Source organism: Protopterus annectens, chromosome 16.part0 (genome assembly GCF_019279795.1).
Source record: "Protopterus annectens isolate FY-2018-M chromosome 16.part0, PAN1.0, whole genome shotgun sequence".
Taxonomy (NCBI): Eukaryota; Metazoa; Chordata; order Ceratodontiformes; family Protopteridae; genus Protopterus; species Protopterus annectens.
The window spans coordinates 429,986,722-430,058,810 of NC_056750.1; positions in this window are offsets into that span (position 1 = coordinate 429,986,722).

The window sequence follows — 72,089 nt, forward strand, 5'->3', positions numbered from 1 at the left end:
TCACAAAACCAAACTGTGTAGGATCCAGAGTTTGGAGATTCCCTATATCCTTGTTTATTAGGTCCATGATGATGATGATGCGTTCCATAGCTTTGCATATCAGACTTATCAGGCTAATGAGGTGATAGTTCCCAGGGTCTGTAGTCACTCCTCCCTTGTGGAGAAGGATGACTGTAGCAGTGCACCATTTGGTAGGGACAAAGCCTGAGGTGAGGCTGTGATTGAACAGGGCACACAGGTGAGGTGCCAGTTCACTCTGTTGTTCATGTAGAACACAGCCTGAAATATTGTCAGGTCCTATAGAAGCTGTATTCTTGGCCTTGGACAGTGCTGCTTTAACCTGTGCTGCAGTAATACTGGGTGCCTGGCAATCTACTGGTATTGTGATTGGTGCTTTGTGGGGGGAGAGAGGGGTAAAGTTGGCACTGAATCTGTCAGCCAGTATATTGGCAATATCTGTTGGCTCAATATAGGTACCATTTTGCTGTAGCTCAGAGCAAATCTGGGTATTGTCATGGAGAGTCTTTACGTAACTATAGAAGGCCTTATGGTTGTCTTTACTATCTGCTGCAATTCTGTTTTCATAGCTGGCTTTAGAGGATTTGATGAGGGATCTCAACCTTTTGTTGAGGCAGATAAGGGAGTTTTTCCAGTCTTGGGACTTCACCTTATTCCACATCAGTTTCCTCCTTCTGTTGCAGAGTTTGTTTATGGCAGGGGACCACCAGATTGGCTTCCTCTTTTTTTGAGGAGAGTTTCTTGGTTCTATTGGGTATGGCGAGATCCATGCATTTGTGTACATGTTCGTACAGTGCATTGGTGTATGATTCGGTGGTCATGCAACTAGTCTCCATTTGCATGGGTGCCTTGAAGTTAGCCACCTCTATTTTTAGGAGCCCAAAGTTAGCTTTGGAGAAATTTTTCATAGTGGTTACCTTTGTGGGGGTAGGGTGGATTTCCAAGGTGATTAGTTTGTGGTCGGATCTAACCAGGGAGGAGTTGACTATTGGTGTAGAGCAACAATCACCCATGTTAGTAATGACCAGGTCATGGATGTTGCTATCTCTAGTGGGGGTAAGAATGGGCTGGTCCAGGGCATTGGAATTAATGAATTCCCAAAAGACTTTGGCAAGTGTATTGGTACATGAGTAGTTTTCCCACTTAAAGGAGGGGTAGTTGAAGTTGCCAAGTATGAGAGTGTTAGGTTGGACCCTAATATTCTCCAGGTTGTTAGGAACATGGAGTGTGGGTCTTGGGACATGGATGAGGACCTATAGCAGGCTACAACCTGAATTGCTGTCTTACCCAATGTTAGTTGCACCTGAAGTATCTCAGATGCGTTATGTTGGGCTACCAGTCTGGAGGTGTGTGCATCCTTTATGAATATGGAAACACCACTGCCTTTGGAGCTTTGGTCCAAGTTCTGGGGCCGAAAGGTGTGGAATAAGTTATAGCCTGGTAGTGCAGAGGTGCTTTTTGCTGCCTTGAACCAGGTCTCTGTTACAGCACAAATGTCGATGTCTCCATTTTAAGGAGTGCTTCGCTCGAGTGCATTTTGAGATTTAGACCTCTAGCGTTGAGCAGCATGGCCCTCAGATTACATTTGTTTGTAGTTGTTATGGTGGTAATTTGGTCTTTGGAACACCACCTAAATATTCTATTCTGTTAGTCTGTTTTGCCCTGCTCCATATCATTCCTTCATTCTTGTATTGTATTAGTTCCACTTCCTCATATGCATGCTTTGCATACATTTATGTGTTTGTTTTTGCAACTCCATGTATTATGTAATGCAGTTCTTAAGTCTATAGTACTTTATTGTTTTCCATAGCAGAATTTTGCTAGTATAATTAATAAGTGAATAATGCACATCTTCAAAAATCATCTACAGTTCCATTTTCTTCAACAATATTTTCAGCTAATTCATAAATTATTCCTTGAGAATTAATAGCTTCCCAATAGTTTTCTCAGTATTTCACATTTGTCACAACACCTTTATATATCCAGTGCTACAGTTTTCAGAACAATAAGATGACGATGAATGACCTCCATCTTAGCTTCCAGAAGGCTGCTACAATTCCCATTTACAGCCTACATTTCTCTTTGACAGACACAATAGTGAAGTCACTAAAACCATTTAAGTCAAGCAGATGGTTTTTCAGTTCTTTTTAAACTAATGATGCTGGTTGATCACAGCTGATAACCCCTCTGTTTAAGCTTCTGTCTTGGAGCAAGTAGTGCTCACTAGTTTGATACAGAGCTGCTAGAAAACTTTTTTATCATCTCACTGTTTGTGTATTACTACGTCATCACTGATTTTACTGAATGTTGTGAACCACAGCTCCAGTTTCTCTGGATGACAAAGCCCTTGTAATATGATAAACTCTAACCATTCCTGCTGTGAACTTTTAGTTAGCTTCGGAGAATGATGGATGTGTAGGGAAATTTGTCACGTCCAGAGATTCAGATGCAATAATTATGTAAGGTGTTTACTGGTCTTCTTTCAGCTTTTCCCGGTTAGGGGTTGCCACAGCTGAATTCCAGTCCGCTAATGATTGGCAGTGAATTTAATAGGTGCCAAGTTGCCAGCCTGACACCCAACCTTCAAAGAAAGCACACCTATTCATGCACGCACAAACCTGCATGTCTTTTTTACATCATTCAACCGCAGAAAGGACATGCAGACTCCACACAGAAGGTGCTCCAGCCGAGAATCGAATGGGAGAACCTCTTGCTGTGAGGCAACAACGCTAACCGTTGCTTATGTAAGGTGTTTCACTAATTAGAAAAAATATGAATCATATTGTCTGTGTAGGCTACCCTAGTACATATGACTATAAAAGAAAACTAAAACATATTTTTGAGGATTGTGACTAGCATATAAAGGCAACGAAATGCTCCAGATATCCTTGAAGATTAAGTAAAATTAATATATTTTCCTCTTACTTGTCAGAAATGAAAAGATAACTTAAGGATACCTTGTAAAGTTATACCTGACACACACGTGAGAAGAATTCCTAACTTAAAAGTTTATGTCACCATTAATTCTTCAGTATCAGATAGACCAGTATAAATCTATAAAAAGATATGTGAATACAGTCATGCAGAGGTGTCCATGTGGAACGGACTTCTGAAAAAATTAAAAATGATAATAATACTTTAGAACAGCTCAGACTCAGACAGGCCCTTTGACATGAAGTTAAATGTTGATTTGTAGGATTAAAAATACCTGATAATTGCTGATTATTATGTGATTCATAACTTGTTAATGCAGTGTTCAGTGGAAGGCACTGATAAAACTCTATAATTATTCTCTTTTCAGGTACTATATTCATACATACATTTTTAACTACTATGTTGTATCATCTTTCCTTTAACACAACAAATAGTGGTGCATCACACATGGCTGTTTTAAATTCTTGCGGATTTCCCACTTATTTACTGGCAGTAGTTTAGTGTTGAGCCTACCCACAACAGAGTGGGGTTTGAGTGCACAGCTTTCTTGTCCTTCACTCTTCATCTTCCTGGCTGAGAATTATTCAGTTGGAAAGCTACAGCCACAGCAGTACCTGTGGACATCAACACCAGACAAGACAGACACAGAATATTATCATAACTTGACCCCATGCTGGACACCGAATATTTGGTTCAGAACTAGATAGATTATGTAACAACATATAGTCAGTACTTTTCTACATAATTACAACTTTTCCAACTATATAATCTGCCAAAAGTGGCATACTTTGAAACTTCAGGTAGCTCAGACATTTCTGAAAAAAATAGTAGAAATTTTTATGTTTCACTCAATATAACTCTTATTTTATAGCTAGTATAGCATCTCTAACCAAGGATTCCGCAACATCTAATCCTAGCCCTGCCCAACAGCCACATATCACAACATTCACTTTCACCTTCCAACCTGTGCCCACATCCTATATAAAACAACACTTAAACAAGCCTAAACCTTCTTCACCTGATATCCTTCCAAGACAGCACCTAAAAATAGTCAATAGCTATCCTGTTTCAAGCCTTATAAATAGGTCAGTCCAGGAATCCCATGTTCTCTCTCTCTCTGGAAAAAGTCACACATTATCCCTCTGCACAAAGGAAGAAATTTATCAGGCATAAGTAACTTTAGACCTATAGCAATCTTAACTCCCCTCACCAAAATACTTGAAAAATGTATTCAAAAACAATTGCTAGACTATCGCCTGCAGGAAGAACTCCAATCCCGTACACAACATGGCTCCCACCATTCACATAATATTAGCGCTGCACTTCTAGCCTATATAGATACTGTCAATAAAGCTAGAAGTAATGGCAAAATAGTCTATTCCTTATTTCTAGACTTGTCTAGAGCCTTTGACAAAGTTTGTTACAGCAAACTTCTACTTCAGATGTCCTGACTAGGTCTCTCTCAGTCCACTCTTCTGTGATTCAAAATCTACCTGTCCAATAGTAAAATGGCACTCCATGCTCTCTCCTTACCTCCCAGTCACCACTGGTGTACCACAAGGCTCTATCCTTGGTCCCCTCTGTGATGCCCACCACTGCTACCAATATGTGATGGCCACCAATATGTGTTGTCCCCATGTTGGGCCAGTAATCAAGGAAACTGAATCCTCACCCCTGGCACCGGAGAGGGACGTGCACTTGGGATACAAATGGATACACTCAGTATTTCCAGATGCAGACCTTTCTGCATCAAGTACAATTTCCCTTAAGCGCATACAGGGAACATACTCAATCCAGGGTCTGGATATCTCTATATCAGTCTCCCTCCAGATCCCTAGTAAGACTCCCCACTGGTACAGCTGTAGGTTAGGTCCTTAGCAGAGTGTCCAAGCCAAGTCCTTCAGCACCCTCTTTGAAAACCCAGTGCTTCATGTCCCTGCCCCAACTAGCTGACACACAGACTCTTTAAAATGTAATTTTCACACACACACACACACACACACACACACACACACACACCTGGGAAAGGCTGGCACAGATTACCTGTTATCACTACCACCAGTCAGTTATTATAAGGCTCTTAAAAGGGTATCCAATTACACTGTGTAATACTAGTACTAATATTAATACAAATGGCAGTAGTTCAACAAGATGTCTAGGCCTTCTGTAGTGGCCCACACAGTGTCACCAAATAAATGTAACTGCTTTCAAAATTTAGATACTTTCTACAAGGACCATCCACAATAAAAGTTTAAATATATGTAATAATAAATAATAACAAAACATGAAAATACTGAATATATATTTACAGTAAACCACAGAGAATAGTGAAATTAACATTGATTGACTGACTCATGCAAATAAAGAAAAACACTCTCCGAACTAAGCTTCACTACATTCCTGACTGAATCTAAGAGAATCTTACTGTTCCCTACTTAAGTTACTTAAGATCGCAAGGCAAGATGCTGTGGGTGAGGGTCTTTCTAGTCAGGCTTCCAAAATAGAATACTCAATACTCTGAGATTTCTCTTTGTAATATCTCAAATATAATTTCCAAGAGGGCTGGCAGAATGACCTCATCTGGTCACCTGACTCTAAGTTCTCACATTATTTCCCTTTGAAGCTGAGCACAGATGGCTACAATACACATTCAAATGTTTATGGCAGTGCCTGTGGCTTCCCTCTTTTCACTGAGCTAATGAAAAAAGGCTCTGTCCCAGACCCAGCATGTTCGATCCTATTCAGCACTGTGGGGTACCTTTTAATGGCTTAACAACTCATTTACATTTCCCTTAGTTTTCTTAAAAATAACCTCTGATGTGCCAGTATCCTCTATTAAAATATATACATTTAATTTGGCTACAAAAGTACATGTACATTTCTCTTCATTTCAGCAGGGTGCACTGCTGATACATTTTAAATCAAGCAAAGCTCACAAATGCATTCTCAGCACAAGCATCTGTACAAAACCATTTTGATATATAAATGATATACAGTTATAATACATTTGTAACACAAGCATCTTTTATAAATCAGTTTGAGATTCAAAAGACATATCATTCTTTACAAAAGTCCAGCTGACTGTGCTGGTACTTGCCCATATCATCACACCCTTCTCTTTAATGTTTTCACCAACACCCTCAATACTTTCACAAAACAGGCTGCCCTAATACAATATGCAGATGATTCCACTCTCATTTGCACATCTGACAATATGGTACACCTCCAGAAAATTACTCAGGAAGATTTAACAGCCACTAACTCATGCTCAACCCAAAAAAGACAAAACTACTACTTATTTCCCCCAAATCCCTCTCTTATGAAAATAAAACTAAATTTAAAGTCATCTCTCTTAATAATACAACAATCAAACTCACTTCTCATAGCAAATTATTAGGTATGATAGTGGATGATAATTTTACATTCGACTTGCATATACAAAATTGCATAAAAAAATCATCAAAATCTAGGGATGTTTTACAAAGCCAAAAACTTTCTCACCAATGCATTCAGAACCCACCACTGTATAGCACTTAAAATCCTAAATTGGTTAGGACTGCCACATCAACTAACATGTACACAACTTCTAGCCACCTATAAAATTATCCAGCATCCATCTCTCTGTCCAGCATTAAAAAACATTCTACACAACTATGTTCCCAGTGGGTCATTGTGATCCAGTGACCAAAAACTCCTGTCTGTTTACAAACCTAGGAAATCTGCTGGGTATTGTCTGTACTCATACAAACTTGGTAAGGCCTGCAACTCCTTACCTGTATCCATCAGGTCTACACCCTTTCTCACATATTTCAAAACCACTCCACTCTAAAAGACTTCTTAGCTAAAATCTGTCTCTGTTCTTGCTCAAAACAAGGATAAACTATATCCCTAAACATGAATAAATACCTTTTCATTCCTTACACCTCCTTACTCTCCCTTTTCCGCTTGCTTCCTTACTACTATCTAATTCTCTTCCCTAACTTTCTCTGTAATTATACCATAAGCCTGTTGTTCCATCACTTCATATTGCAATTCCAATTTGCATTAGACCAACTTAACTTTATTTTTTCTTGATTTCTCTATCAAATGATTCTCGCATACTTTGTATCAATTCTTAACCAATGTTTATATTGCGTCTAATTCTGGTAAATCCACTAGCTAACGAAATCATGTTCTCTGTGTATTTGTTACATATTCTACTTGTATTTTTCTTAAAATGTAACGTTCCTATTTTGTCACTATACTTGTATACACTGCATCATTTTTGACTATGTTAGAAGATTTCAAATTGTCTATCTTGGCTTTGTAATACTTTTGTCTGTTTTGTATGTGGAGCTTTTTTGCCCAGGCCTCTGCTGAAAATGGGCTCATACCCAGTCAGATTTTCCTGGTAATCAAATGTAAAATAAAATAAAAATAAATAAAAATTATTTAAACTGTAGATGTTTTTGTTATATTTTTGAAAATTGTAAAATGATTGCTCTTAAAATGTTTTGTAATAATTCGGAGCTTTTCTCCCCAAGCCTCTGCTGAAAATGGGCTTCTACCTGTTGAACTTTCCTGATAATCAAATGCCAATAAAGAAATAAATAATAAATAAATATTACAGTTTAATGTTTAAAGATGCAATGGCCTACCTGGCTATATTGCAGAATGTCTATATCAGTTCCCAAGATGTAATAAACAAAGACAAAAAATTACATTCTCATAATATGTAAGAATCTTTCTGGTAAATATTTCTGGTAAATCCAGTAGCTAACAAAGTTGCGGCTTTTGTGCATTTGTTACATATTCTAGATGCAAAGTATGCTACAAATAAAATAAGCTGGCAATATATATTAGAAATTAATATCCATAGTTTCAAATGTGGTCTACCTTATGTAATTCTAATTCGGCACACTCCATCTTGCCAAATAAGAAGGAAATATATGTACTTATACAAAGGTGGCATTATCACAGCCTGAGGAGGTGAAATTACATAATTTATAAAGTGTCAGAAGGTAGAACTGAGAAGCAGGCTAGATAGTGACAGACTCTGCAGAATGTTACAAAGAGTAATGTCTTCTAGGGTAGAGAGATGGCAGAGGCTGGAAATTAGACCAGATAGATAAATGTGACTATAAAATGGATGAGTGAAATTAGCTGTACATTATATATTCATCCCTCCATCCATAACCAATTTTTCCCATTTTTGCACATGGGGTTGGGGTGCTAAATCAGTAGAGATCATTACTTAGAGCCAATGTTCACACTGCCAGGTGACTAGTCCTGCCACTGTTGTTCCTCCATACCATATTTATGCATAAGCACTCTCACATACAGCCAGTTTAGAATGTCCAGTCTACCTATATCTCATCTTTGGAATGTGGGAAGAAACCAGAGTACATGAATGAAACCCATGTAAACACAGGGAGGACACACAGAAACCACAAAGAAGTCACCCCAGCTGAGAATCAAACTGGAGAACCTCTTGCTGTGTGGCTACAGTGCTATCTGCTGCACCACTATAGTACATAATGTACAGTTATTACCAATTACTGACTATTGATAGACGCCAACTAGTAACACTTTATTTATAGAACTGATCGTGTATCACACATATGGTTATTACATTTGCTTATAAAATAAAACCTATAAGTGGAATGATAAAACTTAAATGCAACCTTGCACAGACAAACAATGAAAAAGTAAGTGTTTAAATTTTAGTACAATTCTTTCTTAAGTAATTTTTGAAAATTAACTACCTTCATTGTCCTTTGTATCATGTGATTCTGTTCTGCCTGCCATCTCATTCATTAAGTCCACAGGATATAGAACGACCTTTATTTTTGGTGAATGTGTTTAACTACAGTGTTGAATTGTCTTTATTAAGCAAAATCTAAAGAATTTGTACTCTGTTGACTAATATTCCTAGACAGCATTTTATGCTTTAAACCAAAGCAAAGAGATAAAAATAGTAAAAGAAACCATAATATTTTTAACTGTAGGTGGTTACAAGGCTCCACCAAAAAGGTTTCAAAAACAGTAATATGCAGGATAAAGCCTAAGTGCACCTTTCATTCTACCTTTCTTAGACTAATGCTGTGGTCATGCAACTCTGAAAAGAAGATAAAAGTCATACACACAGTAAATCACTGCTGGCTCACAAACTGGAACAGCAGCTGTAGTATTTTTGTACAGGTGACACCCATTCCAGTTTTGAAAATCAGAAAAGTTAAACTGCTTCTTATACAGCTACAAATAACAGGGTTCCACAATATGACACTAGTATAAAATTAGCAGTTCAAGGTGGCAAAGAGAAGATACACATAATATTAACAAACCAAACTTAATCAAGACTGATATATTTAGGAATATAACAAGAAGAACATACATCCTTTTTCAACGGTTCTGACATCCTAGCTCAGAACCAAGTTTCTTTTTTCTAAGATGCCCCTTAAATGAAGTTTTGCCTTTAGATATTACAAAGGGATAGAGAAAGTCTATGGCCAGGATTCATACAGCAGCACTTCCCTTCTGGACAAGCTTCATGAAGCTATGTGGACTGCAAGCACAATACGAAGAAGTTAAATATCCAAATTAAGATGCAGTGCTTATGTGCATCTAGTTGTGCTGAGTGGAGACATCTGTGCAGTGCAACTATGCAAGTCATACTGTGAAATCTAAACTCCAAAATTGCCCACGGAGCAATTATATGCCACATTGCACAATCTCACAGAAAACATGAGCTCATAGACCAGTATTCTTATAATACTGTAATGTAGATATTATCAAGGGTGCATGTGTTAAATCATTTAGAGCAGGGTGACACAAAGCACCACAGAAAGCTGCATTGTCATACAGTTTTTGTGGGTGCAGTGCTATGGTGTCAACATATGTGATACCTGTAAAATGCATACAAGGGAAGGAAACAAGCTAATCGTAAAGCAGGGGGATATGTCCTATTCCGTACGGAAAGAAGGGAATGTTGGAAGAGTAAAAGAGAAATCAAGGTAAGCAAGGAGGTTAGGATGGTGTATAGAAAAGAAAAAACATGCACATTATAGCAGAAATATCTGGTAGTGCTCAGATCAGGAGGAGAAGACATGACATGTATGAAGGCAAGCAGGTGGTATACAAATGGTGTTGGAGAACGTTAGACAACATGGGGTGTGACACAAGAAAGGGGATAGTAATGGCTACAAGTAGCAGTGCACCACATGCAGCATCACTCCAGGGAGACATTATGAAGATACATCACAATGAGATGGACCAGGAAGGCTGGTGGTATGAGCCACACCATCAGCTTGTAGCTCAGTGAATAGCAGCTGGCCAGGTAATCAAATCTGCAATCTCTCCAACAAGCTCTCTCTCTCTCTGCCATACATGACTTAGTGCTCTAGGCACTTTATGCACTGTACGATGTTGCAGCATAACCCACTCCTGAGCATGTCCCTGGAGAAATCCACATGACAGTAGTCACATTACATAAAGTGCTACCACCAACATCTCCACCTGACAAGTAATATCAGGATGGCAGTGCACACATTTCTTAAACTGACCCTTACTTTCCAGTAGCAGCTACAGTCTTTGCCATGTAACAGAATAACAGAAAAAGATACAGTAATCCCTACTCACAATACTATTTGGGATGATGATGTGTAAGCTCTGCTTCCTGTGCAGAAAGATCATCACTATTCTGGTGTCCTGGTAATGCCTGTGGCACTTTCTGGAGGACACGATCATAGGTGTACAGTAGGTGCTCCGTATGATGGCTGTAAAGATGACAGAGCACAATCTTACTGTTCTTCAAGAAATATGTAGCTGGTATCTGTCAGATTTTAGTAGCAGCTGCCATTGTCCTGAAATTCCTTTAGAAACTGTCACTTTTGTGAGGAACAGAATGCTAGCCTGAGAATCATACTTGATTTCTGAATCATGAGTAACACAGCACAGAGCCCCATGGTAGCGTGTTGCATACACTTGCACAGGTTTCCAGCAAGAGTTTGCAAACACAAAATGTGAAGGGCAAACTTTGGCTTTACTTTGTTACAAATGCCCAGAAGCAAAATTAAGCAATTCATAGACATTTGTGCAACATGAGCTACATGTGCATGACCTAATTTGCCAACATGGCTCACAAGCAGGCGTAAGCTTGCATTATTTCAGAGATGCCCCGACATTTTAATTGCTGGGTCATGAGGAGTTTGAAAGCTATAATTGCCATCTGGGTAGCAGTGTTAAAAAGACTGGCACCGGTTCCTGGTCCTTTTGGCTGCTCTAAGGAGGTGCACATTACTCTGTGTGTGGTAAGCTTTTCCTATCTTCCCACCTATGGATGTGCACCCTTAGACTGGGATTCACATTAGAAAAGGCTAGCAACATTTATATGCCTCATGCATTATTTGTTGGCTGCAAGGCAGCCTGTCCTTAGACATTTCTGTCATTATTATGTTGAGGGTATAGCCTACCTAATCTACATGGAGACCTAGGGTGGTGCATAGAGTATAGCCATATGCCTAAATATAGCTGTCCTCCAACTTTATTTGTGTAAGGCTGTGTCACTGTCAGCTCTATTTTACCAGTGTAAAATGTACTACAAAAACTACCCCACAGTGTTGCAATTAACATTTTATATTGTTTCTTAGTGCTTTTGAGTATAATGCCACTTCAGTATTGAGTCCCTCATAAATAAATCTGCATTGGGAACAAGCCCCTCACTTACTCATATCATATTTGTGCTTTGGAGTGAAGAATTCTCTACAGTATTTCTCAAATTCCTACCTCTCTTGTAAACATATTTTGAGTCAAACACAAATTTCCAGTTCTTAATAAATACATTTTAAATCAGGTAAAGGTGTATCAATTAACATACTTTATAATTTTCTAACGTATAACTTCATTTCAAGAATTGTATCCACCAGATCAAATACTAGAAGGCACAAGAAATCAATTCAGCATATGATGGAGGTTGTAATAGCAGTCCATTATGTTAGACACACCACAGTTTTGAAATGTGGATATAATAATGAGGGACAAAGAAGTATTCCATGTTCTGGAGGCTTTTGTAAATTTGTCTGTGCTTTTAGCTTTTTACAGAATATAGTAAGGAAATTGAAAATGTATTTATTAAAAATTGGAAATTTGCATCACAAATGGAATATGGAGTAAACTGGGGGGTGCCCTGAAATTTGTGTAAAAGAGAGGTAGGAATTTGAAAAATATTTTAGGGAACTGAATGCTCTGAAATAGTAAATATGGCATTAGTAGGTGTGGTGCACTTTCCCAATACAGAGTTAATTTTTAAGGGATTTACATGAAGGGATACAACAGTTTTCCTCTATGATTAACTATGCAGTAGAGAATAGCTTTCAAGAGTTCTTAAAAAGGGAAGAGAAGGTGGGCTTTACTTTAACGAAACAAGAGTGGAAGGCTCTGCAAGATTTAAGTAAAAGGCAGGAAATAGTTATAAAGCCATCAGATAAAGGTAAAAAAAATAGTGGTTTTATACTTTTCCTAGTATTTTAAGATGTGTATGGACCATTTATCCGATGAGAAAATTTATAGAATATCCAATATGATGGAGTATCAAAATGCTATTGAAAAGTATAATGAGTTGTTGAGAAAAGGGTATAGGCTAGGTTATTTATCGAAACAGGATGTTGAAGTTAGATTTAATACAGAAGGGTGTACTTTGGCTAGGTTTTATTGTCTACCCAAGATTAATAAGAGTCTGGTTCCCCTCAAAGTTGCCCAATAGGGGCAGCGGAGAAGTATTTTTTACATAATATTGAATTGATGTTACATTCATTCCTGGTGAAGTATGTAGTGAAATTAGATTGATATATAAAAGATTATTTTGATTTTTTACAGAAAATTATGTCAATAAATTGGGAAGGTAATTTTTTTCTGGGTAGTTCATGTCAAATGTTTATATACTAATATTAAACACTCATTAGGCCTTGAAGCTTAAAATTCTTTTTAGGTGAGAGCCCATTTTCTAATTATGCGATTGATTTATTATTTTTTAGTTTAACAAATACATTTTTTGAATTTAATCAATGTATTTATCAACAGCTGTAAGGGGCTGTAATGGGTGCACCTTTTGCACCAATGTATGCTAATTTAGTTATGGGCCTGTATGAGGTGGAATTCTTATATAAGTTAAAGTTTTTTAAGGATTTTGTAGTTTTATACTACAGATTTAATGATGACTTGATTTTTTTATGTAGAGGAGGTGAAAATGTAGTACATTCGTAAAGGATTTACAAGGGAATCATTTTGGTTTGCAATTTGATGGCGTACAGAGTGATAGGGTAGTGACATTTTGGGACCTAGAGTTGGGAGATAGTGATGGATTTGTAAGTACTAGAATACATAGGAAATTTGAGGATGGGGAATACTTTTTGGATCGTAGGAGTTGCCATCCTCCTCATGTATTAAATACCTTACCCTATCATGAGTCATTAAGGGTGAGTAGATTATGCAGTGAAATGAAAGCTATGGAAGAGAAAATTGTTTGTGAGGAATTAATTATTAATTATTTGGAAAAATAGTTTCAGGTGGATAAGGGTAGCTATGGGACTGTTAGTAATGAGAATATTTGTTATAATAGTAGTTTAGATAGGTTTGAATTCGGGGAATTGAGGAAAGTATATTTTGACTGTTTTTAATGTGTTAAGTAAAGAAATATTTGATATTATTAAATATTATTGGTCATTTCTTTTTAATGTAAATGTCTCAACAATTTATATAAATTTATATTTAAAATTATATATATTTATATAAAATTCCTTTGATATCTTTTATGTAAGACAGGCGCATTAAAGACATGGTGGTTCATAGTTCATTTTATGCACTTAAAGAAGGTCCTGATAGAGTGATTGGGACCTTGGGCATGGTTGCTTGTGGAAACTGTTCAGTATGCAAGCATGTAGTTAAGTGTTTTGATAAGATTAATGGTGTAAAATATAGTTGCATAGCACATTATACTTGTACTACAAAAGGGTAGTGTATGCCCGGACTTGCTACTGCAGCCTTTTTTATATAGGGGAAACAAAAAGGTCTTTTAAGCTAAGACTGTAGGAGCATATCAGAGATATTAAAAATAATAACTGTGAAAACCCCATAGCTGTTCATTGTAATATGGTGCATGAGGGGATTTTCACTGATGTAAAGGCATGCATACTGGAACAAATCCATGCAGAGGATGTTTCTGTGTTGAAGAATAAATTGTTATTCAAAGAAACTATTTTTATTCTTAAAATATGATACATTGACACCTAAGGGCTTGAACAGGGAATTTACTTGGAAAGCCTTTTTGTAATTCATTGTTTCTATTGGATAATTATTTTATTGGTATTAACTGGTGTGCTTATTTAATGGTGTTTTTTATGCTTGTTAACTCCTAGAAGGCTGTTTAGCTGAGGCGCTACAGTGTTGAACTGTGTATTGTGTTTCTGCTGGCATTACATTTTAATTTTTTGGTGTAGTTCATTTGTCCATTTTGTCACTGGCCTTGTTGTATTTTATCTTTATAGTTGGTTTGTGGTTTCTAGTTTATTTTTAAGGGACCAAATATTAAAGTGGTAACATATTAAAAAATACTAAGAAACGTAAAATGTAATTGTAACAACACAGGGGTAGTTTATGTCTCTCTGTTTATTACAGGTAGTACATTTTACTTTGGTAAAACAGAGCAGCAGTTAAAACTGAGGTAGCTGACTAGTTGAGTGAGAATATTTATTTTATTTTATTTATTTTATTCTACATTTGTTGACCGGGCTAGTCTAACTGGATACATGTCCATTTTCAGTAGAGGCCCGGGGAGATAAGCTCCTAAATTAAGCTAATGTCACAGGAGTAAAAAATGAAAAGATTCTTCTTGAGTAATCACATTGAAAGTTGTGACTAGATAGTTTTTGTACTCAGTAGACAAGTTGGTTAAAGGGGTGTGTGATTGTTTCTTTGCTAACATGGCTAGCTTATTCACTCCATCGGAGCTCTGGAAGTTTGCAGTATAACTTCCAATGGGCGGGAGCGAAGCCTTTTGACAGAATCAAATTATGCCCTCACATTTCAATCAAATGTTCATATCTCTGGGATTATAGCGGTTACTAAAGAAGTGTAAATGTCAAACTCTTCAGGACAAACCCTTTTTACAGAGGACTGATTTATATAAGTCACAGTAACTATTACATTTGTAATATTTTGTAAACATCTTACAATATCTTAGCAACCACTTAAGTTACACACATACTGTCAGAAGCATTTTATTCATCTAGTTGAGAGCCCTCGTATGAGGCTAAGGAGTTTTATATGTTTTACTTGGTTGTCGAGATATTTAGAAAAAATTTGAAAATTATATCTGCATAAATTAATATCATAAAAACAACAGCTAATATCTATTTACCTGCACTAGACAGAGTTGAGTTTGCTACTGTGTAATCCTTCAGCTGAAATCTTTTAAAACCTTGTACATAGCATGGTTTTGAAATTATCGATGCAAATATTAACAAGCAATATTTGACGCCTACTGTAGAGGTGTCAGGAGGTGTTAAGTGCAGCTGCACCTGGAGGTGTCACTGAGATGTAATGAGATAGGCTCTCAGTTCAAATATTCAAAAAGGCCTTAAGTTGATTGTTGTTTAGGTAGCCATTCAGTCCATGATAGTTTGCTGTGCTTCATTAAGAATTTGACTTCTGTTGTGAGCAACTGATATTTCTGTCTCCTAAGGCGCTTTGAAACATTTGGGAATAATCTGTCATGTTTTGCAGATAGCATGTTTTTGAAACAAAAGAAGATTGGACTGTGATTTGTTTCTTTATGGACATGTGTCCAGTTTATATTTTGTAACACAGAATGAAGGTAATTTTTCTCTGTGAACTGATGTCCAGTTTGCGTTCTGTAGTGTAGAAAAGTGAGGTTCCATGGGTTTGCTCATAGGTCTGCCGTTAAGTAGCTGTGATGGAGTTTTGATTGTTTTAAATGATTTACTGAGTATAAAGGGCAATTGTCACTAGATAAGTTTGAATGGAGTGTGACAGTGATGGGACATATTATTTAAAAAGAGATATAGTAATGAGTCATTGCTTGTCAATGACTTTGGACTGGTAGAATACTTAACTATTTTTTTCCTAGGTCTTGAGATTAAGGCATCTGTTTATTTAAGTGGACAAACTTCCAGCAATATTGATACTGAAGTCACGAAGCAGTATGGTGTTTTTATTGACTCTTGTTGGGTATATACTATTAATTCCTTTCTCAAGGCGGGAAAGAGAAATTGGTGGAGTGTATAGGTGTTGTCTGTGTAAGTCAGTATGATTGCCCGGAAGAATATTTTATGTTTTGGATATCATCATACAGTTTACTACTTTGTTCAGATTGAAAAATATGTAGATGGATATCTTTTTTGATTGGTACTAATACTCTGATACCAATGCTTGTTTCTAACCTGTTGGCCTTCTGTATAGAAAAGTTTTGTCTAACGTAGTTTGAAGGGCAGAAGTTGGCTAGTAACCATATTTCATTAACATTATATGTGGGTGCTCTGACAGGAACCAAGGTTCAAGAATATTCTGTTTGTTGTTGATATTATTTACATTAATGAGAATAATTTAATTTTAAAATCTTTAGGGGATAGAACTTGATTAGATTAGAAGTTAATGAAGTGCAGTTGTAGGACCTGCAGTTTGTTAAATATCCTCTGCTAATTTGTCTGATGAGCGTCTTTATAATTTTGTAGGAATGAATGTGGGTATCATACTTCTTGTGGGATATGTGGATACATTTATCTAATAGTGCTGGTTTGTTATGTATCATTTGTGCAGCCTGACTCACTGTGGACGAAGACCATAACGTGCAGGGCAAATGGGAAAAAAAGGTCTTTAATATTTGCTATGATGTTGTGCTAACCATAACTTCACAGTCAACTCTTGTATTCCTGAAATGCAGAAAATAGAGGCTTGTGGAATACAGGAATATGGGAAGGTGTGTAGATAGTAAATAAAAGAGATTAAATTAGTTCCTGTGTGCATGTCTGGAATATCAGTCAAAGTGGCTCCTGTTGCTATGAAAGGTGTGGATATGAATAGTGAGAGCAATGAACTGGCTCTTAGGTTCATAGGTATATATACTAGGTTAATGACCACCAGGGTCTTTATAAGCTTAGCCATGCAATTCAACCCAATGGTGTTCCTATGTATCATGGGCATTTATTAGGAGGGGGTATGTTAGTTAGGAATTTTCTAGAGTTTATATGGGGGGAGGGTATGTTAGTTTGGATATTACCATATGCCTTTGTCTATCGGAGACATTGGGGCTGAATCCATGGGTGAATTTCCAATTTTCCATCAGTTGGACAAGGTTATCCTTAAATAGGGTTAGGGATGAACTCTGCTTCACATGGATGTTGAGTCTGTTCAAAGCATGGGGGACCTCTACGTTTATACCATGGATTCTCCTAGTATGGAACCTTTGTGGACATTCCAGTTGTTGCATATGTCTGGTCAGGTACATGCTGAAGGTGGCATTATACTCATTGATTGGTCTGATAAGGGCAAATAAAGTAGCACTATGACTTTCTTGGACCTGGATGGTGAGCCCTTACTTATAAGCTGGGCAACATAGAATGGTTTTCTTACTAACTTGGCCACATGTTGGTCAAAGACCAGAATACATGTTCACAGAGTCTTATAGATGGAGTATTTTGCCTGTGTGGTAGGTTTCCCAAAAGGCACTATAATGCATTTCTCAGCATTGAGTTTTATTCCATGACTTTAGCATCAGTCATTTGTCTATGTTAGACCCTCTTGTAAGATGTTTGTGTCATGAGGGGACTCTATGATAACTCCCAATTTGCAGTCATATGCAAAGTTAATCAGCCAAAGGTTCTTGACATTAGCCTTTACCTCCAAGAAGTAGATGTCAAATACAGAGCCTAAAGTATCCTGCTGGTGACCAGTCTCTTAGTAGAGGTGGTCATTAGTTTGTCAACTGTACCAGTGTAGGGTATTGTATCAAATGCCCTGGTGGCAAGGACCGTTTTCCCTTCATCCCTTGCCCTGGTGACCTTTTCAAAAAAGTCAACCAGGTTTAGTAGACATGACCTTCCCTTGCAAAGCCAAACTGAGTTGGCTCCAATGTCTGAAGGTTGCCTATGTATCTGTTGATCATTGCCATGATAATTCATTCTATGGCCTGACTTATTAGATTACACAGACTAATAAGTCTGTAGTTTCTGGGGTGGTTTGGTCCACCATTGTGAAGTGAGATAACCATTGCAGTCTTCCAATCTAGTGCCACACATCCTGTTTTGTGACTATAGTTGAAAAGTGACTCAAGTAGCCATGTTTCAGGCTATTCAGGCTATTTAGGAGGCATCCCTAGGTGTTGCCAGGGCCCATTGAGGCTGTATTTTTTTGCCTTAGCGAGTGCTGCCAGAACCTGATCTCTTAATAGTTAGGAGGGGTTTATGCTATTAGGTATTTTATGGGGGGAGGCAGTGGTAGAGTGGAGGTGAAGTTTAAGCTGAATTTGTCAGCCAGCAAATTTATTATGTTGCTCTGCTCAATGAAGGTGTCAACATTGACCATGGGTTCAGCACACTTGTGTGCGATGCCTTTGAGGTTTTGGACATAACTGTAGTAGGCTTTGTGGTTGTCTTTAACCTGTGAGGTTATCTTGACCACATAGTTGGTCTTGTTGGATTTATTTAGTCCTCTTAGCTTCCTATTTAGTATAATTAGAGAACTCCTATCATATGGAAGATGTTTTTCCTGATTTTAGCCATGACTTTCTTCCTTTTGTTATATCCCCTATTAAGGTTAGGATTCCATCAGTGTGATTTGTTTTTAGAGTTTGTTTTGGGCTTACCTTTATGAGGGACAGCAGCTTCTATACAGCCATTTACATGCTTGTACAGGGTATCTATGAAAAGTTCTACATAAATTACTGTGAACTTGGGGTTAGGAGGGACATTGAATTTTGACAAACTATCACTAAATAAGATGTAGGTTACTTTGGAATAGTTTTTAACTGTTACAGGGTTTGCTGGGGTTACCTAGTTGATTTTAATTTTGAAGTAGACAGTTTTATGGTCCAACCTCACCAGTGAGGATGTGACACTGGCGAGGCCTCAGAGTACAACACTCTCTCCTATTGGTGAGTGTCAGGTCCAGTATGCTTGAACCTCTGGTGTGTGTGTGTGTGTGTGTGTGTGTGTGTGTGTGTGTGTGTGTGTGTGTGTGTGTGTGTGTGTGTGTGTGTGTGTGTGTGTGTGTGTGTGTGTGTGCGTGTGTCCGTGTGTGTGTGCGTGTGTCCGTGTGTGTGCGCGTGTGTCCGCGTGTGTCTGTGTCTATGTATATACTATCTGGTCAAAGGTATTTGTGTTAATAAATTCCAAGAATCTCTGTGCCTGTAAGTATGAGGTAGTGTATGATTTCACAGGCTATAGAGGGGTAGTTAAAGTCACCCATGACTAGGGTATTCGTTTTAATGATGAGTGTCTCCAGTAGGTCTAGGTACAAGCTGTATGATTCTAGTTACATAGATGTTGACCTATAGGTTGCTGGGGTTTGGTATAGGACTTTGTCTGTGGTGATATGCACATGCAGAAACTTCAGGGCATTTTCCTGTTTAACCAACATAGAGTTATGCTTGTTACAAATATCAATTGAGACTCCTCCACCTTTTGTTCCTATCTATGCAGCTGATTGTTTAAATCTGTGGAAGGCACTGAAGTCTTGCAATGCTTGAGTGCATTCTGTGGATTTAATCCATGTTTCTATAACAGCACAGATGTCTGTAGTCTCCAGAGTGAGGAGAGCCTTTAGTTTCTTGTTAAGGCTCCTAGCATTAAGCAGTAACTCCTTTAGGTTTCTTTGGGTTTTATTTGCTATGTCGGTACGTTTGTCAATTTGGCATTGACTAAGAAATGCTTTAAGGGTTGGATACAATTTTAGCCAATTTTCAGCAGCCTATGGTAGGCCAGTGCAGAGCATCCTTTGCAAAACAACATAGTTTGCTAACCATGTCTTTCCATGCTGACAAATATTGACTCCCCCTGAAAAGACACAAGAAGCTAGGCCAGTTATTGATGTCAAACATCTATAATCATACAGTGGCATCATCCTTGATGAAGGTAGAATGCTGCTAAATGCAAAGCACATACCTGCCTGAGGCACTCATTGATAGAGAGCAATAACGTCTCCCTTCATATAGTCTAGGGAAATGCATCTCAGGTCATTAATGCCCACATGGATTATGATCAGATAGCACTGGTACCTGTGGTGTAGTGATGTGAGTGCATATGAAACTTGGCAGATCCTGATTCCAGATAATCAACTGTTATCTTTTCTTTTTTCAGTCGGGTAAATGGGGCATCTGTGTTATCATACATTGTGGTCGCCTACAACAAAGTGTTACATCATGTCTGGCTTGTCTTACGTGCTTTGCTCTCAGGGCTCCACTGGCTATAAGTGTATGTATGATGTTTGCTGTTGCTTTTGGTGAGTGATTTAGAGATTGCTGAGGATAGCTGTTGCCATTTTTGGCTTAGGAGCATACGTCTCGCCATCTAAATGCAAAAAATCTGGACAAAGCCAAAAATACTGAGTGGAGAAAGGTCCCAAATTAGGAACAGATTTTAAACATTGCTCTTATAAAACTAGAAAGTTGCTAGAATAAAAGATTTTGTGTTTGTGATGCCCCTACACTGTCCCAGTAATCAAGGAGCCTCAATCCTCACCACTAGCACCAGTGAGGGATGTAGACATTGGGAGGATGACAAGTACACAGTAAAGTACACTTTCTCTTAACAGCACACAGAGACAACAGTCATTCTGGGGCTGGTTTCTCTCTGTCTCTCTCTCCAGATCCCCAATAAGAATCCCCACTGGCACAGCTATAGGGGTGAGATCTCAGCTGAGTGACCAAGCCAAAACCTCCAGCACACTCTCAGTCCAACCAGTGCTTCATGTCCCTGCCCAAGTAGATGACCACACACACACTTTGCAGTTTGATTTATACACAAACACAGACACACACCTGGGAAAGGCTGGCACAGGTTTACTAGCTTTGCCCTCTTCTTCCCAGACTATAAGGTAGCACCAGCTACCACCAGCCACCACTTATCAACTACTTTTAATGCCCTTACCAAAGAGCACCCAATCCTACTGTGTAATATTACTATTATCCAAATGGTAAATGTGAACAAGACTTTCAAGGCTATTTAGGAGTGGCCTGTACATTGTCACCAAATACATATGCAAGTACTTTAAGAACTTAAATATCTCTAAACAAACCAGCCACAATTAAAAGGTTTAAAGATATTTAATAATAAATAATAAAAGAACAAGACAATACTCAAACAACACAGTAACTACAGGGTTCATAATCACAGGAAATATTTTAAAACAGCATTGCAGGACAATCTCAAATAAATACAGAAAACATCTAAACTAATTTTTGATATATTCCTATCTATATCTAAGGGATATCACTGTACCATATATACTTACTATTAGCAAGGCAAATGCAGATGATGATGAATGGATGTTTCTATATCCATAACATTATATAAAATGTACATACTTTCTGTGAATTGAGTTCTTAAATTGATAATCAACATTACTGCTGGGTTAACTCGGATGAGATCACTCTTTGTCACCTGCCTCCAGTTCCCAGGCTAACAAAACTTAACAAAATTTAACATTTCTCTGTGAAAAATAAATATCTCTCAGATGTTTGGCTAGAACTGGAAGTCGTAAAACAATTAAACAACTTTACATTTGAAATCAAGTAATTATTTCTGTTTGCAGACAATAGAAAAACCTATCACTCTAGACATTGTGTCTGCTTGCTGCACTGAAACTGGGATAACAATCGTAAAAATTTTCACTTATTTTCTTGAAGTTTTGCAAGTTAACTCTGTATGTTCCAGCTTCTGCTGTTAAAACATACATTTGCACAGGTATATAGTTTATATACATTTATTATTATTTATTTATTTTATTTTACATTTGTTGACCGGGATAGTCTGACTGGATACATGTCCATTTTCAGTGGAGGCCCTGGGAGAAAAGCTCCAAACTTACAAACAGATAAAGACAGGCAAGTTACAGTATATGCACAAACATATTGTATTAACATACAAGTTACAGTCTCACATTTCAAGTTTATGAAGAATACGGTTTATATACAGAAATATATACAAATATGGTACAGCTTCTCTTATCAAACCTATAGGTACAGCTTATATACAGAGTATCTGCAAAAATATTACAGTTTCACTTTTCAAACCTTTTAGTGTAAGAGGTTAGTTGCTATGAATAAGAAATTGCAAGGATATGGAAGTAGATGAGGCTTTAGTCAGGGTTAGAGCAAGGACATAACCAGTGAGTTTTAAAATACTGGGTTAGATTTTTTTTTAACTGATTAAGGGAGGGGTTCAGAGTAAGGTCAGATGGGAGCGAATTCCAGGTTTTGCCTACTGAATTTGCAAACAAAGATTCTCCAGATAGGTTGTTAGCTTTAACAGATTGAACCAAAAGTTTTGTAGTGGAACGAAGAGGCCTAGCGTTTTTGTAGGGATGGATAATGTTTTGAAGGGAGGGATTTTTTTCTGGATGGTTAATAACCTTGAATGCTACAGTAAGTTGATTAAATTGAATTAGCCTGGGGAGTTCTAGCCAACCTAAGAGGTGTAGGTTTTGACAATGGTGTGTCCTGTAGAGAGTTTTGGTGGCAAACCTGGCAATTTGATTGTAGCAGCTAGAGAGTTTGCTGAGATCAGTTTTGTTCAAGTTAGTGAGTCTTGGCGAGGCATAGAGTAGAGTTGAAAGCATATAGGTGTGGGCAATGGCAGTCCTAGGTAGAGGGGTGAGAAAACGTTTGTTTTTGTATAGGGAGCCAAGTTTTTTATTAACAGTTTTAATAGTTTGTTTTACATGCATATCATATTTGAGGTTGTTGTCTATTATAACACCCAGGAGGTTGTCTATTATAACACCCAGGAGTTTGGTATACATATCTGGTGAGATTATGGTCCCATTGTTAGATGTTATAGTAAACAAAGGTTTAGAGGATTTGAGAGTAGGGGAGAAGAGCAATAGCTTTTATTAGGATTTAATATGAGATGTTGATTAGAGATCCAGTTTTCCACTGTATTAAAGGTTTTCTGGGTTAAACTAAGGAGATCTGTAGGGGTAGAGGCTGAGCAGATCAGGGTGGAGTAATTGGCATATTGTATACAGGTTGCATCTGGGATTACAGTGTGGAGGTCATTGGTAAAGAGGGAGAAAAGAAGGGGACCTAATATGGAGCCTTGAGGGACACCAAGGGTGATGGGGAGAAGGGTGGAGAGTTTGTCCTGCCAAAGGACAGCCTGCTGTCTCCCACTAAGATAAGGTTGAATCCATTGTATAGCATAGTTGTTTAAGGATATTTTATTTAGGGTAAGTAAGAGTAGCTAGTGGTTAACCAGCTGTTCTGCTCTTTTCCAGTAGGGTACACTGTGGTTGCATTTTAGCTCAGTAATTTACACACACGTCTGCACCAGTAGTTTAATATACACATAACATATAGTTTTCTTACATTTGCAAGACATGCACATGAATCACATTAATATTCACAAATGACAAAATTCCAGATAGCTGTGCTGGCAGTGTCACTTTTTTTATAAATCATATTAATGTTTTCAAGTGACATATAATTATTTACAAAATTCCAGATAGCTGGACTGGCAGTATTTCCCTGGTGTCAGAGTGTTGCATGCATTTTCTGAAGGATATAAGTTTAAAACTCATATGTCTGTCATTATTTAATAAATTCAACCTTCAGTGATGTGCCAGAAAAACATAAATGTATGATGACAAGTCCAAAATTATGAGGCAAATGTGGACATTCTGCGAAAATCTGGACAGTTGAGAGGTGTGCTTAGGAGGTCTTTGAGGTTTGGGAAGACTGCTTTTTAGTGGTACAGGATAAGTTGGTCTATCTGTAGTGGATGTAGTGTGTGTTCTTGACAACATTGATTGTATGAGAGACTTTTGCCTCCAGTAAAGCTGTGCATGTGCATCTCTCACACACTGTGTTTGATTCTTTAAGCATTAAATGCTTGTCTGTAAACATGATACAGTTGCTTCATTGTCTCAGGATGCCCATATTTTCCAAGCTGCCTAAGGAGGCATTTGGAAATTGCATATCCATGTTGTCTAGACCTGTATTTGGATGGCCTACTGTAGGTCATGGACTGGGTTATACAGAGGTCTCCTTGGTGGTCTCTGGGGTTTGGCACTAGACTAGGTTAGATTGTGCTAAGATTTGATAGTAGTGTTGTTTAATGTGCACACTAGCTGCTCTAAGCCTGCCTCTACACATTGGCTTTCTTTAGCACCACTAATTTACTTGTTTTAATTGTAAGGGAAGTTGTAGAGATAAAATTTCCTGTCTGGGCGTTTGTGTCTGTACAGGTCACTGCTAACCTCTTGATGTAATAACAGCAAGAAAAAATATTTGCAAGTGTAATAGTACAACAGAACATCTTAAACAAACTACTTTGACGAAGCAAATTAAAATATTAGGAATGTTTGCAATGACTTAAAGGTAAAATCAATAAATAAAGCAAAAATAAAGCAGTAGCATTCTAAACAGTTCAATGAAGTACAAAACAATAAAATAAATCTCTTATCTGCCAAGGATAGAGAAGAGATCACTCAAGACCCCCTAAGAATGTGTCTAGAGCGCCCAGCAGATTGGAGCCCTGGGAAAATTAGCAGGAGGTAATACGCAATAAAGGAGGTTTACTCAAGTGAAATACTGGTTTGCTGCTACATAGGGTAAACAACAGATAATAAGAATGAGCATGGTCCCTGTAGGAAGTATTGGCAAGTGGTTATACCCACTACTTTGGAGAAAGCCCTGACTGCCATTCTAATCTTAGTTATAAGTTTGATGTGTGTTAAGACAGTCCCTACTGCCACCACAACCAAGAATGTATGTATGATTATGGTAAATAGTGTACACCTCTGCCAGGAACCAAGAGTGTGTGTAAGGTTGTGGTAAATGAGGATCTGCCCGACAGGATGTGAGAGGGTCTGTCTGGGTGTGCTTAGTTAATCTAAATAACAGATATAAAAAATTCATGTTAAGTAGGGTTGAAGGTAAAGTAGCTGAATACTGTGGAATATTTGAATTAAGAGTAGGGCATAAACAGCAAAGGTACAAATCCTTTTAGAGATTAACTAGACTTCCTCTAGTAGTTATGAAGGAGTTGCCAAACCGTGACTAGTTTTCCATAGGTTCACAGATTATTACTAGGCTAACTGCCCTTGTGGGCTATTTTAACCCTAGCTAATTACCCCATGTGACAATCAAACAGTGCACCTTATGTCTGTAAGGTAAACAACTTACCATTATGCCAACCTCTAATTATGAAAGAAGTCAACTGACAGTTGTGACAAAGAGTCAGTTGGGAAAAGGGATATGTGATAAAGACAGCCGTTTCTGCAGCTGTTTATGAAATAAGTCACCTGTTAGTTATAATGATGAGTGAGTGATAGAAGAAAGAATACGTGATTTGAATCTTGCTGCTACAATGCTTGAGCCCTTCCTGTTTCAAAGGGTATGAATGTAGGTGATCACCTACAGAAAAGAATAAAGTCTATGATTAATTAGCATTTGCTGCCATCAAGAGTGAGGTAAATGATAACAGAAGAGATTAATTAACATTTGAATCCTGGGTTTAAAGATGAAAGCCTTAGCTTTACTACAAGTATGAAATGAGAGTGAATAGGAATAAAGTAGACATGTAGGCCCTTGCTACCAGCAAGGGATTTGATAAAAATAGTTGGTAGTTATGAGCTGGAACCAAAGATAATAGAAAAATAAAGCTGATATCTAAGAGTGGGGATAAAGTAGTGAAGAAGCAGGTTGTTCATGCCACAAAATGATTAAAAACTTACATTTATTCTAGTGATTAGGGTAAAGTAGAATGGTGGTACCATTTCCCAGAGAGTATCAAAGGTGTAGATGCACATACTTCTCAGCCTCTTAGCATGAGAAATCTGGACAAGGTCAAACATAATGGGGGACACATTTTAAATATTACTCTTGCATGCTTAGAAAGCTGCTAGAATAACAAGGTTTGTGTTATCATGCATTTTCTGAAGGATATGAAATCTGAAACTCAAATGTCTGTCATTATTTATTGAATTCAGTCCTCAGTGCTTTGCCAAAAAAAAAAAAAAAATTTTATGAGGAACAAACCAAAAATATAAGGCAAAAATCTGGGCATTCTGTGAAAATCTGGAAAACTGAAAGGTATGAGTAGATGCAAGCAAATGCAAGGTTTGGGAAGAGTGGTGAAGACGGGAACTTTTGGGGGGAGAACAGGTAAACACAAGAGTGGAAACAGGAACTGGGAGAGGAAGTAACGATGTGTACTGAAAGATAGTAGTTGCTTTAACCAATAGTGAGCATAGCAATAACACAGATGCATTTATCAAAGGTATTTAAAACAGTGTATGAAAGCTTTGCTCAAGATCTTCAGTTTTTATAGAAGTCAGGGATATTTCTGATGGATACAAGCAAATTCAGATTGTGGTGAGAAGTACGTGGATCCATCATGAATTGTCATGAGCAGTGTAGGTACTCGAGAATCGTATCAGAAGTTTTTAGAGAATTTCATCTTGTGGGAAGTAATTCTCGCTGCCACTATGAGTATCAGTAGACTATGAGAGTTTAATCTAGCAAGCAATGCTAGCAAATCAGACGTACAAAATAAATGTACTTCTTCCTGTCACGCGAAGCTATTTGATTGGGAAGTAAGAGTATGAGAGGTGAATAAAATACTATAAAAATATTATAGATATGTAGGACACTGAAATACAAAATACACTGGGAAACAAATTATATTTAATGTTTGTGCTGTACAAAGGATGTGAGAAGGGTATTAACAGAAAGGAGGGGTACACTAGGCTGCATAATGTGGGAGTAGTCTTTGAGACATAAATCTGAAGATATGAGGTGGGTGGGATGTAAAGTGAAACTGAGTATAGTAGGGATTCTCCTGAGAATGAAGGGGTAAGTCAGGGTAAAATAACAGAATATGTTTTTGTTACAGAGCCAAAGTTCCTTTCCCTTAAATCCATCATTTTAATGAATGGTTGAGACGAGTGCACACGAATATACAATGGAAGGTTGCTCCTGTTATAGTACCAAAGATCTCTTACCTCAAAGCCTTCACTCTGACTTGGACTATGGGCAGTGTTAAAAAGAAATACAGAGACAGGGTAGAAAAAAAGTTAAGCATTTAAACTGCCTGGTGGAGGAGGCTAGTCTTTCAGATGAGCAATAGTTTATATGAGTAGAGTTTTCAATTGACTGAGATACTATAAAAAACAATCCACTTATGTACTATGTACTGACTCTGTTCATCAGTCCCTACCAAAAGGAAACATCTGCCATAAGAGTACAGCTTTAACTTTAGGTATTTTTACCAATATTTTGAAAGTCCCCGCTTACTTAAAAGTCAAGGCAGCAAGTTCGATGAGTAATTTGAAAACACCAGTCAGTTTCACTGTGAGTGTTTTGCCAGTGTTTTCAATGTCCTTCTTGCTTTAAACTGTAGGTATAAGTACAGATGCTGTTACTGAATTAACTTTTGGGAAGTACAATAAATTAATTAGAACAAACCATAATTATGCTGCTAACATGTAGATTCCTCTATAATGTCTTCATGCATTGCATTCATATAATGCACATAATGAGCAATGCAATAGGTGCAGCGGGGAAGAAGAATGCTCATTATTGGGACAGGGACCGGTAGTATGTATAGGAAGTGCACAGGGGACAGGTAGTATGTATAGGAAGTGCACAGGGGACAGGTAGTATGTATAGGAAGTGCACAGGGGACAGGTAGTATGTATAGGAAGTGCACAGGGGACAGGTAGTATGTATAGGAAGTGCACAGGGGACAGGTAGTATGTATAGGAAGTGCACAGGGGACAGGTAGTATGTATAGGAAGTGGACAGGGGACAGGTAGTATGTATAGGAAGTGGACAGGGGACAGGTAGTATGTATAGGAAGTGCACAGGGGACAGGTAGTATGTATAGGAAGTGCACAGGGGACAGGTAGTATGTATAGGAAGTGGACAGGGGACAGGTAGTATGTATAGGAAGTAGACGGGTAGTATGTGTAGGAAGCAGACAGGTTGTATGCATAAGAAATTGATCAGAGTTCAATCATAGCACTTAGTACCTTTTTCAAAGTTTGGGGGGGGGTGTACGTGTGTGCATGTATGTGCATAATCACATGTGCCTGTCTGTATGTATAAAAGAGTCTCTAGGTTGCACCAGTATCGTGAACAGTAATCTGAGTACTTATCTTAATCCCTTGATTTGACAAGTAATAATCCAACCAAGGACATCATTTGCTATTCTTTGTCGTTAGCCATTTAATGTCTTCAAGTCTTTGGATCCTCCCTTCTAGAGGAGAATAAAATACATCCTAACATAAAATGTACTAGCTTTTCTGATCAACAAGTAAAATTTATGTTCATAGCATTATTGTAACTGGAGAAGAACAGCCAAAAGGAAGCTTCTGCCATCACAAGCACTGAAGACAGCAAGGTACAGCATAATATTGAAACATTCTGATTATTTACAATTTATTCATTCAGCTGGTATAAAGTTTGGTACCGTGCCTTGGCAGAAGTGCAGGAAGTAGCTCACAGGCAGGAGCTGTGACAATGTGGGATACTAAGGGTCTGTGAAACTACAGTTATTTTGAGAGAATTTTTGGTGGTCTAAAGCTTAACATCTGCTTATTGAGTCTTAATTCATGTAATATTTTTCTACTTAAAATTGAAATCCTGCCCTGTGTGTTGTATATGGCTGTGCCCCCAACTCCCCACCACCACACCACCCCATACACTTCATATGCTATAGGTGGTACTCCTTTTCAAGCATACTGTATATGGTCATAAGACATCTGGGTACTTATTAGGACAACTCATTGTCTTATTTGATAATCTTGTTTCCACCAGAGTCAGGAAATCATTCTATGTAGCCCAGTTAATTTCCAAGGGAATATCTTTCAAGGTCCAAAGAGGTCATGTTATGTACAGATCCAAACAGATCACTCAACTGGAAAGACTTGAAAGGCCTCAACCAAAAACAATTGAAGGTCATAACTTCTTCAACTACCCAATAAATTAGTACATCTCTCCTTACACTCAGTACCATACTGGCTGCTCTGAGGTGACCTGTGTCTCACTTTTTGCACCATGAAAGGCCCTGTCCTATGTTGTCTCCTATTTCTTCACTAAATTAGTGGCTTCCTAGGCATTTATATTTACACCAACAAATAACACTCACTGGAAGGACTGGTTCCTAACTCTATATATTCCCAGCCTATGGAATAAGTTACCAATGAAGTTGAAGCAAAGTAGTATTTTGTCTTCCTTTAAGGCTATTCTTCATGATCGGATGGGCAGACATAAATTCACACCAGGATTGTCATGAATGGCCCTGTTTGATTTGGGAGATAGCCATTACTAAGTACTCATAAATCATGGAAAAAAACTTTAAGCATGTTTACTTAAAAATATGTATGGCTAGGCCTCTTATGGTTCCTGTGATCACTTGCCTAGCATTGTTCCTATGAATGATTTCCAGAATGGCTTATTACATTACCAAATAATGGCAGGTAGGGTAAGGTCCTAGAGAATGAGACTGAATGTATAATGCCAGCTCATATATACTTGAGACAGAGAGAGAGAGAGAGAGAGAGAGAGAGAGAGAGTGAGAGGAGGTAGTCCGGTCTGCTGTGATGCCGATTCTCACAGTAAATCGAGTACCATACAGCATATGAACTCCAGCTGAGTGCTCAGCTCTGTTAAAGTATGATAGGCAGTAGCCTCCCAGGAGGCATGTGCAGAGCTATGCATGAGAAAGTAGAGCAGGCCCTTGTGCAACACTATGCACATCTGATATCTGGACGTGAAGCTTAAGGCCAATATCTGAAAAAACATTGATGGCTCCTCAGAGGATAGGTTTCTACAATCAGCTCCTTGCTCTAAAGGAAACGTCACCTTAGGGAAAATGAAAGGGCTGATTGATTGCATAAGGAAATTATGGTTGTCAGACAGCATGGATTAAAAGTATACAAAAATGTATTTTTTGAAAGAATTTCTCGGATAATGAGAGGCAGAAAAAAATATTAATTTTTATTTAGTTCTCCTGCTGCAGCTTCCTATATACAACCCCTTCCCTGATAATGAAAATTTCCACCATGATGTTAGCAATGTGTGCAAAATAGATCTGTTTGCCAAGCTGAAGAGCTTTATAGTATCCAATAATGCTTTATTCTTAAATCTAGTTCCAGGGGCTAATGAAATAACCACTTTGCAAAAGTAATTTTGAGGACCTACAGAAGGTGTTTACCTTTATATGCTTTATCTCAAATCCTAAAGGTCATAATTGCGCTGGCTTGTAGATTCTGATAAGTCATACCTGTAGAGGATTATGAACAGTACCATTGTAAAGCACTGATAATTCCAATACAGAGCAGGAAATAAAATGTACCCAATCTAAATTTGTTCCCAAAGAGTTGGACACTTTGCCATAGGTCCATACATTTATAATAATATGGAAATCTTCACCTATTGAAACTGGAAATCATCATAGCTTCATGCACGCTCATTAACATAAGTATGACAGAAATGCTTGTCAAAAATGCCTTGAAAGAAATTTGTATTTTGGCACAGCCATTTCCATTTTAACTTTATACTTTGAAATAGTTACAAAAGTGAACAGCAGCAAGTTATTTACTAGTTTTATTAATATTCTCATTTTTATTTTAGGCACTTAAACCTAAATACAGGTATGGGTCATCATACTGAGTCACTTTTAATTAAGCCAACATCCCACAAGTCCATCTCGGTGAACAAGTTGCTTCACACACACCCTCGAATAAAGGTTCACTCCTTACATCCTTTACTAATACATCTAGGACTAGGGTCACAGAACCTCAGATTAAGCTAAAGAAAATTTATAAATGAAAGCTCATTCACCTAGACAGGCTCACTGGATCATGGTTTGATTAAAAACAATTCAATAAGATCAATGGATTCCGTAAGCATATTACAACAATTCCAATAAAACATTCAACAAATCGTGATCAATACTAGCAATAAAACTATCAAAAGTATAAAAAAATGTTGCTACAAAAAGTTAAATTTAATGTGAGTAAGCATTATAGAATAGTTATATCTTTAAGAAGTTATAAAAATTAACCTCTTTGGTGCAGATCCTGCAAAGATAAGATAGTGAATTCCAAATAAGCACCTGGTATAAAAATAGCATACACTGTATTTCCCCAAACACATCATGGAACAACTACCAGTCACTTGTCAAATATGTAAAAGGTATGAGCCAGCTCACATGACAATAGCATCTGTTTTAGAAGGACCCATCTCATATACTGTAATGTACATAAATGAAGTGAGATCTCAGATTCACGGCTAGCTAACATAACCTCCAGTGTTGAAGTGTATGGGCATAATGTGAAACTGAAAACAAGTGAGCTTCCAGAGTTTTGATTATAAGTTATCTATAGGTAATGCTCATTGCCAAAATCCATTTGTGAGGTTACCAAAGCATGTGTAACCCTTGTGAAGTTCCCCTGATAGCCAAAGTCTAGGTATTTCCTTAGGAAGTATTAACGTTTAATGACAAAATTCATTTGGGTCTCTAGTAAAAACTGGTCACTGATGGTCCCCCCAGCTCATCCACATGAGACTATGATGTGGCCAAGATTTGGAGGTGAGGAATACCATACGTATACTGAACTGGCCATAGCCTTGAACTTAACAGCACTGATTCCCAAATCATCTATACGTCATACGAATGAGCACAGAATCCAAACTTCCTGCAATGGAAATAAGTCTTAATGTATATTCCTAAGGGAGAAGAGGTAAAGTAGGTGTATATTCCTAAGGGAGAAGAGGTAAAGTAGGTGTATATTCCTAAGGGAGAAGAGGTAAAGTAGGTAATCATCTGCACGATAGAGATGCTGACATCTCAGACTGCTCCTCAGTTGACATCTCTAAGATTCTGACTGTATACCCTGAATGTTATTGGGCCCAAGATACAGCTCAGCATCAGCCTGCCTCAAGCAGGCTGGCTTGGGCAGGTGTTTAATGCAGGAGCGTTTAAGGTATGCACCCCAAAAGGTAAGTTCAGTAACACTACAGAGAAGCCACAATATTAAATAAGATTCTGAAATAGGACCTGCAGTCCACTGTGTCTGAATAAAACCAGTAATCTCTCACTGTGAAGAAGTCATTAAATGTCCTGGTGAGTGGGTACACAGTAATACACTGTACATGCCTAAAGCCAAGGAAAGAATCCTAGACCATGAGTTGTTTGATATAATTCAAGTTATTTTAGACTAACTTCTCAAAATGCTTGTCAGTAAATGAAGAATTAAAATGTGCATCATTTTTTTCAGATTGTAATGACTGAGGGATGATTTCTTAAGGACAGAACTGACCAAAGTTTCTCTTAAAGCTATTGGATATATTCCTACCTTCAGAAAGGACTGCCTAATGAGGAAAATGACTGGGCCCAGGACTTACAAGCATGATACAAATGTCCAGTCCACCATCAGGAGGAAATAAATTTACAATTGGATTCATGATGTCAAAATGTTCTGTATTAATGAACTTCATACAAAACCCTGCCTAGGAACACCCATGCAAATCATAATACGAACCAGTGAAGGACCCTCAGTGTCCCTAATTTTTATCTGGTCAACTTATCCAAGAAAAGAAAATCATCTGCCTCACATTCAAAGGCATCAAATGCTTCCCTGTGTTCAAGACATTCTTAGATGCTCAGCATATTCACTGTCCAGAACAATATTTTTGGTCAGTCAGAGACAACATAAATCTCTCCGAGCAATATCTTTCTGTTCTTATGGAGATTTTGATTGATAGGCAATATCATTTTTTTTTTCAGCCTAAGCTTTTCTTTGGAAAAACTTGAACATTCTCATAAGAATTCCTACTCATATCCACACTTCCTGAGATATTAGAGACTCAGCATTATACCAAGGTTCACACAATAAAGCAGAGGAGACACAGGCATTGAATATCAGTGATGAGCTTACTATAGACAGCCACCGAATGCTGTGAATAATCTGTACTGTAGCGGAAACTGGTCAAGTCCAAGAGGCTGGTTGCTGCTACTACTACTACTCACAAAAGATAAATTCCTGTGACCTCCAGCTCAAGACTGGATGATCTACTTAACAGGATCTTGTTGATGAAATGGTCCTAAACGTGCTCCTCTAAAAAGCCTGTATCCACCACCAAGTCTGACTTGAGAACTTCTTGTTGGAAGATCATGTCACATGATCTGCAATACTGTGACTGGCAAAAGTAAAGGCCTGAACAAACCTAAATATTTTCGTACTAGAAAGATATTTTTGGCAAGAACCACACATTTAGTATCAGTGTATAAGTTGAGGGTATTCAGCAAATTTAGTCACAAACCACTTCATTGCAGCTTGGCTTTCCATGAGCAAATGTGTGAAGAAAACATAAAAGCAGTTGTAGAAGCAAGTGCGTTTCAGTAGGGGGACTGCCCATCCCCCAAACACACACACACACACACACACACACACACACACGCACACACACACACACACACTACTTGCAGAGGGTGTTCTCTACTTCCACCCCCCGGGTCACTGCACATCAGTGAGAATCATGTCGTAACCTCTGAAAAATGTTGCTTTGTGCAACGGTAGCAGATCTCTAAGCAAAGAAACATACAAGTTTCTGTTGAATGAATCCAGACTTAAGCAGTCAGCATAGCACCAACTGAGTCAGTAAGAAAATTCAATAACTCTTCTAGAAAAGCTGCAATATTTCAAGGAGATAGCCAAATGAAAAAGAGTCCGCACTTTGTTCCTCCTCCCAGGGCATGCTCAGAGGAGTTAGTCATCCTGTTAGGAATCCAGACTGTTTCACATAATGTTCTAAAACAGGCAGCTACCCCATCACTGATTGTGAGTAATCTGGTATATGAATAATGGCAATACCTGGAGAACTGGCCACAGACAGACATGGGCTAAAGTTGTTATGTAACATCTGTCTGTTTTAAATGCAGCATCAATTTTGTGCAGTAAGTCAGAAATGCTAGCCAGCATGTTTCACATTGTCCTTGTCTTTTCATACAGTACGGTAACCACTCAAGTCTCTCAACTTATGACTTCTGTTTTTGCTGATGCACCTGATCAGTGTTGCTGTTTCCAACCTGTTGTATTCTTTACCATCTGGAGACAAATTAATTTTACATAATTTGCAAAATACAATGCATGACTAACTGATTACTTGTTTTATATAAACACAAATTGCAAGTTGTGGATGCTAGTGGTCTTTTGTTACATTGGCTATAATGGATTTTCTTTTTTAGTTTGTTGTATAATCTATTAAAAACACTTTATAAGTGACTTTTTGAGGTGCATTTTGAGAGAGATGTATAATAAAATAATGATGGTTAGAATCATAAAGTTTATAAGTGGAAAATTAAATTAAATCTTCAGGTTTAGACTGAAGCTTGTTAGCAGATGATATTGTTAACCAACTGAGCTAAGCAAGGAGTGTTTGTCTTTCCTTCCACAAAATCACAATGGCTGTTAGCATATCATAGTGTTTCAGGCCCATGTCACTCAGAGAGCAGATTTGTTCAAGAGAAAGACAAGAATATAATTTAACAAGTTCTCTGTCTCTGAATATTTACCACCTTCTCTGATGTTCTTTCCCCTAGTGCCCCTCTGCTGATCTGCTGATGTTTGCCTTCATGTTGCTGTTTCCAACGCCTTTCATTTATTCTGTCCTCTGACAGCATTTATAAAACTGAGTCTCAAGCATTGCTTTCCATCATTCATTCAGGACTCCCTAGGACAATTATGACTGATTTTACTGCAAATTATTAGATCTAATACCTTTCATTCACTGACAAAGATTGATCAGGCTACTTCCAAAATTATTATTAGAAGGAATGCACATCTACATCCCTATTCTGGAGATTTTGCCCCCTCCATGCCCAAATTAATATAATGACAAATCTAAAGGAAATTTCAGCTGTTGTCAACAGGTTGCCCATTTAATATCCTTTGCCTTAACTGAATGGCTTTAACATTTCTGGTATGTATGAAGTAACCAGATATTCCAGATCTTATGCTACTGGCCTATAATTCATTTAGAACAAATCAAGGTTCTGTTTTACAAATGTTCTCCTTTAGTGTCTAGTTTCTTCAGTGATCATTGCTAGTCATTTTATAAACTGGTTTCAAAACTATAATGACCCTTGTAGTTATTGTGTGACTATCAGGTCAGGTTATTGTTGCAAAATCCTGAACTTTTTTGGTCATATTATTCTCACTGCTGAATTGACACAGATGCCTTGGAAATGCCTGATTCTTTTTTTTCTCATCAAAGTAGTACATGATGGCCAAGTTATGATATTGTTTATGTGTTATTAACGCTGCCAGCAAACTACAATGGTTCTGGCAATAGCGCCTGGCTTCAAAGACATCAGAAACTCACACTAACGGAATGTGGGAACCGTGCTTATTATACACTGACCAAATAAGCTCAGTAACCTTATTTATTTGCATTATTTATTTATTTGGTTGTGCTTTGTTGATTGGGTTAGTCCTGTTAGGCTAGTAGCCTCTTTTCAGGGGAGACTGAAGTTATTAGGCTCACTACAGGGGAACTTCAACTACTCTTTTCATTGTACGAGGGAATGATTTTGCTGCTGCACTACCTGCCTCTGTTACTGGTGTGATGACAGCTAGGAGAAGCTGTGCACTAATGAAGGGAGAAGAGAGTTGTTCTGGTGGTGATAGCAGTCTGGGTCTATCAGTCAGACAGAAAACTGTTGGAAAGTAAGTGGATAGTACAAATAGCATCTAGCTATTAAACCTCAGGATTTTTAGAAGACGTTGTAACTGATATTGTTTCTGGAGGTTTGCCTGATGAAAAACTGGTTGGTTTAATGAACAAAGGTGACCTGGAGAAGAGTCTGAGATTTTGTGGTGGGGTATTATGGGAAAGGTTTTCGGAGTGGACAGTGAGTTGGGCGGAAAGGAAATGAGTCGTGAGTTGCTATGACATAAGGCTACAGGTGGCATGCAATTTGGGAAATTGTATAATGATGCAGTTGAAAGAATAAAAGGTCTTTAAAATCTTTATTAAAAAGAAAAATGTTTGCTATTCAAATATGAAAGAAGAAATAATAGGCAGATATTTTGCGTGGGATAATTTAGTGTTACCTTTGGGTTTTGAAGCAAGAGACTCCAAATCCTTGATTCATCTGGGGGTAAGAAACATTTTGTGACTTAACATTGAGACTGAAGAATTAATGGAAGGATTTTTGTTTAATTGTGAAAAAAAAGGACTGTTAAATGTGAAAAGAATTTAGATTTTCCGGGCAAAGAGCTCTATTAAAAAAAAGTGCTCAATTTCATCAGGTTAAAAGATGTTTTAATATTTTTTATTTATGTGTTTTTCAGTGTATGGTATTGTGAAAGTTAAAGATGAGAGGGATATTTGGAATGGAGGGTGTGAAGTAGATGTTATTTTAAAATATGAAAAAGATGTGATAATGTATTTGCCAAGTGTCATATATGTAGATGGTAGTAACATCCACAGAGGTTCCTCACTAAAAGAATGCAGGGCGTAAGTAATATGTCCTATCCAGACCACCTCAAGGCCCTATCCCTGTATTCTGTCTTCTACAGGCTTTTGAGGGGAGATCTATGTCTGGCATACAGGGCATTGTCAGACCCCAGTCTGATGGACCTCTTGCATATCCACAAAACAAACAGTAACAGAATTACCCGTTCTAAAGACTTAAACCTTGCCTGTGATATAAATAGGACCAGCTGGAGAGATAGGTATGTATCCCAGAGACTGCCCCACCTATGGAACAGGCTCCCCATCCATGTGAAACAGTGTTCCTCTTTAACCTAATTCAAGTGCAGCTTGGACAATTGGATGGGAAACTGGACATTCATCCCTGATTTGGCACCTATGTCTCTAATGCAAACAGGTAACCTGCAAATGGTTCATCTCTCAGGCCCATGCTTACACTTATCAAGTGTATCAGAACGTCAGATATTTGGGATGCATGGCTAGGTTTAAAAAGGCCCTTGTGGTCATAAGCCCAGTAAACACCTATGAACAATTAAGTATATAGGACATCCAAAAACTTTTTTGTTTTGTGGAGATTTCAATCATCTGATAAATGAATGTACAAAAATAATATGTAATCAATGCAGGGAGAAATGTAATATGATGAATAAGTGTAAGAAGGAATGAAGAATATGGAAAAATTAAGGGCATTTTTGGTTTGATTGTTAAAGGATATAAAATATAATATTAAGCAGGATGATGAAGACACTACTGTAATATGTGAAAGTAATAAAAAAATAGGGGAAGAGATATTAATGAAAAAGAGGATTAATTAAAAATGACAGATAAAAAGTGTTATATTTCAGATGGATGAAGACTGCTGTGCTGAGTGTTGAAAATGAAGAAGAAATTTAAAGTGATAATTCAGATGTTTGTAAAAGGAGTGCAAAGGATGTTACGGTAAGCGTGAGGAAAAGGCAAGTTAATAATTCATCACCAAAGATAAAAAGAGAGTTAAGGAGTAGTTTTAGATGTGTTTTATTAATGAAAATAGTGAAAAATCAAATTCTAGTTGTACATAAACTCAAAAAAAATATTAATCTGGGGAAAAAATAAAAAAATAAGAAAATGAAAATTACAGCTACTTCCCTTAAACTTAAAAAGAAAGAAAATTAATTTTAGAGTGCTTTCAGTAAATGTGAATAGTGGTGTTAATACTGTAAGAAGGACTAGGATACCAGAATGGTGTGCTAAATGTGATGCAGGTATTATTCTTATAGAAGGTGTAAGATTCATGACAAGTGAAAGAACACTGCAAACAGAATACTTATGGATTGGAATTTAGGAAGTGAATGTTACTCTGTAGTAGATGGGCTGTGTAAAAAAAAACAATAAAAATATTATATGTAGCATTGAGAAGGATGGGAAGGTTAACTGTTGTGGATGTTTGTTTATTTATTTATTTATCTGACATTTGTTAACCAGGTTAGTCCAACGGAGCCACAGGCCTATTTTCAGTGGAGACTTGAGGACAAAAGCTCCAAATAATTTACAATCTTATAAAAGGTAATGACATAAACAAAGTGGTCAGCTGTACAAACACATAACATAAGGTACATTAGCTACATCACTACATTCTGAAATAGAAATAAAAAATAAAATTACAAAAGAATACAATATATGAGATACACTCACAGGATTTGACCAAATGAGACATGATGTTGAAATAACTATTTTGTATTTAAATACAGGAAGAACATACATGACAGAGAGAAGAGGAGAAAAAGAGGTGATATAAAAAAGAAGAGTAAAACATGAGTAAGTGAAATAGTTGTCATGTTGGGATTTGACATGGGCAGGACCAGGTTTTTTGTAAATAGTGTTTACGTTCACGTTTAAAGAGGTGTTTTTGGGAGATGTGTCTTCTATTGAGGGAGGGGGGAGTATGTTCCAGGCATGAGCTACGGAGTACTTATAATGGGACTTTCCAGTACTCTTGTTAAGTTTATAGATATCAAGGAGGAGTTTGTCAGTTGTACAAAGGTGACGTCGAGGGCTGTAGTAAGATACTAGGTTAAAGACAAAGGGCAGGAAGAGGGATTATTCAGGATGGAGTGGATAATATGTAATTGATGAAGTAATAGTTGGTTAGAGAATTCGGGCCATTGAAGTGTCTTAAGGGCAAGACAATGGTTGAATTGTAAGGGAGATTAGTGGCAAATCTAGCTATTTTATTGTATGTTTGTTCAAGTTTGGAGAGTAGTGTAGACTGAATATTTTAAGGATAGGGGCTGCATACAGTAGACAGGGTAATAGAAGAGACTATGTTAGGGATAGTTTGGAGGAAGGTGTAAGGAATTTTTTATGATAGAATAGACCAAGTTTCTGGCGTTTTTTTTTTTTAATATACATTGTTGGATGTGTAAATCATTTTTTAGTTCATGTCAATAATGGTGCCAAGCAGTCTGGTATGGGGTTTAGGTTTAATAATGGTATTGTTGAGGGAGGTGGTGGAAAAAGAGGATTTGTGATGTGTCAGTGTTCTAGGAAAGAAGAGAAGGAGTTTAGTTTTTTTAGGGTTGAGTACAAGTTGAGCCATGTTTCAACTGAAGAAAAGGTGTCCCGAGTTAGAGCTAAGAGTTTGGGAATGTTATGAGCAGTAATGATGAGTAGAATCATCAGCATATTGTAGAAGTGTTGAGCAGTTACAGACAGAATGTAGATTGTTAGTGAAAACACTGAACAAGAGGGTGCCGAAGATAGATCCTTGTGGCACACCAGTGTTGACTAGAAGAAAGGGGGAGAAGACAGTTTGCCAACTAATGGATTGTTGCATATTGAAGAGGTAACTTGAGAATCAGTTTATAGAGGAAATGGGGAGATTAAGGTTGGAGAGTTTAGTTAGAAGTTGAGAAAGAGAGACAGTGTCAAAGGTCTTGGAGATTAAGGAATACACAGGAGACTAACATGTTGTTGTCCCGGGCCTCTGCTGCTGTTTGGGTAAAGGAAAGTAGTGCAGGGGAAGTGCTGTGGTGGGGTCTAAAGCCATGTCAGGTGGAAGTTAGCAGATTATTATCAAGTAGGTGTTTGAGTAACTGGATGTGAATACACTTTTTCAGAAATTTGGAGATAAGGGAATGGATGGCAATGGGCCTATACTTGGAATGGTAAAGTTCCTGCCCTTGTGAAGAGGGATTGTGTAGAAGGATTTCCATATATCTGGGACACAGGCTTCAATAATGGATCCATTTATGAGTATAGAGATGGGGTGGGCAATGGATTCTGCAGCAATTTTATGAAAGTAGGAAGGTAGTTTATCAGCAGAGGGGGAGCAAGATTTGAGTCTGGAAAGGAGAAATTTGATGAATGAGGTGGGGACAGGTTGGAATGAGAAGGTATTGAAAGATGTTATGTTGGGGAATGAAGCAGGGGTAGAAGAAGTATTACTATTTTGTGTAAGTTCTTGGATTGTTTCTATGAAGTAGTTGTTTATACAGCTACTGAAACTGCCACTCCCCTTATGTGGGAAGGGATTGGGAGTTGAAGGGTTGCCAGGAAAAAGATGATGATTAATGGAAGTCCAGCATTTTCTTTGGATTTTTATGTGGGCTACAATGGTTGGAACAGAAACAAAATTCTTATTGTTGTTAACAAGTTTTATTGCATCTGGAGCATTTCTCCCCGGGCCTCCGCTGAAAACAGGCTCTGTGGAACCTAGTCAGACATTCCCGGTCAACAAATGTTAAATAAATAAATAAATAATAAAATATTGGAGAGGTTTCTATCTTTGTAGTAGAATAGGGGACTTATTTTAACCCAAGCTTTCCAAACACTGTCTTTTTTATGCATAATGGAGTGGGTATGTTTTGTAAGCCAGGGGGTGGAGTTAGATTTTATTCTGATTTTTCAAATGGGTGCTGTGGAGTTAAGTATGTCTAGGAATTTCTTACTGAAAGATGTTACAGCCTCATTGAGAGAGAGATGTTGGAGGAAGGAACATTTTACATTAGAAAATGTGGAGTTAAAAGTATCAGGATTGAAATGGGAGAGTTTGTGACATTCCCTCTAGAGATGATCTTTGGGAGTATGTTTAGAGAATCTTTGGATAAAGGTAGAGGAGTGGGCACAAAGACAGTTAGGGTGTGCCAGGGTTATGATAAAGGTTGAGATTCGAGGTATGAATCCAGTCCAGGATAGATCCAGAAGTGGAGTATTTGTTAATCTGAGTAGGGGAAGATACAAGTTGGTAGAAGCCATGAAGGGTGAGAATATAGTGGAGATGTAGTAGATAGTTTAGTCCAATCAATGTTAACATCACCAAGGATAATGTTTTCATACGGAATACATTGAGTAAGCCAGGAGAGAATGTTTTCAAGGATAGGAATATTATTCCCAGGAGGTATGTAGATGGAGGTTATGGCTAATGTTTTATGTGGGTTTAGGTGACCATTTACAATAAGGAGTTCTGCAGGCTCAAAGCTAGGTATAGAAATGGGGAGTGGAGAGAAATGAAGTTGTTCAGAGTAGAGGATGGCAACACCTCCACCCCCTGCTATTGGTTCTGTCACAGCAGAAGATGTTATAGCCTGGAGGTAAGATTTCTGTGTTTGAGATATGGGGTTTCATCCAGGTTTCAGAGCTAAGATATGGGGGGAAATGTTAGCAATCCAGGAATGCAGTTCTGTGATTTTATTTACTAGGCTTTGGATATTTAAGGATATATGCAATGATTTAAGAGAAGGAGACAGAGTAGGGGGAGTGAACTGGGGAGTTGAAGTATGAGGTGTGTAATTTGAAGGAGGTAGAGGGAGGTAGAGGCAGGTGGTCCTGGGTTGGGATGGATGTCCCCAGACAGAAGAAGTGTATCCAGGAAAGTAACAACATATATGTGGAGGCTCAAGGTAGCAGTACAATCTTATTTTCAGAGTAGAGGTAAGAGTGGTGTTTGAAAATGTGTTAATCTTGAAAAGTTTTGATGGTGCAATATGAAAGAGGGATGGAGAGATGAGCTGTAATTGAGGGAGGGTGCTGGTGATATGAGTGATGGGGAGAGTAGGAGAAGGTGTTTGATAGTAAAGTGGAATGTGGTATGAGGTTGATAGTGAAAGGAAGAGGAGGAGTGAGGCAGAAAGATAAAGAGGTATCATGAATGATAATCTGTGCTTAAGAAAGAAGAGAAGAGTTTAAAACATGGTAGTAATTTGCACTAGTAAGGAACACTGGAGATAAGGGGGCTACTTTTATGAAGTAAGTGAGAGGGAGATAGAGGTAAGATTGATGGATGTTAGAGGAGGGACTAAAGTAGTGGGACTGGGGGAGGAGAATGTGGTGGGGTGGAGACAAGAGAGGAGTTGTTAACTGATAGGGACAGCTAACTGGCTAGAGGGGAGGAAAAGGTGTGGCACAGAGAGTATAAATGTAATGAAAGTGGGGGTATGTGGGAATGGGGGTAGGGTAGGGGAGCATAGTGAGGGCAAATGGAGCAGGTTGGCCCAACTTGACTAGGCAACAGAGGTGGAAAAAACTAACAGTTAGTCTGATAGTAAACAGGTACATTACACTCTTTACATAAGGTAAGGAGAATATGTTTATGGAATTATAGCATTATATGCCTATGCAAATGGCAAGGAAAGAGATAATATATGTCATTAAATACTAGATTATGTGGTGGTTAACATGAAAAGTGTTATTTCAGCGGACTTTGTGATTTAAGAGGAAAATGTAAAAAGACTCCCTGCTGGGTGAGGAAAGTAAATCTAAACCACTCTATCTCTGTGAGTTGCTTAAACTGATAGAGCTGATTGTCTGTTTTACCTGCTCCATATTGTTTTCTGTTTTAAGAAATCTGCTTGTCCTGGTGTTCTTGTTCCATGTGACAAATAGACACTTGAATTATCTCAGCTGTGCATTTCACCCCCCCCCCCATGGTTAATTTGTTTCTTGGGTAATACTTAAATAATACAGACAAGGTCTGTGTCTTTGTCTTTGTTTCTTCTGATAAGAGGCAAGGCTTGCAAAACTACATACACTATTGGTGACTGTCTGCTGGGTGAGGAAAGTAAATCTGTATTTTTTTGTCTGTGAGTTGGAGCTGTTTTCTGTTATACCTCATCCATTTTGTTTTCTGTTTTAAGAAATCTGCTTGGTCTGGTGTTTTTGTTCTGTGTCACAGATAGACACTTAAATTACCTAGGCTGTACATTTCACATTTTTCCATTAGTTAGTTTGCTTCTTGAGTGATACTTAATTACTTAGAGAATGTATGTGTCTTTGTCTTTTCTGATGAGACTCAAGGCCTGTGAAACTATAAGTACTGTTGATGACTCCCTGTTGGTTATTTTTCCCACCCATCCTCATATTCCTTGATCTGCTTTTTAAAGTTGGTGATTTTAAGTTGCCCACCCTTACTGGAAATTGAGCTTTATAAGCTCCTCCCTTTCAATACTGCTGTTTATATCCTGAATTATTTGTTTGCCTTTACTTGTGCTTATTTTTTTAAGTGTATTTTGCCTCTTATTGTCTATTTTACTGATTTACTTTCTCTGAATTCATTATTTCATTAGCTGCTGGATAAAATAGTGTATTTTTACACTCTAGCAAGCTATTTTCTCTGTTTTCATATCAGGAGGACAGTAGATTTTCCATCTCATGGCAGTTGGTAATAGCTTGGTCTGTACAAGTTAGGGAAACACAGTAGAGATTCCTGCATGTAATTGTTTCATTGGCTGAAGGGCTTATTAATCAGCTTACCTAGTTTTTAGAGCCATTATAAATTCTAAACAGTTGAGTGGCTCTTGGTTCATTTCTATAAAGCAACATTTTTATTGAATAAGCACACTTTTATAAGCTGTTTAAAATACACTGCTGTTATTTTGGATTGCTTATTGCACTTGTGAAGATAGATGAAGGCTGCCAGCCTAGCCAGACAGAATTTTGTAGATAATTCTGTCATTTTAAATATTAATGTAAGCCACAGGCTTGTTCTCTTAAATGTGAAAAGACTGCATTGGCTATTGAACTGCAAAAATGTAACAACAGTGCACACTGCTGTAAAAAAGCTAAGTCAAGCATTTTTGGCTGTCTTAGATGTCAAAATTCAGAGCCGATATGTCTGGAGGGGAGGCATCCTGCCTATTGTTTTAAGACCACAGTTAATGGCTAGAATTTGCATGTATAAATGTCCTTTATTGCTCTGGTTTCTAACCAGGTGTAAAGAATGTAATTGTAGTTTCTGTTAGCCTGGGAACACAAGAAAAGTGTGAAGAATGATGTCATGTGAAGCAGCTCTGTGTTATCAATTTAAAGAGAGAGAATCAGAGAGCTCAGAGCATTTTGTCCTGAGAACATCCAACATCACCAGCACTGCTTTGCTCTATATGTAAGTTATTTAGGACTGTGTTTTCTCTTTGAAATAGCTAGGAATTAGGAAGATTGACTGTGTTTTTCTGTGTTGATGTCATTACTTTTCTAAGGTATTATTTTAAGTATTTCTCTGTGATCTCTGAACTCTTGACTAGCACTGTGTAGTAAGAAGTATTGTCTTGTGCTTTTATTATTAAATATTTTTAAACCTTTCAACTGTGGCTGTTTTATGTATAGTTAATTTAAGCTCTAGAATACATTGCATGTCTACAGTGATACTGTACCAAGTCACTCTAATAAGCTTTGACTGTTCAGTCACACTTACCATTTGGATAATAATATTGCATAGTAATAATTAGATACTCTTTCAGAATGGCCTTTGAGTAGCTGATATTGGTGGGTGGTGGCCACTGGTACTACCTTTTAGACTGGGCAGAAAAGGGGCACAGCTGGAAAACCTGTGCCAGCCTTCCCCAGGAGTGTCTGTGTGGTTGTATAAATTCTTATCTCAAAGTGTGCATATGTCAGCTACATGGCCAGGGACACGGAGCACTGGTTGGACAGAGAGGGTGCTGGAGGATTTAGCTTTCCCACTAGGCTGAGATCTGGACCCTATAGCTGTGCCAGTGGGGAGTCTTATTAGAGACCTGGAGAGAAAGGGAGAAACCAGCCACAGACTGACTGTGATCCCTTAAGAGAAATTGTACTTTACTGTGTGTTTATTTATCCTTTCAATATATGGACACCCCTCACTGATGTTAGTGGTGAGGATTGAGGCTCCTTGATTGCTGGACCAGTGCACAGATGTCACAGCCCTTCCTTAAGTTTGTTTGTTTGTGGTAGCATTTCACTCGGGACACTCTTTTACTGTGCTTTTACATTTGGAGGACTGGGATTATTCATCTATTGGCAGTTTGTGTTTACTTGGTCTGTCTGAGTTGGGAAGCACACAGAAGAGTTTAAGTGTAGTTGTTCTATTGGCCAGAGATTTTAGTATTTTCAGTGCTGATATAAATTTGACACATTTGCATGGAGCTGCTCACTGTGCCAGTGCCCTGTACAGACACAAACATCTGGAAACATAGCTTATTTTTGCTATACTGTAAAAGTTTACTGTGCTACTTAGTGGTCTGTCACTTCTTTAAAGTTTAAAGTTGCATTTTCAAACTGCTTTAAGGGTTGCTGTTCTGCACTGAAATACATTGTATCTAGTGTTCCTTAGTATTAGACTGGCAACTGTTTGAGGTTCTTTAACACTTGGGCTCAAAACCAGTCATTTTACATTTAGAAGCTCAAAATCTGCACTCTTGTGGTTGAAGATGGCTGATTTCACCTATCTGAGATAGGAATTCCTGGTGGCAATTTCATTGTTTGCTTACCTAATTAGTCTTAGGGCATAATAAGAGTAAAACTGGCTATTTTATGATCACATATAAGCCTTGCATTTTTGAGAAGCTGTTCGTCACACAGCAGTGATTACTGGTGCTTTGTATACATACAATCACCAGAAGTTGAAGTTCACCCTGGAACTTTGCCTCAGTCCTGTGGTAGTCACAGGGCAACCAGTTTATGTGGTGAGCAGCATTTACACTTTTAGTTATGGCTATTTAGGTCTGCCTTACCTTATTATAGCACCCAGGACTATTGCTGCTCAGAGAGCATCTGGTTTGGTGCTGGGCAGCATCTCTGGTTAGGTTAGTTTCAGATTACACCAAGTAAGCATCCTTCCCTCATCCAGTTACAAAACACCTTTCACTCCTATCCTTTCAAGTACACATTAGCACTTGCAACCATGGATGAGCACTTTCCTACTATCTCTGCATCCAGTTTGGTGGACATGGGCACAGTGGGGAGCCTTATGTACACTGACAACCACTTAACTCTTTAACAAACAAATACAGCATGTCAGAAATGTAGTTACACATTGAAACTGGAGGCTAGACTCTCACATAAAGATATAAAAAGCAACAAACACATTATCAGTGACTAATACACATCACTTACTGCACCAGCAAAGAACCACATGCATAGACCCACACATGCAGAGGTGCTCACATGTAACTTACCCAAACCTCAAAAGCTACTCAGGTGAAATCCTCAACAACTCTGCATACACACAAACAAGACAATTCCCATCACAACACATAAAGCCACATCTCATTGTGTCTCAACTACCAAGCTTATAAGGCGAGACATTCCAAGACCCAATATTCTGGTCATAGGAGACTCTATTGTGAGACACAATGATGTCTGTCTTAACAGGGGGAAGGCTACAGTTACTTGCCTGTCACGGACCAGGATTCGCCAGGTCATGCAAGCGCTCAGGGCACTTACCCCTTAGCACCTTTATGACTCAGTCATAGTCCATGTGGGCATAAATGACCTGAGACATACCTCCTTGGACTATATGAAGAGAGACATGATTGAGCTCTCAGAATATGTGTCACAGACAGGTATGAGCCTAGCACTAAGTAGCATTTTATTGTCTCCAAGGATGATGCCACAATACCTACTTTAACAATTGGCTTAACTGATGGTGTCATTCTGAAGAGGTCTAATACTTGTCAGCCTAGAAGGACATGGTTGATAGACTGTGCTGCTTTGCCAGGGATGGTTTTCACCTGTCATCTGTACACTTTTGGATATTGGCCACAACATTATCCACCCCTACAGTCCCTTTTTTAGACACTGGCAAACAGACAAACCTTTCAACATATAAGCTAGTCAGGACAAGCTAAAGGTGTTACTGCTCAATGCTAGAAGTCTCAACAAGAGATTGCATTCCCTGGAAGCTCTCCTCACCCTAGAGAATGCTGATGATTGTGCAGTTACTGAAACATGGTTCAAAGCAAGAGCAAAAGACAGAAGTATATCTATCTATATAAAGGATAGGCACACCTCAAGGCTCATAAAATAATATGACATTTTTGAGATACTCTATGTCCAACTAACCATGAGAAAAATCCATTATCATATTCTTGCTAGCTACAGGTACCCACCATGAACCAGGAAACCCATACATCATACTTGAAGTCAATAGAATCACTCACCATCCAGCCCAATACCATACTCATGGGTGATTTTAAGTAACCCTCCATTAATTGGGAGGCATATACAACCACTAACATGTAGGCCCAAAGATTTCTTGACTTTGTAAATTCAAATGCCCTGGAGCATTCCCAGTAGGAAAAGAACCATCCAAGATCTGGAACTCAAAAATATGGGAGAGCACTGACCCCCCCCCCCCCATATGATGTCCTCACTAGTAAGATCAGATCACAAAGTCGTTTCCCATGAAACAAAGGTAAAACTAGTCCCCCCACCTAAACCAAAAACTTTAAGATCTTCCCTTAGGTAAATTTCTCATTATTAAGGGACACCATAGCTAGTTTCCAAGCTTCCCAAATCCAGTAAACACAGAAACTTATGCAGAGGTGTACAAAAAAGCCCTGTATGACCATATAAAACAGTTGCATAGAAACGGCAGTACCAGACCAAAATAAACCCAGGTCAAACTGTAAAAACAAGCTACCCTGGTGGACCACTAGTATTAACAGGTTGTGCAACAAAAGAAATAAAATCCAATTGAGACGTAAGAGGAAATGTGCACAACAGAGCAAAAAAGCCCTCATTAGTCTAAACAAGTGAACCACAGAACTAGTCAAGTCTCTGAAAGCACACATTGAGGTAAAAATAGCCTCCAAACCTAAGTATAACCATAAGGCATTTTTCAGTTATGTCTGCAATCTTAAGGGCAATGCCAAACAATGTACAGAATTAGTTGTAGATGACATTACCTATACTCAGCCAGAAGACATAGCAAATCTGCTGGCCAACAAATTCAGCTCAAATTTCGCCTCACCATCTCCCCCAGTTCTCCCACAAGAAATACCCTGCACCACTCCATTGCCAATTATGACCAACGATCAAGTTACCACATTGCTTTCTAAAGCTAAAAACACAGCTTCACTGGGGCCTGATGATATACCAGGTTGCCTCTTATACAGCGTAAATCAGGCCTTATCAGGCATATTAGGATCTCTATTTAACCGCAGCCTCTGGACTGGCTTTGTCCCAATAGAGTGAAGGATAGCAGCAGTCATCATGCTGCATAAAGGGAAACCATCTACTGACCCAGGAAATTACAGACCCATAAGTTTGACTAATCTTACATGTAATTGCAGAAATATACAATGGATATCTTTTGGGCAGTAAACCTTTGGTGGAAGGTCTTCAATTGTTTTTGCTTCAATATTACATGTAAGGCCATGGAAAGAATAATCATGGACCTGAAAAATGATGACACAGGAAACCTCTAAACACCAGGCCCATCCCAATTTGGTTTGGTCAAGTGCAGGCCATGCTTACTGAATCTGGTGGATTTCTTTGAGAAAGTCACTAAGGCCATGGATGAGGGTAAAACAGTACATACCACCTATGTTGACCTGGTGAAGGCATTTGACACAACTCCCCACTCAGATATTACAAATAAACTCACAAAACTGGGAAAGAATCCCTGCATCAGCAGACAGATAGCCAGTTGCCTCACAGATAGTAAACATGGTTAAAGTGGGTTAATCCTGATCCAGCAAGAGGCCAGTTAGTAGTGGTGTGCCATAGGGCTCAGTGCTGGGACCACTGCTTTTCAGAATATACTTCTCTGAAGTTAAGGTTAATGTGAAAGGCCTATGGATGACAAAGATTGCCAACAGCTGTAAACTGGAGGCAATCATTGAATCCTACAACAATGTAGATATCCTTGAAGAAGGTTTAGATCAGGCAAATGATTTGTGCCAGAACCATGGCCTAAAACTAAATGTGAAAAAATGCATTATCATACCCTTTTGAAAGTCAAATACCCCTGCAAATTACAACATCAGTAGCACACCCCGAAGAGTAGACTAAGAGATGAGAGATCTAGGTGCACAGATAGATAATAGCCTGAACTTTGACCAGTCTGAGGAAGTCCTTCTGTGTGTGACACAACTTATAAGTAAAGGTAAATAGTAGCCTGAACTTTGACCATGGTGTTTCCACAGTGGTGAGGAAGTCATTCTGTGTGGCACAACTTATAAGTAAAGTTATGGCATCCAGATCCATGGAAATATTAGTCCTTCTGTACTTTGCCCTCATTAGACCAATAATCGAGTATAATGCGTCATTTGGCATGTACTAAACTAGGGACTTACAGCAGTTGAAGTGACATCAGAGGTTGCTCACAAAGAAAACATAGGGTGTAAAAAACATGTACCATGCAGATAGACTAAAAGCCTTATCTCTTTACTCTGTCTCCTACCGAGTATTAAAGGGTTACCTACACCTGATCTACAAGACATTCACAAATCCAGCCCTGAAGCAGCTGCTACACATCCACAAGTCAAACAGCATGAAGGTCACCTGATTTAGGGATCTAAACTTAGTGACTCAAACAAATTATGCTGGAGAGACAGATATGTATCCCAGATATCCCTCTTTCTTTGTAACAGACTTCCTATTCACATTAAGCAAAGTCCTTCTTCAGCCCTCTTCAAACGCACTTTAGATTAATGGATGGGGAATCTCAAATTTGCACCTGGGGTAGTGCCTATGTCCCTTATTGACTGGGTAATCTGTAAGACACTCAATGCCTAGGCACAAAGCCATGCCATCCTCTTGCCCAAGGGGGTGTATATTGGGTAAAATTGGGTGTTATTGGCTAGGCTTGTAAGGGCTTTTAAACTGTTAGCCAATAAATCTCCTATGAACCTAAGAAAGGGAAAATGTTAAAAAGTAGAAGTGATAAAATGGGGTAACTTAGTTATGTGGAATAAAAGTCAATGGACTTGCAGAAGAGGGGCAATTGTTTCTGAAATTGATTATTTTGCACTGTCGAACGGTTTGGGGTGTAGGAGATGGTGATACAGTAGAAAACATTTTTTAGATCATATAGCAATGTGGAGGTGATAGAAGAAAGGAAGTATATTAAAACAGGAAAGGGAATAAAAAGACTAAATGAGAACTTTATGAATCGTGGAAAGCATTGTAGTTATGGAGGGATCATATAACCATGAAAAAGATTTATAAAAATTAGTCTCGATGGTAGATTGAATTTAAAAATAATTATAAAAATATTTTTTCAATGGTAGGATGATGCAAGAATGGAAAAGAAAGTGAAGTATGGAAAAATGTATAGAAATGTATTGGAGAATTTAGAGATGAATACAAGAGAGTATTATGATATGGAAAAGGAAATGTGTGAACTATATTGAGAAAAAATAACACAATACTGTTTAAGGAGAGATATTATTTACAAGGGAGAAGGAAGGGGATGTCTGCAGACTTGGGTAAAATAGTAAAGGAAGATACGAGTATAATGAGGGAAATGAAAAAATGTAAAAGAGAGGTAAGAAGAACACAAGAGCAAATTATAAGTATCATAGTGCAGTATGTAAAGGAAATGAAGGAACTGGCAAAGAGTGTTTTGTAAATGTTTGAATGGTTGAAAGAAGAGTTTATGAACAGTTATGTAGTGGGATATTAAAATATATATTAAAGAATGATGGATATGATATAAAAATTGGAGATCTATCACATTAAATAATACACATTATAAACTTTTTATAAGAATTGCACAGAGGAGAATGTAAGGACATTATGGAAGGACGTATATATGGCATAAAAGGGAAGGGATGCCAGGATTTATAATATCATCCACAATTTCTCAAACCATCAATAACAAGTAAAAGGGAAGATGTGAAACTTTTGCTAGGTGATTTTAGTAAGGCATGTGATAGAGTAAGACATGATGCTTTCTGGAATGTTATTGAAAAGTATGTAATGGGTAATAGTTTGTATGTCAGCATATCAAAATAATGGAGTAACAGTATTAGTGAATTGTAAATAAATACACATGAATTGTGATATAAGAGAAGGATGTCCCATGAGTGGGATAGCGTTTGTGTTAGTAATGAAAGTGATAGCGAGTGAAGTAGCTTAGAAAATTAGAGATGATAGATAAGTGATGAAAAAATATATGTGAATTCCAGTAGTTTTGACAAATGCAGATGACATATTTGTAGTTGCTAAGTACAAAACTTGGATGAGGGAAGTGTTTGTCTGAATGGATGTTTAAAGGAAATTGGAATGATCTTGACTAAAGATAAAAGTAAGGGTTTGGGTGATGCTGTTAAAATTGGAGGGGTTTATTTTTCAGTGAATGAAGTATCTTTGTTAGGGATAAAATTTTGGAAAAATTATGTAGTTATGAGGCAATGGGATATTTGATAAAAGAAATATAGGAAATAGGTCATGTGTAGGAATTATAGATTATCATTTAAGAAAAGCTTTATCCAGTGAATTCTCTTTTCATGGGAAAAAATGGCATATATGTCAAATGTTCATATGATCCGAGAAAATTATGATAAAATCTTTTTTTTAAATCCTGTCCTGAGCATTCACAGCTTCTCTGTGCTGGTACTGTGGTTTAGGCTGCTTGATTTTGCCTCCTGTAATCCATCCCGGGTGTTCCCTCCCTGCTTTAAACACAAAAGGAATACCTCCGACCATCACCTGAAGACGCCCTGAATTGATCAGCTTGCCTGGTACTTAGAAAAATACTACTGAGAAGAACCCCCCCCCCACCCAACAAGATTGTGTAAATATATGTTGCTTAACACTAATTAAATGTAGACTTGATGTACTATCTATAGAGTTAATCTGCCCTCCAGTGTGTGCGTTCTAGCAGCCTACCGCAGACCGTTTGCCCTCTCCCCTCCTGTTATCACTACCCTAGAATATATTTAAACCTAAGACTGGTCCAACTATCCCTACTATTTGCTATCTCCTTCTAACATTAGGTGGCAGCATCTACCAATATAAATCCTAAATATTCTTTATAATCCCAACAAGTCTTATTTTTTCACAAACAGTTGGTTATGAGCTAATATCCTTAGACTGTAAATATCTTCTCCCCCCTGCTAAACCACCCTCTGTAAAGGCAGCCTTCATTTTCTGGCTGGAAATATTTAGCTCATACCTTCCAACTACAGCCTTTAAACTGCTCTTTGCTGATACTTTTTCTGCCATACTCACCTATATTAAGCCCTCCCCTTTCCTGGAACTGTTCTTCCTACCAACTTTCTACCCCTTTAGTCCCTCCTACCTTCTACCTCTCTAGTCCAACCACCTTTCCTCCACCTATGCCCTCCCCCATAGCTAGTTTCCTCCTGGAGTTTATTTATATCTCCCACAGACTGTGGTGCTATTTCTAAATCTGGTCCTGAGCATCCACAGCTCCTTTGTGCTGGTCCTGCGGTTTAGGCTGCTTGTTTTTGCCTCCCGGTAGGTCTTTTCAGCATATCTGTCTATTATCTGCAAGCCTCTAAGCAACTATTGTGCTAAACTCTGCGTTTTATTTGTAACTGCATTTTAGGGTTATAGATGGCCTTGTGCTGATGGCTATCATTCCAATGCAATGTTTGTAACTGTGTTGTAAGGTTATTGTTGGCTTCGTGCTGACGGCTTCATTTATCTGTGACCTACATGTGTTTTTGACCTTTGCAAGCTGCTTTTGGGGCTCTTTTCTACACTGACTAATGCTGCATTAATTTAGTATGGGTATAAGGGGCTTGATTGAATACTGCTGGCTTGTCACGACCAGAAACCTGGTGTAATGATGTCCTGTTAAAAGGATGCCAACCAAAGTGCATTGCTGAATGCTGGATAGCCTCTTAAAGTGGAATAAAAATCCCCCTTCAAGCCTTCCGCTTAAAATCAGGTTTAGCAGCAATTTTTTTTCCATTTGTAACTATAAGGGCTCCACACAGCTTCTATATGGTTTTGGGGACCATTTTGCCCTCTATACTGTACTGTTTGACTGCTTGCTTTATACTGTGTCATTTACCCTTTGCTTAGGTTAATTACCGGCTTAGCAGCTGTAAGCTGCTTTTTGGGATAAGTGGGTCTATTTTTATGTTGTCGCCAGCTGCATTACTTTAATCAGTATACAGGGCTCGACTGTTTCACTTTGCTGGCCTAGTCTGCTCTCCAGATGTCCTGTTAAAACGACACCAATTAACATATATCATTGAAGGCCTTTATTTCTCTTTCAAGGTGGATCAATGGTCCTACTAGAGCCTTTAGCTTAATTACTGGCTTAGCAGCTATTTTTCTTTTCCTTTTGTCTGTATAAGGGCACCACATGGCTTTATATTGTTCTGAAAACTGTTTGAAAACTGTTCAGTACAAGACATTGCACAGAATGAACATATTGTAGTTTACTGTGTTAGTCTGTTAAGCTCTATATTGCACTGTTTAGAGATTTTATAGTATTACTTTATCATTTACCCTTTGCTTTCTGCTGCTTATATTTGGCTCTACTGCTGTATAACCCTGTCCTCTCAAACGGACTAGGGTCACTGATAGCATCATGAACTGCTGAATGAATGTTTTGTTCTATTTAATGTGGCCTATATTGCCTAACTTGTATTGTTGATAGCATAATGTCTGCTGCTTTCCATTGTTAATCCCCTAAACCTAATCATCCTCTACATACTTGCTCCAGCCTCATCTAACCATAGCCTCTCTCTACTACTGTGCTTTGTTACACCCTCCCTTCTTCTCTAAACATCCCTTACCTTCTACCTTTCCCCTCTACATCTGCAATATTAACTAACTCAGTGCTGTCTCCCTCTCCTCTACAGTAATCCATCACAGGGGGGCTCCCTCCCTGCTTTAAATGCAAAACGAATACCTCAGGCCATCACCTGAAGACACCCTGAATTGGCCAGCTTGCCTGGTACTTAGAAAAATACTACTGAGAAGACCCCCCCTAACAAGATTGTGTAAATGTATGTTGCTTAACACTAATTAAATGTAGATTTGATGTACTATCTATAGAGTTAATCTGCCCTCCTTTGTGTGCGTTCTAGCAGCCTACCACAGATCGTTTGCCCTCGCCCCCTCCTGTTATCACTACCCTAGAATATATTTAAACCTAAGACTGGTTCAACTATCCTTGCTGTTTGCTGTCTCCTTCTACCATTAGGTGACAGCATCTACCAATATAAATCCTAGATATTCTTTATAATCCCAACAAGTTTTATTTTTTCACAAACAGTTGGTTATGAGCTAATATCCTTAGACTGTAAATATCTTCTCCCCCCTGTTAAACCACCCTCTGCAAAGGCAGCCTTCATTTTCTGGCTGGAAATATTTAGCTCATACCTTCTAACTACAGCCTTTAAACTGCTCTTTGCTGATACTTTTTCTGCCATACTTACCTCTAGTTTTCTTTCCCACTCCGTTCACCCTACGGGCTCACTCCACTCCGCTACCCTGCCCCCAGTACTCCTAGCTTTATTTCTATATTATCCCACCCTCTCAGCCTAATTACCCAATACCAACTCCCCCATCATTACTCCTCCCACCAATAGCCATCCTTCTTAAACTCTGTAATCTGTACTCCACCCAATAATTATAGTTCCCTCCTCTTTCCTTAAATCCTTCCATCACTTTTTAAACCCTTTCTTCTTCATAGCCTTCTCTATTTTCCTAACCACTCATACCATTCTGTCTTTGCTCCAACATGCTCTCCTCAAGTTATCATACCCTTCAGTCCCCCAGCCTCCTCTTTCTGTTCCTACTTCCCTTATACTTTTGCTATCTCATATTCCACCTATGCTTGTCCAATACCACCTACAAAGACAACTACCATACAAACCCACCTTCTCCCCCACTCTTACTCACATTTCCACTCTGTCTCCTCTTCTCTCATTCAGCCCAACATTCTGCACCGATTCCACCCTAAACTCGTCTCCTCTAAAGTCAAGATACTGTCACCTGCTCCATTCTACAATCTACCAAAATTCATGCCTGGCAGACCAATATGGCTAAAGGCTATCTCCTTCAACAACCTAGTCCAAGCTGGTGATATCCATCCTAACCCCGGTCCTACATCCTTTATTAACAACACTCATCCCTTACCCTCTTCCTCCTATCTCAACACCCTAAAGATTTTTACAATTAATGCACAAAGTCTAAACAACAAAGTACACCAATTTCAAGCTTAGTTAAGCCATAACCAACCAGATATCTTAGCCATCTCTGAAACCTGACTCAAGCCCTTTATCTCCGACTCTGAGATTCTGCTCCCAGGATTTCATTGTCTCAGAAATAATCGACTAAATAAAAAAGGTGGAGGCATTGCCCTAGTCTACTCCAACCATCTTACCTTAATTCCCCTCCAAATTCCAATTCCTCAATTCCAGAACACTGAACTAACTGCTGGAATTCAAAAACTAAATAAACATAAAAATATCTGCATCATTGCCCTATATATCTCACCTGGTAACAATATCTCTACACTCAAAAATATTCTCCTATGGGCCTCTACTGAAATTAACTATGAACCTTATATCCTTGGTGATGTGAATATTGACTGGAATAAAATCAATTACCCCTCTCCCTCCCTAGCCATAAACCTCTATAACTTCACTCAAATAATCCTCTCCATCACTCGGCCTAACAAAATAAACACTCCTGGATCCACTATACATTGTATCCTAGTCTCAGATCCAAATAAAATAAACAATTCTGACACAATTCCAGATACCTTTAGTGACCACCTCCCAGCCTTCATGCATCGCTCAGCTAGTTCCTCCCCACCCAAGCATCAATACATTCAAACGCGTAACCTCAGTAGCTTCAACCCAACTACTTTCTCAAATACTTTCAAACAAATGAACTGGCAAATTCTAAACATCCTTCCTCTTGACAAGGCTATAGAAAACTTCAACTCTGTCTTCCTTGATACATTAAACTCACTAGCCCCACTAAGAAACAAAAGGATAAAAACTAAACCTGCTCCTTGGCTATCCAAAGCAACAAAACAGATTATGCACCACAGAGACAAACTATGTAAGCTTTACCAAAACAATAAACTGGCCAATACCTTTCTTCAATATAAACAGCTCCGCAACCATGCAAAACAACTAATCACCAAAGACAAAAAAATCCTACTATATCAGTCTTCTGTCCAATAACAATAAAAAACCCCAAACATTCTGGAACTCAGTCAACTCATTCCTCAATCCAGGCTCTAAGAATAATCTCTGTCCTGACCCAAGCAAATCTGATCTCGAACTAGGCTCTGAATTTAACTCATTTTTCATAGACACTATTACTACCCTCACCAAGACATTTCTCAATAATAACCCAACTGCTCTACACTCTCCCGCTTCTAACTCACCTCATCTGTTTGAACTCAAACCCATCTCCACTAACTTTATAAAAAAAACATTTGTCCAAACTTAAACCTTGCTCTAACGCTCCCGACAATATTCCCTTTTCCTTCCTAAAATTGCTCTCCCAATCAGCATCATTATCAACTGATCCATAAAAGAAACATACGTCCCCAAACTCTGCCACTCAGCTTATATTCTTCCTTTTCATAAAGGAGGCAAAAATACCAGCATCTCAAACTTTTGCCCCATTGCTTTGCTCTCACCAATCTCCAAAAATCCTAGAAAAATGCATCCATCTCCAACTTATGCCTTTCCTGACCCAAAACAATCTTCTCACTCCTACCCAGCATGGCGTCTGTCCAGGCCATAGCACAGTAACAGCTCTACTCTCTTTCCTAGAAACTGTCAATCAAGCCCGAGATTCAGGACACTTAGTTTCTACTGTTTTACTTGATCTGTCTAAAGCCTTTGATACTGTTTCCCACAAGCACCTTCTCTGTCATCTCTCAAACCTTAATCTCTCACATAATGCTTTATCCTGGTTCTCCAGCTATCTATCAGACAGATCACAGGCAGTCAAATGGAAGAACTCCATCTCTTCCTTCCTATCTACCCCAAATGGCATACCACAGGGATCCATCCTTGGGCCAATGCTTTTTATCATCTTCATCAATAACTTTCACACTGCTATTCCTGTTGCTAAAATCGTTCAATACGCAGACGATTCAACCTTAGTCTGCTCTGCCTCAAACCTCTCTGAATTGCTGACTAAACCCCAAACTGCCTTCTCAACAACTGAAAACTGGATGCACCAAAACCACCTCTCTCTCAATGCAAATAAATCAAAGATTTTACTGTTCCCTCCCACAAAGACCCTCTTCTACGATAAAAACAATTTCAAAGTTTATAGTCAAACCAACTCACCTATAGAAGTAGTCCCCTCTGCCAAACTACTTGGCATTACTGTAGATGAACACCTCAAGTTTGATATTCATATTCAACAAAATATTAAGAAAACCCACCAAAAGCTAGGTATGCTGTATAGGAATAATTGATTTCTCTCCAACTCTACCAGAGAAACTCTGGCCTCAACTTATCTTCTTCCTTCCTTATTATACGGAGCCCCTCTCCTAACCAACCTGTCCTCCTCTATCACCTCTAAACTAGAAGACTGCTACAACAAAATCTCTAAATTTGCCTCTAAATCTAAAAATACCACCCATCACTGCCTAACCCCACAATCCCTGAATTGGCTTGAACTCCCAAACTACCTAGACTATCTCTAATTCAATGCTGCATATAGACTCATATTTCATGCAACAAAATGTCCCGCTCTAACTAACATCCTTCCCCCTTATACACCCAACAGAGCTCTCAGATCTGAAAATCAAAACTAATTTACTATCCATAAACCTAAACATCCTGCTGGCCAACTTCTTCTATCTTTCTCACTGTGCAAAAAAATGGAATTCCCTTCCCTCCACACTAAGAACCATACCAAACTCAGAAAACTTCAAAACCCAACTATTCAAACACCTGTCCATTAAATGGAAATGTACCTGCCTTCACCCAACCTAATCCAAGGGGGTTCTTCCTCTGTTTTCCAAGCTCTACAACTCTCATAGTTATCTTCCTATGAGCCTATCTAAGCTCTTAACAATTTCTATAGCTTCTCTCTAAGCTCTCAACAACTCCTACAGCTACCCTCACACAGCCCAACCTTGTAAATATTGTAAATAGCATTCTACTGTTGATGTGTGTATGTAAAGCGTATTTACATTTTCTTAAAATTTTTGTATATAAACTGTTTCCACACCTAACCCATATCTGTTTTCCTCAAATGAAACTGAATGATCCCTACCTTCACGCTTAATGAATTTGTTAACTATGCATTTTATTGAATGCATTTATGAGTAACTATTCTACATAATGTCTTTAATATTAACTATCAGTTGTATCTAAATTGTATAATGCATCTTGGAGCTTTTCTCCCCGGGCCTCCACTGAAAATGGGTCAATTCGGCCCAGTGGACTTCCCCTGTGATCAAATTGCAAATAAATAAAATAAATAAATAAATATGAAACTAGTACATTCTTTCATATGTGGTTCAAGGTTAAACGCAGTGAAAAGAGGTGTGTACTATATGACTAAAGATGAGGGTGGATTGGGGTTATTAACTATAGTTGTTTATTCTGCTTCTTTAAACTTGTGTTGAGTATTAAACTGGGTAAATGGGGTAAAAAAGAGAAATTTAATTGTGAAAATTTAAATATAAGTACAGAAAATTTGTGGAGATAATAAGAATGAGAAAAAGACATAAACATTATATAAATTAAGAAATCTGAAACTTATCAAGACAAAAATGCTAATGTGGAAAATGAAAATGGATTCTAGAGAGAAAAATAAAAGGATGAAGTATAGTAATTTGATAAAACAATATTATTGTGTAAATCCATGGAAAAAATTACCAAAACAAGTGATGAAAGCCATTACAGTGAGGGGAAAGTGGTATACTAAGATTGTAGAATGCCAGGATTTCCTATGGAGACTGGTGATTAATAAGTTGCCAGAAAAGGAGGGTATGCCATATAAAAGGAAAGTTGAAAGCGTGTGTTTATTTTGTGGGAAGGAAAAACAACAGAGCATGTTTTTTGAAACGTTAAGGAGTGTTTGAACTTTAGAAAAGTTGTATAAGAAACATTTTTTGACAATATTGGCATAAACAATATAGATGCAAATATGATTATGCAAGGATATTATATAAACAAGAAGAAAGAATATGTGAGGAGAATAGATAAGAATGTATTTTATGTAGCATTGGTTATTTGGAATGAAAGACTGAATGACATTTTGTTTAATGGGAAATGGATTTTTGATATATTGCAATAAAATGGATTATTGTTGTCGGGGGTTCAGTTATGGAAGAATAATGATGATGATGGTATAGCCTGCTACAGCCATCTAAGAGCACAACATAGTTAAAGATGTTGGTGAGTACAGTGAAGAAATCAGTTAAAAGCAGGCAATCTTGCCCAGTACCACAATGCTGTACAGTTAAGGGGATTTTGATCAGTCATCTAGTGATATGGCTGTGTTGCCTTTGTGTAATGGTACAGAATATTGGAACCCAGACTCTGTCTGCAGCGTGCAATATAGCCCGTCAGTCAGCATTTCTTTGGGAATGGGAGGAAACTAACAGTAGGAAACAAAATTCACACAGAAATGTGATAACATGCAAATTCCACAGAGAAGAATATCCATTGTCAACACTGAACATTGAACCCTGAACTAGGAAGCAAAAACACTTATCACCGGTCCAATATACCACCTGGATGTGATGTTTTTCATAGCAGAATGGAAATCCCTGCATTTGATTCATGAGCTGCATAATTTCACAGACCACATGGCATGACACAACTCAGTGCATGGGATGATTACAAATTCGCAGCAGTCATGTGACTTCATAAATACAGTCAAATGGAGAGCTGTCCAAAATATACACATTGTGTTATGGTATGTTATTGACCTTGTTTAGTGACATAACACAAGGCGCTGGGAAAAATACTAGAAGGATCTTTTGTAATTATGGTGTTCATATGACATTTCTGATGATACTTGAAAGAATAGCACAGTGAAATGGGAGAGAATTACTAACATTGCACAAAGCAGATGGTATCAAGGTCCATGCCATATAGCACAATGCAGTAGACTTCAGAGACCCTGACTGTGGTACAGTAATCAGGTGGCATCAATGGCATTGCCTAAAAGCAAAACATAATGAAGTAAGCGGGGTTCCTGGCTATTGTGCAGAAATCGGGTGTCATAAGTCACAGATAAGCTCAAACTGTGGACTTGTTTAAAAAATACAAAGTGAAAGAAATACATGTGTTTTAATTTGTTTCATTACAAAAATATCTGACCAAAGGAAAAGTACAAGAGTTCTGTGAAATTATAAAGCATCCAATCTAGAATAACTACTGAATTCTATGACTTGTAAAATAATTAAAGAACCATATTCAACATAATGTTCTAACCTTTGGTTAGCATACTAACTGGAAAAAAAAAACAAATCTAAATGTGCATAGACTGCTAAGTAAACTGTATTATCCATAATAAATGTACTAGTGTTGATAGCTGGGAGCTGCGACATCATGAAATAAAAGAAAATGAAAAAGAAGTGCTATGAGCTGAAACATTTCCAAGATTAAGTTACAAATTCATAGCTGGGATAGACATAGCACACACAGTGTTATACTGCAAAGGAGAAATAGAAATAATACTTGTAGAGGCAAAAAAGGTTGTCATTTGCTAGACAGTACTATAAGCAGGGTAAGATTAGTGAGGACATAGTGTTGAAAAAAAGGGGTGAATAAAACAGAGAAAGCTAAAAAATAATGTTATAGAGTAGAACTACCACAAAACTGTAAACTGTTAACATAAATGGCATAAATCTGATTAAGGCCGTGCTGAACTTTGCTATCTATTATACTACTAGCACTGCTATATGCTTAGCATGTTCCATCATCTTTGCCTCAAATCTTTCCTAAGAAAAACAGAAAAAAATGGATATTTTTACCCTGATAAAGTTTAACTGTTAATGCAAACATTTTCTTAAAACTGATATTTTCTTCAGAAATTCAGAAGGAGAAATTAGGAGATGCGTAGAACTGCATGGCAATAATGACAGAAGTATTTTAAATTAAGTTTATGAAATGGAAGAAAATGCTAGTTGTGAAAAATTAAAAAAAATCATCAATTCTGAGGAGCTATACTGATTTTATGATAATAATTATGATAATCCAGGCTTTCTTCAATTGCTTCACCAGTCATGAGCTGGGTTTCATAGACAAGTACTGTGCAGATGTGCAACATTAACTTTTTGTGGAGGTCATTGCATAAAACACCTCAAGCTAATAAGACATAGTAGGGGTCCAATAACAATGTCAGTCTGAGCAAAGGGCTGTATAAAGGGAGGCGTAGAGTTAACAAGTTAAACAGTACTAGGCTGCCAGGCTGCCCTACACTTGGAGCGGTGTTAAAGTACAGCACATGCACAATGTGATGCATATTACAGCAAAAGCAAACAAACTAGCATGGCAGAGTCCTAGTATTCAAAGGGTCCCTATTAAATTGCCGAACGTTTCAAAGTTTGAATGAAATATGGTCGACACCATATGATCGAACTTTGAAAAGTTTGAAGGTGAAAGGCAGCAGCTCCATACGCGCAACATGGGAAAATTTACCTTTTCTACACTGAAGTGCGGTCTCGGAGTTTGATATATTTAAGTAGGGGGGTGCCCCCCCACGTGGAGGGTGCAAGGAGGCATGCCCCCCTGCTCAGAGCATTAAGGTAAGTTTTTTTTTTTTTTTTTTTTTACTTTTTTATTATATATTCGAGGTTTCAAGTTTTGCTAATATGTTGTCGAACATATGAGGTTCGAAATTTTGAAGCTTCGAATATGTAATATAGACCCTGTTCAAACACACAATTTAGTGTCACACAGTTGCATGTCATCCTCATCTGGTACAAGGAAGGTAGCTCAGTGGCAACCAGATAATTTTTGATAACCAAAGTTCCAGCCCTCTGCATCATGTAGTGCAAGGGAGACTTTGTTGAAAGCTGCATTCAGCGAATAGTAACCAATCCCTTTTTTCCACTGTTGTATGACCTTGGAGTTGGTATAGATAAGTTAGAAGTTGTGCTGGGGTCTCCCACCCATACAGGGGTGCAGGGGATTTACCCCCCTGTAAAAAGACTTTTTTTTTTTTTTTACTGTTCACTGAAAGTGGCTTTCAATGAACATTTTTGCATTGTTGTCCATTGAAGAAATGTGCAATAAATTATGATAAATCCAGAAATGGGATAGACAGCAAAAGGTAAAACAGCAAGCAGAGGAAAACACACAGGGCTAACCATAAGGTATGAAAAGTAAGGGGAGAGAAGGGAATTTTTGCTGGGAAAAAGCCACTTGTGTAAAATTTACTAAAAATGATTAAGTGGCAAAGGTAGTGAGGGGTGGTTGTGGATAGGATGGAGTGAATAGCAGGTAGCAGCGCCATACAGAAAAACACAGAACACATTCAGATAGATAGGTACAGTATAGACGCATAATAATGGGAGGATCATGGATGAATCTAGACTTATAAAAGGTGGGAAAGTAGTCAGGCAACTAACAAAAAATGGGGAGTGACAAATAAAGAAGGTATGACACATAAAGTAGGGGCCTTTCTGCACCCTAGTGAGAGGATTGTGTTGATTGTTGGATTGTGTTGATTGGAATCTGTCTGGTGAAGGGTGGTTGGTCTAGGGCTTGGAATAAGCATCCTTACTGGTCCTTTTGAACCTTTTTAGAGTTTTTTTTTTTATGTTTTTAGCTTCTGGTACTTAAGTCAAGCATTTGTACATGTTTCTGCTTGTTTATATCGAGCTGAACTGAGGTGGGCTACCAGCCACAACTCTGAGCTGAGAGACCAACAACTAGAGGCTTCTGAGCTTTCACAAAACATAAGTTGCCTGTTTTTTTCTTCTTTAAACTATTTACTGTACTTTTTTATTGCCTGCTGCCTATTGTAATACTGTATTTATATATTGTACACTAATCTACACTGTCGTACTCCAAACTATAACCCATTTCAAAGCCTCTTTAAAAAATCATCTCAAAAATACATGACTCTGCTCCTGCATATAGCCTGCCTAATGCTCAGGTCTTCCGCTTCTCTCACATTTCAATCCCTCACAGACTGTAAGATCCTAAAGCTCTTCTGACTCCTTCTCTGCTTCTATACCATATCCTTAAGCTGCTGTTCAGGCTTTATTGCTTCTATTCTTAACTCTCTCTTGCTATTTGTCTGCATCACTAACTTTCTGGCTGCAATTTCTACATCATGTATGATGAGAGTGACTATTATCATCTGTAATGTTTTCACTGTATAGAATTGTTTAGATATGTAGCAATATATTAAACTTGTTTTAGTGTCTCACTGCTATTTTTCTGCCATGTTAAAGTGGCTCCTACTGAAACTGGGGTAGTAGCTAATAGCTGTAGCATAGTCCAGATGCCGGTTTGCTACATCTGGGTCTGTTTGTAGTGGCTGTTTCTTCTGAGCATGTTTTCCAGGCCATTTTGGATTGGAAGGGGGCAGGAGCCTTTCTGCACTCTAGCGAGAGGATTGTGTTGATTGGAACCTGTCTGGTCTTAGCTTCTAAATGAAAACTCCAGCAAAGCTAGAACTTCCAATGAGTGACCTCCAAAACCTCCTGTAACAGAGGCACATGGGATATATGCAAATGACCTTTATGAACATCAGGTGTTTCAGCTATATGGCGATTCTGATTGCCCATGACTTTCACATTTGAAGTCATTTTAATGGACAATTTCAGGCCAATAAAGCCAAACCCCACTGAAACACCTGATGTTCATAAGGATCATTTACATATATTTTCAGTGTGACCTTCTAACTCTTTGTTTTAAGTTTTTAGCTTCTGGCATTTAAGCCCTGCATTTGAGTAGGTTTCTGCTTGTCTGTGCATCACACAGCATTGTGCACTGCAGCACAATTGTGTGCCATAGCTGGAGAGAATAATTCAGTAGTTTTTCCCATAGTTCCAGCTGCATCACATTAGTGTAGCCCTCATTCTTAGTACTTTTCCAGTCAAAGAAATAGTGCTAGTAAGCTGAAACCTATTAAATTACAAAAAAAAAAAAAATCCAGGCAGAAATATCCATCCACTGAGCTCCTCCTTGGATAGATCCTGAAAAGCCCCCCCCCCCCAAGTGGCAACAGTCTTCAATCTAGCATTATGGACAGTTGGACTACCATTGTTTTTCCTGCTAACCTTGTTGACTTGGGTCTCTTGAGACAATGTAGCAATTGCCTCATGTACACTGACAACCCTCTACTAATTCATCTCTCACACTCTGTACTAGAGTGAGTTATCTACACCAAGAATCTTGAATCCATGCTCTCTCGCACTCAAAACAGTAACTCAGAAGAGGTTGTCAAACCACCCACCACTGCACATGTACATAGTACCACTTCTCATAGACACAGTACGCATCCAGTACAAAATTCAACATACACAGAGGTTCTTTCAAAACCCTACAGGGACACCAGAGACCTCCAAAATACAGGACTACTACAAGAAACACAGTTCCTACAGCACCTATAACATATAGCAACACCAGTGTCTCACTTACCAATCCCATAAGGCATAACACTCAAAAACAAATGTTCTAGTCATTGGAGACTCAATAGTGAGACTCCCACATACCAGGCTGGACAAGGGGGAAGTCACAGTCAGCTACCTCTCTGGTGCCAGGATTCATCAGATCATGCATGCACTCAGGTTTTTCAGTAACAATTACCATTATGACTCTGTCATAGTTCATGTTGGAGTGAATGAGCTGAGATATGCCTCACTGGACTATATGAAGAGAGACATGATTGAGCTTTCTGAGTACATGTCCCAGGCAGGTATGTCCTTAACCTTGAACAGCATACTGCCCTCACCTAGAATGATGCCACAGTATAAACAAAACAAATGATTCAATAATTTACTTAGTTTTTCCGGTCAATCAAAGGGGATCCAGCTCCTGTCAGCCTGGGAAGAAATGGTTGACAAACCTCACTGCTTTGCCATAGATGATTTGACCTGACACCTCTAGGCTTTCGGCTACTGGCAAAGGCTCTTCCCTCCCCCATAGTGCCCTTTTTTAGGCAAAGTCTCAAAAACAAACTTAGCAATGTGAAATTTGCCAGTCATAACAAAATATGGGTCATGCTGCTAAACACTAGGAGCTTAAACCAAAAACTGCACACCCTGGAAGCACTTCTATCACTGGAAGATGTAGATGTCTGTGCAGTCACAGAAACCTGGTTCAAGGCCTCTTAGAGTACCCCGGCCTTGCAAGGCTACAATGCTTTCCACACCTTGAGACCGCAAAATGAACATGTGAGAAGTAAAGTAGGCAGTGTTTCTATATTAGAGATAAATTCACCTCCCATCTAGTTAGACTGGACAACTCTATAGAGTTACTCCAAGTTCAGGTTACAGTGAGTAAAACTTCCATTCAAGTCATAGCCAGTTATACATCCCACATCATGGGTCATGATGCACATGAAGCTTACTTGACTAAACTGGAGACAATCCAAATATTACAAAACACTCACTACTGAGGATGTCAGTTATCCCACCATCAACTGGAAAATCTATGTGAGCCTGAACCCAATAGCGCAAAAGTTCCTTGACTTTATTAAATCAAATGCCATGGAACAAATTGCACATACCCCAACAAGAGGAACAAACATACTAGATCTGGTCCTCACTAACATGTCAAACAGATGCACTACTGCACCTGTCATACCCTCGTTAGTTAAATCTGACCACAAACCAGTCAACTTTGAGCTACTGCTAACAACAGGACTTACAAATTATGAAATCAGACTAAAAAACTTCACTAAGGCAAACTATACTCTCCTAGGTGAAGGTATAAATGCATTCCAAACCCCACCCCCAGCTGGAAGTGGTAACTACACCAAAGCTTACACTAAAGCCCAGTACAATCACTTGCATAACTGTATAGACTCGGCTGTACCAGAAAGAATCAAAGCCAGAGCCCCAAGTAAAAAACAAGCCACCATGGTGGACATCCAGCATAAACAAACTTTACAATAAATGCAAAAAGCTGCTGTCCATAAAAATAAAGGCAACACCCCAACAATGCAAAACCACCCTCCTTAGCCTCAACAGGCAAATAAGACAACTTGTCAAATCCTCTAAGGGCCTCTTTGAGAAAAACTTAGCTAACACAGCCAAGGATAACCATAAGGCCATTTACAGCTGCGTACATAGCCTAAAAGGTGTGACCCAAGCATGTGCTGAACTAGTGACCAACAGTATCACACACTCTGACCCCACAGAGATAGTAAACCTGCTAGCGGATCAGTTTCATGAAAATTTCACCCCCTATCCCCTCCAAATCCTTCAAAATCTTGCCCTAAGCCCCCCACCTTACATATCTGAAGAACAGGTCATCAAATCTTTGTCCAAGGCAAAAAACACAGCCTCTGTGGTACTAGCCAACATCCCAGGCTGTCTCTTAAACAGGCTAAAACATGAACTAGCATCACCATTAAGTACCCTTTTCAGTCATAGTCTAACCACAGGCTTTGTTCTTGCAGAATGGAAAACAGTAACTATTATTTGCCTCCACAAAGGTGGCCTAGCAACAGACCCAGGGAATTACAGACACATAAGCCTGATCAGCCTCATCTGTAAGGCCATGTAACGTATCATTATGGCACTCATAAATAAAGACATAGGTGACCTCCAAACCCTGGATCCTACCCAGTTTGGCTTCATCAAGGTCAGATCCTGCCTGTAAATCTTGTGGATTTTTTCAAAAATGTGACCAGGGCCATTGATGAGAGCAAATCTGTGCACACAGCATACCTCGACTTGGCTTAGGCTTTCAACACAATCCCACACTCGTAAACCCCTTCATTGTAAGATGGGTTGCTAGCTGGCTCACAAACCAGACACACACTATCAAAGTGGGTGACTCCACATCAACCAGCAGACCTGTTACCAGCAGGGTGCCACAGGGGTCAGTGCTGGGCCCCCTACTCTTTGGTATATTCTTCTCAGAAGTTCAGGTCAAAACGAAGGGGTTGTGACTGACCAAGTTTGCAGATGAGTGCAAAAAGGGTACAATTATTGAATCCCCAAATGATGTCCGTATACTCCAGAAGGGTTTTACACAGACCAAAGACTGGTGTTTTAGTCACAGACTCAAACTGAATGCAGAGAAATGCATCATCATTCCATTCTGCACAATGTCCCCTCAAACTATCAAATCAACAACAATACCCTAATTACCCACAAAGTGGTAAGGGACTTGGGTTCACAAATTGACTGTGATCTTAACTTCAACCACGATGTGTCTACTGTAGTAAGAAAGGCTTTCTATGTAGCACACTTGATTAGTAAAGGCATCGCCTCAAGAGCAAAACAGGTTATAACCCCTTCTATATTCAGCACTAATCTGGCCCATAACTGAGTATAATGCCCCATTCGGCATGTACCATACAAAGCACCCACAGCAACTGAAGAGACCTCAGAGGTTTTGAACAAGGAATATCAAGGGACTCTGCAACATGCTGTACACAGACCGACTAAAGTCCCTGCCACTAGTCTGTATCATATAGACTTCTTAGGGGAGACTTATGCCTGGCTTACAGAGCAATCTCAGACCCAAATCTAATGAAATTGCTGCATATCCATAAATCAATGGCCACCCATTCCAGGGATGTAAATATGGCCTGTGACTTAAATAGGACATGCTGGAGGGACAGATTTATCTCCCAGCAACTGCCACATCTTTGGAATAGGCTACTTATCCATGTGAAATGGGGTGCCTCTGTGATACTGTTCAAAAGGAACCTCGATGAGTGGATGGAGCACCATGAATTCTTACCAGGAATAGTGCCCACAGCCCTCGTGGACATGGGCAGTCATTACTAAATGCAATCTGGGGTATTAACTAACATTTCTATGGCATTACATTGGGAAGAAATGGCTAGGTTTGAAATTACCCCTGGACAATAGCCTAGTAATCTACTATGATCCTATGAATACACCAGGATAGAGGTAGGGTAGGGTCTTGGCATGACTGAATGCCAGACTAGCTTGGAGGATAACAAACTGAGGCATCATTGATGCTGATGACTAATGTTATGGGGAAGTTGATCCTAGATGGGAAAATAGTCAGTGTCTGCGGTTATGTGACTCCACAAGATGCAGCAGAAGGCACTCTGCATTGCTGAAATAAGCATACAGTTGCCAGTACACCTTAGTAGCCACTGGCCTCCACAACTGAGATCAAAGAAGACCTGTCTGATTCACATTCAGAAAAGGAGCCTTTGTCCACTTCCTAAGAAGCACATTTAATGCACCAGTGACCACCCAAGGTTACTTTCAGCAGAGGAACCACTATCCCACTGCAGTGAGATAGAAATACCCCTGGCTATGGATTCCTAGAGGCTGCATTAGACTACCCTGATGTGACTGCAGCTTCACCTCATCCAATTCCACAGCTGGATCAGCAGATGGATGAAGCTATGAGAAAAATGGTTAGATGCATTTCCTACAAAGACAATCACAGTAGTACAGTGGACTGACACAGATGTTATACTCATCCCATTGAAATAGACACTCCCACCTTCAGTGACATCAACTCATATCCATCTTTTTTTTTTTGCTCCTCTACCAGTGCTTTAGCCTGGCCTTCCACAGTTTCTGAAATAGCCATAGCTACTCACTCTGGTCTTCCTGAGAAGCAAAATACTAGCCTTATGCATGCAGACACTCATTTGTTAATCATGAGTTGCATAACATTGCACTGTGTCTATAGTTCTGGACCATGGCACTATGGCCTTACACATGCCATATGCATGAGCATACACTTCATATGCACAATGGTCACTGAAACATGCAGAGTGAGCACAAACATGTTTGGAGAGCACGTTGTGCATTAGCAATGTACAAATAGGTGACTGTTAGTGAGATATAAATCCCCTGCACTGTTACACACATCACTGCACTCCGTATATTTGGCTATAGGGGAACAAACCAGGTACATTAGAAACCTTGGGAAGCACATGCCACATTGGGTATGGGGTTTCAGGGCTGTATGTTAAGTTATGTCTACAGTATGTAAAAAGAAAAGAAGGCTGTACATAGCACTGAATACAGCTGATAAGATACATAAAGGTGAGTGTGTGGTCACGACTACAGTACCTCTATGGCGGAACAGGCTGTGCACTCATGAGGATTATCTCATGGTGTGCACCATCAGGGTGGATGTGCATAGTCCTACAGTTCTACACCTTCCCTGCTATGAACACATCATGGCAGCTTGATCCCACCACTAAAACATGTAAACTCTGACTCCGCACAATCTCCAACAGTACACATTTCCCATGGTCCTACCCAATATGTCAGTGGTATGCTTGCCTATCCCTTTGTCCCCACCCACCTGTGCAAATGGTGATATATGGTGCACAATATGGCTGGTAAATGCAGTACATAGCCTGGGTGTGATCATTCATGCATCATTTTATTCTGTGTCGGTGTCATGGCCCATAGTTATATACCAGATGCTGTCTTTTTGCTAGTGCTGCAATGTATTGCATCTACCTCTGTATCAGCTGCAGTACTGCTGCCGCTGCTTTGCATTCCTCTTATGACCATTCCTTCTGTCCTTCTGCTGAAACTGGTATGGAAGGTCATGTAAAGATGCTGACCGGCTGCTTCTTTAATCTGAGCAGCAGTGAGTTGTGCAGTGTGGTACACTCAACAAAAATCTTGCTGTAGATATCCAGACTCTTTTATGGTGATCCAAAGGTACCTCAGCATTAGAAGTGTACCTTCAATAGGTTGAACACATGCTCCACTATATTTTGAATTTCCACATGGGTTGTAATTTTAGGACGTTTCTTGCTTGGTGTAGGAACTATAGGTATAGGTTATCTGACATTACCTACAGCACATAGCAAACAGTACAATACATATACCTTTCCCCTGCTTGCAATGATCCGTGTGTATATCAACCCATCTGTCTAGCATGTGTACACAAGGCATAAATCACAGAGAAACAGCCCTAAAACCACAATCAAGAGTGCAAAGAACAAGAAAATAAGAGACAAATCAAAAAAACATTTCCAGCATAAGGTGAACAGTGAAAATATCATTTAATAGGAGTGTTAGGCAGCACACTTGTGCATCAACCAACTAGATCACTTTATGGAAAGTTGTATTGCAGAAACATTTAGGTATAGATCAGATGCATAATAAAAAAAAAGTTTCACTGCAGAAAGAGACCATCCTTAAAATGCTGCGGTTGTGTCTTCCGAGAACCAGTATGAATTTATATCCAGTAGAAATTTACTGCAAATAAAATAAACACAAGAATTAAGCGCTTTCATTCTACTCTGTTAAGAAGTTCATCAGAGCTACATACACTGACTCCATTTTGGTTTAAATAACCAGTATAATCACATGACAAATGAAATCATATAATAAATGAACACCTCCCCACGCCCTTCTTAAAGATACAGTCACCTCAAAAAAAATGCTAAAATATCAGAACTTACAAGTGAAAATTCAAAACATATAAAAAAAACTTTGTGACATTAAAATACATAAAAAAAAATCATAAGTAGTTAGTTGTAGACAAGACAGAGGTGGTAAGTTTCACAGTCCCCACAATAAAGGATAATGCTCACCAAGAGGCAGAATCCTTTACAAATGCACTCTATGAGCACCTATAAGGATGCATGGATCATACCATCCCTAGCAAAACCAAGACTTACTCCCCTAAGAGAAGGAAGCCAGTTTGGTGGACCCCTGCCATATACAGGTTATACAATGAAAGGAGGAAACTAATTCTGAAAAAAAGCAAATCCCTAAGAAGGAAAGACATCCCTGATCAGTATCAGTAAGAAACTAAGGTCCTTCATGAAATCATCCAAGGCTAACTTCGAAAGAAAAATAGCCAAGGATTCGAAAGATAACCACAAAGCCTTCTTTAGCTATGTCAAGAATCTAAGTGGCAACTCACAGATATGCTCTGAGCTACTGCAAAATAGCACAAAATATACTGAACCTACTGATATTGCCATCATCCTGGCAGATAGATTCAGTGCAAACTTCACCCCCCTCTCACCTCCAAAAGGGCCCACAACAATACCGGCAAAGTGTAGTGTCCCAGAAATCACAGACGCACAGGTGAAAACAGCCCTTTCAAAAGACAAAAACACAGCATCAATGGGGCCAGATGATGGCCCAGGATGCATCTTCATGAACTACAGAACAAACTAACCCCCCACCTATACACACTGTTCAACCTTAGCCTCTCCACAGGCTACATGCCCATAGAATGGCACACAGCAACAGTTATTCCGCTCCACAAAGGAGGGGCCACAACTGACCCTGGTAACTATTGCCCCATAAGCCTGACTAGCCTGGTCTGCAAGGCTATGAAGCGCATCATCATGGAACTCATTAACAAAGACATTGGGAACCTCCAAACACTTGACCTGACCCAGTTCGGCTTTGTTAAGGGCAGATCATGCCTACTACACCTGGTTGACTTATTTGAGACAGTTACCAAGGCCATAGACGAGGGAAAGGTGGTTCACACAGCCTACCTTGACCTCGCCAAGGTGCCCGACACCATTCCTCACTCAGGTATTATAGAAAAACTCACCAGCCGGACCATAAACCCCTATGTCACAAGATGGGTTGCCAACTGGCTTACAGACAGAACTCACACGGTAAGAATAGCAGGCTCCAGGTCCAACTCTAAACCAGTCACAAGTGGTGTCCCGCAAGGCTTGGTCCTCGTACCCCTACTGTTTGGCATATACTTCTCAGAAGTACAGGCAAACACAGGAGGACTATGGCTAACCAAGTTCACCAATGTCTGCAAATTGGGAGCCATAATTGACTCTCAGGCTGACACGGGCATCCTCCAAAAAGCCCTTACTGAGACGGACACCTGGTGTCAAAGTCATGGCCTCAAGCTAAATGCCAAAAAATGCATAGTCATCCCATTTGGGAAAAGCAAAACACCCATGAATTACCACATAGGTGGCAGCCCCCTTAATACAGAAGAGGTAATAAGAGATCTGGGGACTCTGGTAGATTGTAATCTCTCCATTGACAATGATATTGCCAAAGTAGTTAGGAAATTCTTCTATGTGGCCCATCTAATTACTAAATGGTTCGCATCTAGAAATAAAGAGATTATAGTGCCCCTCTACTCATCACTCATCAGACCCATCATAGAGTACAATGCCC